The sequence below is a fragment of the Mya arenaria genome, chromosome 17 (assembly GCF_026914265.1).
Source record: "Mya arenaria isolate MELC-2E11 chromosome 17, ASM2691426v1".
NCBI classification, from domain to species: Eukaryota; Metazoa; Mollusca; class Bivalvia; order Myida; family Myidae; genus Mya; species Mya arenaria.
In genome coordinates this window covers 30,391,001-30,463,089 of record NC_069138.1, presented here as the reverse complement: position 1 = coordinate 30,463,089, position 72,089 = coordinate 30,391,001, and the positions used below count along the sequence as shown (strand labels likewise).

General features: G+C 35.9%; 3 protein-coding genes and 1 non-coding gene across 7 annotated transcripts; 1 reads left to right on the top strand and 3 right to left on the bottom strand.

Moving 5' to 3' along the window:
* Nucleotides 1-5,670: 5,670 nt before the first annotated feature.
* Nucleotides 5,671-5,747, bottom strand: Trnal-gag (transfer RNA leucine (anticodon GAG)). The gene has a single exon. It is a non-coding gene; the product is annotated as a tRNA-Leu (tRNA).
* A 14,507-nt stretch (nucleotides 5,748-20,254) lies between these two features.
* Nucleotides 20,255-21,358, bottom strand: LOC128223370 (nematocin receptor 2-like). The gene has a single exon (XM_052932649.1). It carries the CDS (start codon nucleotides 21,356-21,358, stop codon nucleotides 20,255-20,257), a length of 1,104 nt encoding a protein of 367 aa, XP_052788609.1.
* Nucleotides 21,359-21,395: 37 nt separating this feature from the next.
* On the top strand, nucleotides 21,396-22,190 carry LOC128223369 (uncharacterized). The gene has a single exon (XM_052932648.1). The coding sequence runs from the start codon at nucleotides 21,396-21,398 to the stop codon at nucleotides 22,188-22,190; it is 795 nt and encodes a 264-aa protein (XP_052788608.1).
* A 12,301-nt stretch (nucleotides 22,191-34,491) lies between these two features.
* LOC128224816 (protein FAM102A-like) lies at nucleotides 34,492-57,120 on the bottom strand. 4 transcript variants are annotated; one of them, XM_052934877.1, is made up of 12 exons: nucleotides 57,013-57,120; nucleotides 53,965-54,045; nucleotides 53,526-53,701; nucleotides 52,151-52,271; nucleotides 49,675-49,778; nucleotides 47,993-48,079; nucleotides 46,664-46,815; nucleotides 44,417-44,579; nucleotides 43,990-44,044; nucleotides 40,646-40,675; nucleotides 38,506-38,623; nucleotides 34,492-38,027 (listed from the first exon to the last, which is right to left on the bottom strand). In XM_052934877.1, the coding sequence occupies exons 3-12, from the start codon at nucleotides 53,672-53,674 to the stop codon at nucleotides 37,975-37,977; spliced, it is 1,032 nt and encodes a 343-aa protein (XP_052790837.1). In that variant the 5' UTR covers nucleotides 53,675-53,701; nucleotides 53,965-54,045; nucleotides 57,013-57,120; the 3' UTR covers nucleotides 34,492-37,974. The 4 variants fall into 4 exon arrangements, with proteins under 4 accessions (XP_052790837.1, XP_052790838.1, XP_052790840.1 ...); XM_052934878.1 differs by having other exon boundaries at nucleotides 56,991-57,096; XM_052934880.1 differs by lacking the exon at nucleotides 40,646-40,675 and having other exon boundaries at nucleotides 34,493-38,027.
* Nucleotides 57,121-72,089: the final 14,969 nt, after the last annotated feature.

Sequence of the window (72,089 nt, the reverse complement as noted above, 5' to 3'; positions counted from 1 at the left end):
TTGCAAATATGCGGTAAGTTGAAAATATTTTTATGTTCTTTTTTCAAACAAATGTCTGATTTGCAATTTTCCTTTTATCATTTCATGGAATAATACTTAAATTTTCATCGTTATCGTATTATTATAACGGAATTGGAATGTAACAAGATTTACCTTTGTGCGAATGCCGTGAACTGGATATTTTTCAACGATGTTTATTTTTGGGGGGTGCTGATTAATACTTTACAAATATTGGCTTATTTGATGTAGAGCATTTTTAACAAATGTTGAGAATATTGTTGTACATGTTAAATGTATGCTCCCTAGCTACCTTCTTACAATTAAGAGTATGCATTTAAAATGCTCTAAGATTTAAGTTTGACAATAATTGATAAAGGACAGCAAACTTAAACAGGCGCTTTAAAGTGACACTCTTATTAAAATTCAATACATAACACATGAATAACAAACATAAATTTTGACTGATAAACCTTTAACTACTTACTAAATAATGCATTTATGGAAAATATCAATAACGATTATAAGATTGTAACCGTGTATTTAATAGCAGAAAGCTCAAAAATATTAAATGATTGGTGAATGTTAAAAAATTAACTGTGTTCTACTATAGTCTCATAAAATAGAAATACCGTGTTTTATGCTCAAATTAAACTCGGTATTCTTCATAAGAACCATTGTTTTTAACATTTATTCATCCTTTTTCGAATATTAAAACAATATTATTAATTGTGGTAAATCTTATTATTTGGGAGTAAGAGTGCATCTTCAAGTTTTGTTTCTCTACGGATATCAACAATTATAACAGTAAGTTCTAAATTCAATGGATGTCACCTTATATTATAATTAAGCCCGACAAGGAGACCTTTGCTTTAAATAATCACTAAATAAACTCTATGACGCATATGCTATTTTTACTGATTTTTTTTTAATATTTACGATTTCCTCATTTAATTCGCGAACATCACAAACGTACGGAATCCTTTAAGGGCATATACGATCCGGCCCACGCCTTTTGAAAATATGTCAAGGAAAAAACCGCGATAGCTATTTGCAAAGAAGACGTATCGGTTTATTTTTTTTATTTATCACCTAATACATAAATTGATCGGAGTAACAAGAAAAAAAATCGCTTTCAGAAATAATCCATTATTGATCACATTATATGTGATATAACAATCAGACTGTATTGAAATAGCCAATTATTAAAACAATTTTAACATACTGCTTTGACAGAGTAAAAATTGCACCACCTACATTCAAATTCAACAAGTTCTAAATATATTCATGTTCTTTAACCCCTTATGGAACATTTTGCCAAAAAATCAAAATATTTCAGCGTCACCAAGATTTATCTATGATTATTTAGCTAGCTTTCAAATTCACATTAATATTCCTGTCTTGTGAATGTATTAAAAAAGAGGTAATCCACACTATTTAAACAACATTACACCAAACGTTCATTTTTTGACTCCGGCACATTAATTCTTTGAACATGTCATGTCAAGAAGAATATTTGAAGAAACTTGATTTCGATTTTCATTACTATTTAGTCTGTAGCCTTTATACAGCCGCTCATTGACCTTGTCATAATGAAATTCGCTTACTAGTAATATGAAAACAAAGCAATCACCAACTCTTTCATGCTTCAAGCGCAAATCAAATAATAAATTCAAACAGACTGATGAAACGTATTTTTATCCTTGTGTTTTATGCACAACTAAAAAACAACTGTGACGATTCGACTTATTTTCTAATCAGTTTGGAGATGCACCGCTAGGTACAAATTTTAAAGTAATCGGATATGTTGAAAAATTCTTTTTCCGTTGACTGTACACTTTTCACAGAGCAACGAATAAATCTTCTAGAAACACGAGACAATTTCACCCGTTGAGCTCTGCTTAGTTACTTTTCGTTCTTAACAGCTTTTCCAACAATTAAAATGTGTTTTATCTTCAGAGAAGTTCAATGATCCATCACAAATACCAAGCGTTACAAGTACATCAGTAGCCTACTTCTCTACCTCTAGCTGTCTCCTTTTCAACTACAAGATCACTGGACTATCTTTCAATCTTTCTTTTTTCTTACATCTATCACTAAAGTTTTCTCTTTTCATTTTTTTAACAGATATACGAATAAACAACATACTTAACGCCCTTGCTTTAAATCACCATTGATGTGTTACTTATTTCATGTTTTTTGAGAGGGGCTTTACTTATGTTGGTATAACTCGTGACCCAAAAGAAGCCTGTTTGATAATAACAATGATTAAAAGTGTCTAAAACACTAAATAAATCTGTCTATGCTGTATTGATTGTTTCATTGTAATAACGTTCATGACATGAAATATTCTTAAATTAAATGCACCGAAGTAAATGTCAAATATCTCGTATTTTTATCGATTTTTAGCGACTTTTATTATTAAAGCATTATCTTTTTGATGTTTTTACCATTATTACTTTTATTAGACAATCCTATTAGAAATTAGAAAACACAACGTTATAATTCAGTTTCATTTTATTAAAGATATCAAAAATAGCATGTAAAAAGTTTTGAAAAGATACTCATAAAAACTACAAGGGAAAAACAGGTATAAAACGAACAAACAACACAGACGGAATTTACAAAAACAATATATGTTGTCATGTAAGTTATAATGATGCTTTCATTTTTTGTTATACAATTTCTTAGCTCAGTCTAAACATTGGTACCCACTTACTGTGTACTGTTAAATGCATTGGCTAGTACAAACGAACTACTTTAAGGACATAATAGCAGAGAACACAATGTGACGTTGACAAATTTACGATGAATTCTTTCATCTTGTTTCAGTATTACACTTGCTGTTCTAGCCCTCGTGCTCAGCGTTGCTACGGGCAACGATGTGAAATCGAGGCTGCGAAATAGGCCACCAGTGATGCTAAATTATAATCCCTTAATGGTAATCATTGTACAATATGTATATTTTTTGACTCGTTAAATTGACATCGCTTGATGATCCGGATAATGATACACTACCGTCTTTGACACCCGCGCACCATGTTTACGCACCATCGTTAGTGCATGACTGCCTATTCTGTTTCATTTATTTTGACTCAATGTCACGGACAACCGTGTCAAAGTTTGTTGTATATATTCTCGTTCACTTGAGTGATGGCCCTATATGCTAGATTTATCACTATCGAACCTCTGATGGATGAGAATGGTTTGAAATGGTGTCATCATATTTTATTCCTAAATTATAAAACAATGTGTTAACTGAGTTTGACACGGTTTGATAAACTATTTAAAACTATTTACGCACCTGCACTTAAATAGTACGATAGTATTTAAGTGTACGATTAAATTGCGTTTATTCTGCATGAGCCATTTGGCAAGGATGCAATTTTTCAAATTTTCCAAGAAAGCGTATATAGCGCACTTCATGGATAGCGTTCATACTGCATCAACGAATCAATTCTTAAGTTCACACTTTACAGACGTTTATAATGATAAAACGTAAACTATTTGCAACTTTCTCGCAGTCGATGGGCCGATGGTTTGTCCAGTATTGGTTTGCGCCATGCTCGTGGTCGGGCTCAAGCCAGCTGACGGACCAGAGCTTTGTGCTCCAGCAAGCCGGGAAAGGCGTCATTACGGAAACCATCACGTGGAGGTATGTAGGGAGAGGATTCGTGATACACTTTACTCAAGCTGAAATAGTATTAATATTCAAAGTGGCTTTCGTCTATTCTCGTTTACCGCATTTTAGCATTATTAGCAGAAATGAGCGCGGTTTCCTTTATTCATTTTTTAATTATGAATGCATTTATAATTGTGGAATTGAACGTAATGCATTGTATGGTCCAGTATGCAGAGTTTAAGAACTCAAATTAGACTTCGACCACGGTAATTGACTGGTTTGTAGTTCGACAAGCGTTTTAATTTTGAAGTTTGAATGCTGAAGTGAGAATAATGTTTTTGTTGTAAAACACAGAACAATTCTAAATTACTTCAAAATTACAAATGCCAACACAAACTGCCGAACAACAACACCGAGTTGCAATAACGCTCGGTCATAGAGAATGCTAGAAATCATGGTCGGTAAACTCAGTCGGTACGGCACCTGACTTGCAAGCAGTAGGTCCTCGGTTCGATCGCCGAACTGGACACATACCTTTTTGAACATGTGACATTTGGCGTCCAACATGGGGCCATGACTACATCCCCGTTTAAGATCGAAACTAAAAAATGTGGGGAGTTTGGTATATTTCCTTCTTTCCGGCGCCACCGGACTATCGATGAAAATAGCCACCGGTTGTTATTGTCGTCGGATTTCAGGGACGAATTCAAGTACAGATGGGTGTAAGAAACGTTACATTGTCGCACAGGTTAGAGAGTATATGGGTTCTCCTAGCCACAATAATGCGCATTCAGGGAATATTTTATAATTTGAATATTCAATTTGTTCCGCAAATCAAAAATTGTCAAAGACTCTGAAGCGGCTGTTTCTATGGACTAGGGTACTTTTGGTTAGTAAGCTCAGTTCGTACATCACATATCTTGCAAGCAGTGGGTCCCGCCACTAGTCCCCGGACCGGCCGCATACTAAAATGAGCTTTTTACACATACATGATTGTGGAAAGTCATCCGTACACCGAAGGTCTTACTATTTCAGATCAAACGGCCAGTGCACAACGGTCACTGAGACACTGTACCCGACCAAGCAGCCAGGTGTATACAAACTCGTCGATACCATCGGTAAGAAAAGTTTAAGGAATTTTTGGCATGACAATCCCCTTCTGTGCATCTCCTGCTAATTGCACTGATGTCACACAGTTTATTTGTTTATTGGCTCAGGGCCATTTAGGGTCCATTTCTATAATAGAACGGGCTTTTTTTGTTGTTTTATGGGGGAGGGGGCGGGGGTCACTTATAGAAGAATTAAATGAGCCCTTTAAGGAAATTTCTGACATAGAATTGATCTCAAATTTGTCCTAATTTCGTATGATTAGCATTTACCATACATATAGATCCTCTCCTACCTTAAATATGCACTACTACTCCCAAATAAGATTTACCATAATTAATACAATTGTTTTAATTTACCAAAAAGGATTAATAAATGTCGAAAACATTGGTTCTTGGATACTGCGTTTAATTTGAAATTAAGGTGCAGAAAACACGCTATTTTAATCTTATGAGACGATAGTAGATCACAGTAAATATTTTAGCATTCACCAATCATTTAATATTTTTTCGTTTTCAGCTATTAAAGACACGGTTATTAACTTGTTTTCAGTAATTAATATTTTCCATAAATGCATTATTTCGTAAGGTTTATCACTCAAAATTTAATTTATGTTTTTGTTATACATGTGTATGCATTAATATTGAATAAGAGTGTAACTTTAACATGACTGTTCCCGATCATACATATACAGATCATCTCTTTTCTTGACAAGACTGTGGTGGTGTTAGTAGTTTATACTCCACGTCCCGGCGTGAGCACATTGAAGGGTCCCAGAGTGACGGTTTAACCACCGCACACCTATCCTGGGCAGTTTATCAGGCGGTTAACCAGTACTAGGTGCCGTCACCTCTGCAAGGAACTGACAACTTCCGTACATGCCAGGGGCAGTGGTACAGTGCGAATGGTCGTAGAAAGGATTTCATAACCAATCACAACAGAAGTGACCTGGTCCGCCCGGGAATCGAACCCGGGTTATCCGATTCTCAGTCCAACGCTCTACCGATTGAGCTAACCGGGCGGACAAAGCATGACTGTTTCTGATCATGCATATAGATCATCTCCTACCATTAGTTTGACTGCTCCCGACCGCCTTAAAGGCCTAGTTTAAGCCTTCTATAAGTGACCCACCAAAAAAAAAGAAAAAAAAAAATACGTGTATTAGTACACAACATCTGTTAATTGATCTTAATCTTATTGCCTAATTGGCTGATCTGATCTCAAATCTGAGTATCCTGCTGTGCAGTTTGAGATGTATTTTTATAAAAATGGACCCGAAATGGCCCTGAGCCAATAAACCAATACACAGGAAATTGGCCCTAACTGTGACACCAGGGCGATTGGCAGGATATGCACAGCAAGGAATTATCATGCCAAACATTCCTTAAACTAGGCCTTAAGGTTCCCCTGCAGTGTATTGAGCTTCTGGCGCTACTGTTGATCTTTGATACATCAAGGCCAAATATGATTCCATTTGAAAGAGTATTTTACGTATATAATATATAATCCAATTTAAAATAACGTTATGGCAGTATATTTATTGTTTGTTCTTTAGTTGATCAAATGCCCTTTCAAGGCCAAAAATAAGCTTGATATGTTAATATTATTATTATTATTATTATTATTATTATTATTATTATTATTATTATTATTATTAATTATTTTTTCCTATACACATACAATCCCTTCAAGAAAAAATATAAGGATAACACAACTGAGTACCAGTTACATTGAGACACCTCTTACACGATCAAGATCACGTTTGATTAATTCCCCACCGACAGTTTCGAGTTGCATGAAAACAGGTTTGTCAGAAAAGTTGGTGATGTTTGTAATTTTCAACAAATATTTAAGGCAAATTATATACGAGACCTTAACTCTGCATGAGATAGAGAGACAGTTGCTTTCGATATTATTTGAAAAATCAACACGCTATTGAGCTATCTGTATCAACGTTATGGCAAAGTTGCATTGAATTCGATTCACATATATTATTATTATGTTACTTTTCTTTAAACTCACCGGAAATGTGTAATAACGGGATATCCTGTAAACCTTATTTATTAGAACTCCATCTTATTCCAGTTTTATTACTGATTTTTTTTATAGAATCTTAATAGATTAAGATTAAATTCGTTAAGAAATGCAGGCTTAATACATACTTTTGTGAGTTTATTTTCCCTTTGGAACGAATAACGTGCGTAACGTCAGGTAACAATAAGTCTTACTAATGATTTATTAAAGTTTGCGAGAGATAAGTGCGTTTTAAGACACATATTATTATATTATACGATTCAAAACACTATGTTATGCTATAGTCGTACGGTTTAAGCGTGGTGTACACTATTATATGCACTATTATTATTGTTTTACCGCAGCGTACACAACTCTATATATGCACTATTATTATGTTATAAGCGCGGCGTACACTATTCTTTTTAATATAATTATGGTATTAGCGCGGCGTACACTATTATATGCACTATTATTATGGTATCAGCGCGGCGTACACTATTATAAGCACAATTAGTATGGTATTAGCGCGGCGTATACTATTACATGCACTATTTTTATGGTATTAGCGCGACGTACACTGTTACATGCACTATTTTTATGGTATAAGCGCGGCGTAAACTATTATATGCACTATTAGTATGGTATAAGCGCGTCCTACACTATTTCATGCACTATTGGTATGCCATTAGCGCGGCCTACACTATTAGTATGGTATTAGCGCGGCGTACACTATTATATGCACTATTGGTATGGTATTCGCGCGGCGTACACTATTATATGCACTATTAGTATGGTATTAGCGCGGTGCCATTGGTCCATATATTTTCAGGAAGCGTTCTGAGTGGAGAAAACCAGGTAGTGGCCACCGATTACAAATGTTTCAGCATTGATTGGGGCTGCACACGGCGCAGCGCATTAGGCGACCAATGTGAGGATCCCTGGCTCGAGGTGCAGACGCGATTGCCCAAGCCCAACCCTAAATGTCTCCAGAAAATCGACGAAGTTCTCGCCAACATGTTCCGACTTCGCCTTGGCGATTTGCTTAGGATCCCGCAAGCACAAGGTAACCTGTACGGTTGGTGCTAGCTACGATGTGGCTTACATATTTACATTTCATGATTTTTTTTATTCAAAATTGGTTGGACAAGTGTGAGTAATTTAGTTTTTACTATTAATTCCAAGGCGATAACCCTTACATAATTGATTCTTAGCATATATGTAATATGTGTGTGTCGCCTTGTGACGTTGTGTGTCTCTCTTTTGGTCTTTATCCTTGTGTGTAAGACCTTTATCCTGGTGTCTATATCCACTTAAATATTCAGTTTATGGCTGTTAAGCTTATTTCTGCAGTTTAAATTGTAGCATCGATAATTATGACATTGTACAAGCCGTCTTAAGCAGTTAACGTTTTAGCTGTTATAATCCATTCAATCAATTCTTCCTAAATTGTTCCCAAATGGACCGTAGGCAAAAATATACCGGAATGTGTCGGGTGAAAATTATAAGACACTCTAAATGTGTGTTCGTCTTGCCAGGTTGACTGCAAATTCGGAATACAGAGGCATTTATGTTAATAGTACAAACTCATCATATAAATATCCTTTGTCTATACACAGCTGGCCCCAATTTCTTGAAACATCTTAAGCTGAACTGGCTTATAATAACAGCTTATAAGTAGCTTATTTTACTTAGCCAAAATGCATACTTAAATTTATTTTTATACATGAAAAAAATGGGATTATCATAAGCATAATTCCTATTTTAAGTTTAAAATCTCTAAAAAAGTAAATACTACACAAATCATAGGGAAACAAAAAAGTGAGATTAGCCTAATTTTAGAAGTTTCGAGAAATTAGGCCCAGATTATTTGTTTTGCAGTACGTTGACTTAATTATAATTCGATGACGTCACACCATAATTCATATAGCTACGCGATGTTTAAATGGTTATACATGTATTCTAAAAAAGTATATATTTTAAGGTCACTTAACATGTAAATAAAATTATATTCGATAACCACATTTGCAATTTTAGTCATAGCTAACAGCTGGGCAGCCCATTTTATTGTGGTATTTTTGAATGGTTGAAAATATTATAAATAATATAACACACCAGCGTCGCCTTCTGTTTCATTGTCTATTCTCATTCAAGCAAAAAATAATATTTCATCTTGATTAACTCTCTCTTAATCTATATTAGTCAGAGCTGGTATTCAATATTGGTCTTAATTGGCTCTAAATACGATGTAGCTAATCGGATTACTTAGTATACATAACTGACTAATAGAGTGAATGAAGTCAATGATGTATGACCATAAGATTAACTTAATCTGAATATTGAATACCAGCCCTGTCATTAAAAAAACGTATTCGTAATCAGCAAAGATGCGTCCTTTCTATACTTACCGAAAAGGGTCTCCAAGCAATACCACTATTGTTATCATTACATATTCTTGATTGATTTTGCAGGCTGTCTCGCACCTCCTCCCAAGAAAGGCATGTTTTGAGACTGTCATTTGATGCTATGGGGTGTAAAAAGAAAACAAAATAAAAGTGTGCAATGTTTCATTTGTTTGTGTACTTTCTTTAACTTAAATATAATGTTTCACGGAAATATATATAATGGTTGGGGGTTATTCGACCCTACCCACCTACCTAGTTTGTTGGTTAAAAATGCGTACATGTATGTGCTTTAATATGTGTATTTTCATAGAAATAATGATATAATGATTACTTGAACACTATAACCAACTCGTGACAGTAACGTTGTTACATAAAGCTTTATAAAAAGTAACATAAAAAGAACATAAAAGCCTACCTAGATACACTACCTGTTTTTTGGAAAGGACGACCGTCAACCTAACCATTTTAATGTGCTTGATATCATTACGTTTTTAATCGGTTGAGAGGTCGTCTCGAGGCAAACCATAGATAGGTATTCTCTGGATAAACGAAAAAATTTGTAAACTAACCCGCAAGTGTACAAAGATGTGATTTTATTACAGTCTTGACCTATGATAACTTAATAACCGGAAATAGGAATCAACGTCAGTGATGTCATTTCCGGGCGTATTGAATGTTGATGTGTTGCTAAAATTTGGTTCGATTTCGTAGTGGTACGACTTTGTGTTCGAACGCCATCTCTTTTTATCGGGCGAAGAGACAAAGTTTCCGACCAATGGCACGGCAAAATACAGACTCATTGGCAAAATAAATGTGCAAACATGTTCTACACTGATATGTTATTGAACAAGACATACTTTTTGACAATGAAACGCATCAATCAATTTAACTGTTGTATTGGGCTGTAAAATATCCACCCGTTCCTTGCGATTAAATTGTGATTATTTATTTCCCGTTCTTTCAGAAGGTTACACTATGTTTGTATGATTTACAATGTCCATTTAAGATATTTTTATGGATTTTCGACGGTTTTGCTCGTATCACTGTTGTCTATGTATATATGCTAGAGTTCATTTTGGCGATGTACAGAAAATGGAGCGGATGTAGCGAGGCCGAAGGCCGAGAAAGCTCGTACAATTTTCTGTAAATCGTCTAACACTAACATTTTGGTGTTCGCACATAGTTGACCAACTCGCCCCGCCCTTTGCGTAGTCACGTGGTATTTTGGCGCGGAATTCAAACCGCCCAGGCGTTAGTTTCATTAAATGATTGTCGGTCGATGGTAAATTTTCGTGGCTTTAAAAGCAATTGAATTAGATTGATGTTTGAACAACAATGTAAAAGCACCGAAACATAAACGTTTATATTACTTTTCGTTTAGAAATCAGCAAAATGTTGATATTTAGGTTCTTAGAATTACCTAGGTATGTTTGCTATGGTGGCATATAGGTTCTTAGAATTACCTAGGTATGTTTGCTATGGTGGCATATAGGTTCTTAGAATTACCTAGGTATGTTTGCTATGGTGGCATATAGGTTCTTAGAATTACCTAGGTATGTTTGCTATGGTGGCATATAGGTTCATAGAATTACCCAGGTATGTTTGCTATGGTGGCATATAGGTTCTTAGAATTACCTAGGTATGTTTGCTATGGTGGCATATAGGTTCTTAGAATTACCTAGGTATGTTTGCTATGGTGGCATATAATTGCCGTAAGATAACCTGTTAACATTCGCGAATTGTTTCGTGTTAACCACTTAATTTTCGCGATAATTATCTAGCTATCCAGTTAATATTAGCGTGACCTTTTTAATAAGATAAAAAGCATAACACTAAAAACAGGCTTAAATGTGCCAAGAACTGCCACCTATTACCCTATTTCAGCTGTATAACATTAACAGGTTAACCAGTTAGTATGTTACTTATTAAGTGGAATTCGCAAACCATAACTGCATCAGTAGTTAACCTGTTAGCGCCTGAATCTGGACTGCATGTATAGCTAAGTTGTAACACGAATCTTATTGCGTTAACCAGTTAGTATGTTACTTATTAAGTGGAATTCGCAAACCATAACTGCATCAGTAGTTAACCTGTTAGCACCTGAATCTGGACTGCATGTATAGCTAAGTGGTTAACACGAACGGCAGTTATTTGCCACCATAGTTTGCATTGTACAGAGCTTTTCTGGGATGATCTCGTCAGGTTTTATGTTCAAAATGATCAACAAAAGATTGCACATTTTTTAATTGAATTTGCTTGATCGGTTGTATATTATAAAGAGAATATTAAAGGAAGAAACGTAAATGAGATTTGTATTTCAATACTGTCACAGAAATATTTTAAATGTGCACTGAATAGATGTCAGTACGATTTGACAGCTGATAACACATCTATTTCCAATCGTAAGCTTCAACTGCCTCTTCACAGCGGCAACCTTAACTACCAATCATAGCACGCATGCGCAGAGGGCAGAGCGATCTTTGAAAAATAGACGACTTTACCAAATCATGTAGATCGACTAAATGCTCTCCACGATAACAAATGTTTGTTTTCACCGTGATATATGCTCTACATGATATGGAGCTACAGTATATAGGGTAAATCTTTGATTGCCAATGGCCAACACATTTGGGCGACCTACAATAAAATATATTGTAGGTCGGCAATTTTCAATCGAAAACAACCTCGGATGTATATGGACGGTTCACAATGTCAAAATTTCTTAAACTTAACCAGGCTGCATGTAGCGTAGTAATTTCAATTTAGCAGTTAAAACTAATGACTTAACTCTTATGAATCTTAATTATTTATGCAAAAATACACTTCACTGGGAATGAATTTGAACCTGAGAGTAGGATTAAAATTTCTATTTTATCACGTTTGACCCATTATTCAAATTATAATTAGATAACATGAAGTAATTTTTGAATGAATAAGAATGGGCGGAGTGAGCGTAGCGAATGAGGCCTTCTTAATCATTAAAAATAACTCCAAGTCGTCGAACTGACTTAGAATGCAACCTCATTGGCTGATACATTGACAACGAACAACCTACCGCAGGGATTGTGTATCGGATGATTGACAGTAGGCGGACCTTTAAACACCCGCGAAAGGTAAAGTTCATAATGAATAAGTCTATTACTTACATGCATAGCTGCAATTTTACTGGCTTAAAATGTAGGTTGAATTCTAATAAGTTATGAAAAAATAGCAGCCATTATTCTATGTTTACATCGGAAATGAACCATAGATAAAACGCAAACGGATCACTTATCTCCGTAAAATGTTGCTTTTATAATAAGCTGAGCTTAAGCAAAGTTTGAAAGTACCTGTATCAACCGATAACGTATGATACATTTGTATAAAATGAAATATAGTGAAAGGTTGATACAAACAATCCATTATAAAAATGCTGGTTATATATTCTGCATATCGTTATCGCCAATTAAATGAACTAATCAAACATCCTCTTGTTTAACTTTCGTTTTGTTGCTGATAATAAACAGTCTAGATAGTTTTTATTGCGTTTCATTTAATTTTAGTTCGAATTTACTTGATACAACCAGGGGCGGATCCAGGATTCGGCGTAAGAGGGGCATTACTACAGGGTGTAACCATTTTACCTGCGCCCCTCCCTCAGAAACGAAATTTATTTGGTTAAAATTATTGGCATGGGGTTTGAGGGTCGTTATCAAAGAACATTTTAACAATTTCTAGTCCGAAATGGTGCATTTCGGGCGTAGTTCATTACTTTTCCTCTCCTATATTGAAATAAAAAGTCAACTTGGACGATTTAGGGGGGGGGGGGTGCTCCACCCCCCAACCCCCCTCAATCCGCTAGTGACAATTGTAATAAGGATAAACTAGTTCACTCTAGTTAAACATTTAATCGATAAATGCAAATGAAGTTTAAATTACGTAATACAATATTCATGACACGTGTTTTAGGAAGATTTTTTAATGAAAACAATTGCATTTGTAATAGTTTAAAAAACATAAACCATGAAAATGGAAAATGAATGAGTTAATGCGAAATACATGAAATAATTTCAGTGTCTAAATCATTAGAAATAAGTTACTCTATGTTTGTGGGTGTAAAGCTCTTTGTACATCTTACAATCTTTTGTTGTGTAAATAATTTCCATTGGAATGGAACAAAAACAACATTCAATAAGACAATACTTATAACAAGTCAGCTATTTTTCAGCCCACGCCACCTATAGCTTGAAAGCGAACCCATTCGACGGCGCACCTCTGGTGATATTGCTCGATTAGAGTCCGGCGGCGACCTCTCCGTGTTGTAAGAGGACAGCCGAGTGACAAGGTCCCTCATGGCCCCATCACTGAGCGGCTGGTCACCGCGAAATCTGTGAGCGTTTAACGGATAATACTGCAACTGTACAACACGTTGTTTAGGAGGAACGTAAATCTCCTTTCGGTCGATACGTCGAATTGACGATGTTCGCGCTGAGAACGCCACTGTCGGCTGACACACGCGCGTCAAGACGTTATCTAACTCAATTCGATTCATTTTACGGCCCGGTACCTCCATAGCAAGAAGACCAGCCGGCTTTTCATTTATAATAATGTCCGTTTCTGTTCGCCTGCGTTCCCGTAACCGTTCGTGCATGCGTGACGTAGTATGGAATTTGTTCATTGTATCTTCGAAAGTATCATCGTTTCGGTCCTCCGCTCGTGAGACGCTTCGAACTTGTGCTCGGTCATGCGACACGTTCCTGGGTGTGCGTGCACGGACATTTCGAGCTGGTGCCGACTTCGGTCTCAGGAAAACTTCATCACTATCCAACATGACACTTTTTTATGTGGTCTTATTGTTTTTGTGTTGGTATTTCAGATGACCAGTGCGTTACATAATTATCATACACATAAAACCAACAACTTATCCCAACTGAACCACAATGTGTTCAATAAAATCGAATGAATAATTTATGTTTCATTTTAGCTATATATCAGAAAAAGCACCAGTCATGAACGTAAATATCTCGGCACAATAGGTAAACCTGATTTAAAAGTTCTAATCTCGATGCATGAGAATAAGTAAATTTACGAGTTCCAATCTCATCAAAAGTCGAAATGAAATCTGTAATTTAAATGGTGTGGTTTTGCGATAAGAGCCCAAACATCTTGAACAATAAATCCACTTAAATGAAAATGTTTATCTCCCATTCATTCTGTCTGAACGCATTTGTATACAATGAATTCTCTGATTGTTAAAGGGATAATTAACGTTTCTAAATAAACGAGTGGACGGATGGAGTGAATAAATGATAGAATGCGTTAATAGTTATATATTTATTTATTGATGTCTAGATGTATTTATTTTATTTTTATTTTTTAATTATCTTTATTTATGTATTTATTTATATATTTATATATACAAGATTATGCATTCAATCATTTGTTCGTTCGTTCGTTCGATAGTACGTTGGTTGGTTGGTTGGTTTGGTTCGTTCATTCGTTCGTTCGTTCGTTCGATGGTACGTTGGTTGGTTGGTTGGTTTGTTCGTCCGCGTCCATTCATTCATTCATTCGTTCGTTCGTTCGTTCGTTCGTTCGTTCGTTCGTTCGTTCGTTCGTGCAGTCATTTATTCGTTCATAGTTTTATTATTTCCAAACTCTTTGTGTATTCTCTATTTATGATAAGCTATTTTTTTAATTTTTCAAATTATTACTTCTTTCAATTACAGTGTATGGTCATCGCATGCTTCCCTATTTAAATAATATAAATATATCATGTTCCTTTAATCATTTTAAGTCAACGAGGATTTAAGTTTTAAATCCTGTAATCACAACAAATTAGTCCTTAATCCGAGGCAAATCCCATTATAAAAGTGAACAAGATAAATTCTATACATAGTGAACGGACCAATTTCACATACGGCCAGGCGCAATTTAAAGTTATGAGCGCAATAAAACAATTACCGTCGATATTTGATCGTTAGAAGCAATTTAAGTAGTTATGAAATTAGTTGTAAACAAATACTTTAAACATATTTTATTAGTTAATTGTTGCAGTGATTTATATTATGCAAAATATTTTTAATTTTAGATTTGTGCATCAAGTGAAATACGGCAATACCAGAAAAAATAACAAGGGGCCCACAATGGCATTAACTCGCTCACCAGAGTAAAAGTTATAAACATTTGTTGTTGTTTTTTATGAGAATGAATGCGTTTTCGTTTATATCAATGCAACTAGGGATGACACGATAATCGAGTATTTCCAAATTGTGAAGTTGTTAAGGTCATTCAAGCACAACATTGATATTTATTTTCAAACCTGTACATATGGTCCTAATTTTATTGCTCAAACAACAAAAAATAAGAAAGTAGGTCAAAAGGTCACAGTCAAGGTCATCCAAGGACAACATTGATATTTTCGAAACTATACACTAGGTCCATATTCAATTGCTGTAGCTTCAAAATAAGGTTAAAAAGGCGGAATCAGCTTTTACGCCAGAGTTTGAACAAACTTGGTAGAGGGTCATCATATGATGCTACATAACAAATATTAAAGGTCACGGTCTAGCGATTTGAGACAATAATACGTTCAAAGATTTCTAAGTCTTTAGGAAACTTGTGAACCCCAGGGAGTGGCCAGTTTTCTCCCCAGAGGCATAATCTGATCAAACTTACTGATAGCCCACTGTATGTTGCTTCATACAAAATATCAAGGGTCTGGGCCTTATATAGATTTCGCTATATAAGTTTGTTAGAAACTTGTGACCCCCGTGTCGGGACAAACTTTGACAACAAGGGCATACTTTGAACAAACTTGGTATAGAATCACTAGACAATGTAACACACCCAATATCTATGCGTTATGCCTCATGATTTATACCAAGATTTGTTTTATTGTTCCCTTCGGTTGCCATATCAACGACAGTTCTTTATGGAATGCATCTATTTGAACAGTTTTAAAAGGGCAATTAATTGGCCAAGCAATTTAGGAGAAGATGTCGGTCGAAGCAAATGTCGACAGACGACGGAAGGACGACGGACGCCGGACGATGAGCGACGGGAAAGCTAAATTATGTGAAGAACAATGAACAGGAATAGCATTAGTGGTATTGTAGGGTCGGTAAAGTGAAGCTTGCTGAACAATTGCTCTATAAAATAGTAAATACGGTATAAACATTAACTCCAATTAGACTTAGTGGTCGACATTTTATTTTGACAAACGAGAAGGCAGTATTTCTCACAACAATTATTTATTTTCTTCTAAATATTGACCAAATACTTTTATCAACATAATCTATAACAGAATGCGATTTTATAATGAGTAGAACATTGAGAAATGACTCAGGTATATTCGTGATGTTGGATCAAAGAAATATACACACAAAAAACTTTGACAGCATTAACACTGAACCTTAAAAAAGCACAATGATATAAAAAGATAAGCTTATTTACATTCATATTTCACTTATGTTTGACGTGTTTAAATAATGAAAACATTGGCTAATGCTATAAAGTACACTGACAAATCGTACATTTTACAAGGGCGGTTCAAGGATTTGACGTTAGAGGGGGCGTAACCTAGGGCGTAACCTTTTGACTTGCATCCCTCCCTAAGAAACGAAATTTATATGGTTTGAAGTGTTTTGGCGGGGGGGGGGGGGGGAGCTCCCCAAGAATATTTTTACAATTTCTATTCCAATAGTGTATATTTCTACAAAATTGAATTAAAAAGTAAACTTAAACGAATTTAGGGGGTGCGCGCGCGTGCCGGGTGCGCACCCCCCCACCTACCCGCAAGTGGCTTACGGGATTAGCAAACATTACGTTGTCTTTTCATCTATTTTTTCTATTGATATATAATTGCATGTTTTATGTATGCAATACTTTATAATGCACACTGGCTTAGGCTTTAAATCTTGCATGCACGTAAATGTTTGTTTGCAAATTCGTGAACAGAGTTTATTTATCTTAAAATAACATCACAGGTTTATTCTAGAAGAAAATCTGTATTGGTAGGAAGTCAATTAAAACATGTTTTCATACCCAAACAAATAGAATATCGTTTATAGCACGTTTGCGAGGCAGCATACTTTAATCAACAAAGAAAAGAAGAAGAAAAGAGAAATGGTTGATGATTTATGAAGCAAATTCCATTCCAGAGATTACAACTAAATTCACATCTTAGACATACAATAGCTTTCTGTCAGCAAAGGTTTTAAAATTTTGATAAACTACTTACCATTTATCGTATGCATTTAAAGGGAATAGCTTATGTCTTTTGGAAAATGCATTTTTGTTTGACGAAATAAAGTGTGGCAAATCATTATGAGAGTACTAAACATCTAAGATACTAATCGCTAGAACCCTTCAGCAAATGTTCATATTTGCTCATATATCGTCTTTGAATACCACAATTTGTATAAGCGTTAATAACAGCTATGTATAATGAGCAATTAATTGCTGCGTGATTGGTTGATTGACATTATCTCTTGATATTATCAATGTTTTGATAAAATGTCAAAATATTCATAATTGTTGTACAAGCCTTGGTGGTCTAGTGATTTAGGCGTTATTTTTTCTTCACTTAAGTATTTAGACATAAATACGGTAATTATTAAGCGCTCTCTGACGTCACGCCTTTTCCAATAATTCTTAGGTCATAGGTGGCGCTGTTTTTAGTGCTAATTTCATTGTTAAGCGCGCCGCCAGCCGAGCGGTTATCGTTTATAGTTTAAATTAATCCCTCCCTCCCTCCCCTTTTCAAAGTGAATTGATAGGTTTTGTCTTCTCTTTTTTTACTTTTTTTTATTTTTCTTAATGCCTTTTTGGTGCTGTGCTTATAACAATAATAATAAAAGTGTGACTTGTTCATATGTCTTGATTATGTATTATGAATATTTATCATTTGTATTACTCGTATTCATATTGCTTGTGTATCATAGTTATATTTATTTACTAGTTGTGTGATTAATTCTTGTGTTACATGGCGTGTTTGGAGGCTGCTTGCATAATATATATTTGTATAATTCACTTTACAGCCTCCTTTTTTCGGCCAAAATTTATTCAACTATTTATTTGATGTCTGCTTTGTTTTTCTGTGTTCCATCTTCAATGATTTAAGCTTCTATGATAATTTTACCGGCGTTGGTTCGCAGTCCACAAAAAACTATTTATTTTTTTAATATAATTGTACTAATATTTGGACCAAAAACATGAGCGCGTCCCTTTAAAGTGATCTAAAAAAGTAGTTTGTGATAAAAGATCAACGTGTATCTACGTTGTGGAAAATTCATTGCCACAATTGAGATTAAACTAGAACAATTTGATAAGCGTGTTGTTAATATGGCACTTCATATCTAGTTTTAAACAAAGGCTTCGTATTCCAAACATTCTTTTAAACATTAACTATTGAACTGACACATGTAAATAAATAAGGTTGTGTTTGTGTTTTCGAAAACTAATGATGACTAATCGGAATCCAAAGAAGTTCGTCAATAAAGCAATTGAAAGAAACTACAGTGACATGCCTATTAACCTAAAACTCAATTTTGTTTTCGCTCATATGACAATCGAGGATTTACCCTATTTACTGTAGCTCTATATCATGCAGCTAGCAGACGTCTGAGCAGATTTGACGGTGAATACAAACATTTTCATTTCGTGGAGAGCATTTTGTCGCTCTACATGATTTGGTAAAGTCGTCCATTTTCCATCGAACGCTCTGTCCTTTGCGCTTGCGTGAAGTAACTACGATTTACTGACATTCATTTAAAGAAACTTACGCTTGGACGGCTTAACTTTCGCGCCAAAATACCACGTGACTTCACAAAGGGCGGAGCTAGTGGGTCAAGTTAGTGCGAACACCAAATAAGTTAAGAGTTCATATTGGCGATCTACAGAAAATGTGGCGAGTGTTCTCGGCCTACAGCCTTGCTGTGCTCGCTCCATTTTCTGTAGGTTGCCAAAATGAACTCTAAAAACATATACAAAGAGTATGGTTCAGGACGCAAGGATCAATGCCAAAGTAACACCACACAATAGAAATAGCGTTACAAGACAACCATATTACACAACTATCAACATACTTAGTACAACAATTGGTTAATATATGGGTTATCGAATTGGCTCGGCCAGTGACAACTTATTACTAGGGGATGAGGAGTATCAGATCACAACATCGCAGCCTAGTTAAACACAGCGTTAAAGATGAACTCTTACTGTCAAATAAGATTAACCACAGTATGTGTTTGCAATACCAAAAAAGATTATTAAGTGTCGAAAATAATGTTACCCATGAAGGATACCGAGTTTAGTTTAAAATAAAGGTATTTCTACCTTATGAAACGATAGTAAATCATAGTAAATCGTTAATCACTCACTAATCATTTAATATTTTTGGGTTTTCGGCTAGTTAATACACGTATACAATCTTGTTATAAGAAATCAATATTTTCCATAAATGTATTATTCAGTAAGTAGTTTAAGGTTTAGTGCTCAATATATATGTTCGTTATATATGTGTAGTTATTGCTTTTTAATAAGAGTGTCACTTTAAAGACTAAATATGAATGTCGGTAATGCTCAATTGTTTGTCTTTGTAAAACGCTGTCAGTTTCCGGCAAATAAAAAAACGTCCTCTGTATGAGTGTTGACGAATTGCGCGTACTCCTTACATTCATTAATTGGTGGATAATGCCATTCGGAACACCTCGGCCATTTCCATCGAAAAAAACTTCGTAAGAAGTAGTTCGTATTTTTTTAAGTATTAATCAATAGTAGAGTATAAACTTTTATTTTGTATTAATAAGTTCAAATTGAGTACCAGTGTGATATTGCATAAATAAATAAGATTTCCAAGAGTAAATATATTCGGTTTAACTGTTATATAAAAATCACCACGCGATTCACCTGCAGTGAAGTTAAATGTAAAGAATTCTAACATTGTAAACCGTCCATATACATCCGAGATTGTTTTCGATGGAAAATGACCGAGGTGTTCCGATTGGGATAATGCTAGGTTGCTGAATCTTAAAATGCTTAGTTTCGCCTCCTTCTTCATAATTTGCTACATGCGTGTGTCCGCGCAAACTTAACATAGATCTAATTGAAGAAATTGATAACTTGATCACTAGTTTCGGCGAAGGATTTCGATTACTTTGAGACGAAAGCTTGGACTAAAGAAAGCGTATATCAGAGGATTCATCGCACAATTTAAGAAGAACGACCTGATTATAATTTTGTACGCCGCTCGTCCTTCGAGCGAGAGTGACTCTATATATTCCGGAAAGAGACCTCGAAGAACCATGATGGTGATATGGGGAAGATAACTCAGATTGAACGACAGGGAGACCAAAAACATGACGAACGTTGTGTTCCTAGAACGGGTACCAGGCTTCGGCTTCCCTTCAGAATAGTACGTCCGTTTGTTACTTCCAGAGATAATACTCAAATGGTTTATCTTTTTGGGTAGGCCATTTCTCTGACCGTTCATATTCAGTTCATCGTTTCTATTTTCATCTTCACATTTTCCGTCGGCTTTTTGCTTTTTCGACTGATATCGGTGAAGCGCCTTTCCTGTCTTTTTCACTTTGAATCCAATTAGACAATAAAGAATAAGCACCGTCAGCGACTCTGACACGCACAGCACCCCGTAAAAAGCCAAGTAAATAAAAGGAATACTTGATTTCGTCATTTCATCAACCGTTGAACATTCCGACGCCGTCACGTTTCTTTCAAACTCATAAACCATAAACGTCTTTTTGCCGTATACAAAAAACGTTGGCCATGACACAAAGAGTCCGATAGTTAACGAAAGGCCATACAACAGTTTTGCTTGTGTTATACTGATCTGTGAATCAAATGGTTTACACACTTTCCTGTATCGGTCCACAGAAATGCAGAATAGAACAAAAGCTGAAGAGGTTGTTCCGAACGTTGTGCTAAAACGTGCAACTTTACAGACCCAAACTTTGTTGAACGTGTATTGTTCAAATAAAAGCACAATATCGGCTGGAATCGACCAAACACAACCGAAAAGATCAATCGCAGCTACTCCAATGATGAAAAGGCTGAAGTTTGATTCTTGGTAGCTTTTTCGATACACGTGGATTACGAGAGAATTTCCGGCAAGTCCGAAAAATGCTAGGACTCCGTATAAGATTGCACCGGGTAGAAGTCGTTTTGACTCCTCGCTCTCCAACCATTCCAAAATTTCGTTCTTAGTTGCATTCATTTCAACAATGAATTGTAACGATTGAAAGAAAACACGAATGCGGTACGGATACGTAGACTCACAAGTTCATTTCCGTCGTCCTCACAAGTTCATCAACCGGCGTCTTCACAAGTCCATCAACCGGCGTCCTCACAAGTCCATCGACCGGCGTCCTCACAAGTCTATCAACCTGCGTCCTCACAAGTCCATCAACCGGCGTCTTCACAAGTTCATCAACCGGCGTCCTCACAAGTCCATCAACCGGTGTCCTCACAAGTCCATCAACCGGGGTTCTCACAAATCCATTAGCTGGCGTCCTCACAAATTCATTAACCGGCGTCCTCACAAGTCCATTAACCGGCGTCCTCACAAGACCATTTACCGGCGTCCTCACCGGCGTCCTCACAAGTCCATTAACCAGCGTCCTCACAAGTCCATTTACCGGTGTCCTAAGAAGTCCATTAACCGGCGTCCTCTCAAGTTCATCAACCGATGTCCTCACAAGTTCATCAACCGGCAAACTCACAAGTCCATTAACCGACGTAGTCAGAAGTCCATTAACCGACGTCCTCTCAAGTTCATCAACCGATGTCCTCACAAGTTCATCAACCGGCGCCCTCACAAGTCAATCAACCGGCGTCCTCACAAGTCCATTAACCGGCATCCTCTCACAAGTACATTAACCGGTGTCCTCACAAGTCCATTAACCGGCGTCCTCACAAGTACATTAACCGGCGTCCTCACAAGTCCATTAACCGGTGTCCTCACAAGTCCATTAACCGGCGTCCTCACAAGTCCATTAACCGGCGTCCTCACAAGTCTATCAACCGGCGTCCTCACACAAGTCAATTAACCGGCGTCCTCAAAAGTCCATTAACCGGCGTCCTCACAAGTCCATTAACCGGCGTCTTCACAAGTCCATTAACCGGCACCCTCACAAGTTAATCAACCGGCACCCTCACAAGTTAATCAACCGGCGTCCTCACAAGTTCATCAAGCGGCGTCCTCACAAGTTCATCAACCGGCACCCTCACAAGTTAATCAACCGGCACCCTCACAAGTTCATCAAGCGGCGTCCTCACAAGTTCATCAACCGGCACCCTCACAAGTTAATCAACCGGCACCCTCACAAGTTAATCAACCGGCGTCCTCACAAGTTCATCAACCGGCACCCTCACAAGTTAATCAACCGGCGTCCCAACAAGTCCATTTAACGGCGTGCGACTGGGTTAAGCCCTATTTGATGTAGGTCTTATCCATATTACTTACTGTCCTATGTTCACACATTCATTCATATGTCAACTTAAAATACTCCACTGAACACCGACGAGAGAAAATAAAATACTTATTGTCTTTGTTTCACTCGCATCAAATATTTTGTATTGCATTTAATCTTTTCTTCTAATTCCATTATCCGAGAAACAGATCGTGTAACGCCTTTGCGTACTTAAGGACAGTTGCATTACAACGCGATTATCTGACGTTTACATCGAATTATTCCGTCATTCGAGTCAGTTATTTGTTTGCCATTTATATTCACAGGTGTTCCCTAGTCATGAAACCCTACTATAAATGTATGACCATTTGAATCATCGATATAAGGTATGACGATAAACTCTATTTCGTCGAAGAGCGGTTTTATTGCAAGCGATTTTATTATGCTACATATTTATGGACAACCCCCCCCCCCCCGGAAGATTTGTCATGTCATGACAAGGGAACCCCGATGGTCATAGATCACTCACATCATATACTACGAATAAACTTACATGAACAATTGTCAACCGTGTGTGCCGTATATCTAAGTTTTGTGGCGTCTGACGCGGAGTTGTTTCATGCTTATTTTCTACATATATGCAAACAGAATACAAGGCGGGTGTCAATCCTGACGCAGGGTGAATCATTTGAAGAAATGCAGTAACGGGCCAGAAGTCAAATGTTTCCTGTTGCTGTTGTGGTTGCAGTTGTTGTTGTTGTTGTCAAGGGAGACCAATGTTGTGGTAAGTGTTGTTTACAATGAGTATCATTTTAAACACTACCAATAGTAGACAGTGAAATGGTGGTACTAATCGCTCAAAAATCGCAAAAAATACTTAAGTCAAATCTCAATCTCAGACTCAACTAAGTTTACCACATAACATTAAAAGTTATTAAAACCCGTATATTTTTTACACCTTTTTAAAAGAGCTTATTCTACAGCATAAATTGTAACTGAGTACAACTCAATGTTTTTAACATTTACTCAAGTATATTTTGCACTAGAATAAGTTTTCTTAAAAAAATGACTATTAGTTTTTATCAACACATATTAAATATAGTAAAAACATATAAGAATTTGAATCATATTAAGTTATGGAGGGGTGCTGCACCCTGTCCTTTTCTGGTAGCACCCTTCTGCCCTCATGGAGACCAGCATGAGTACCCTCCTGCCTTCATAGAATTAAAATCTTAAGATAATTAAAAATTCCTTTAGTTTTGATAAAAGCTTAAAATATCATTATAAATTCATACAAACTTAACATAATTTTGTACTTGAAACCTACTATTACCCAAATTAAGCACAATTCCTATTATTTTTGGAAATTCATAATCTTCAATACCAGACACAATATTCCGTTTTCTTCCTTAGCACCCTGTCCTTTTTCTGTAGCACTCTTTTCGTTTGAAATCCTGGCTAAAACCCTAGTTCCGTATAGATTTGAGCCGGAACATTTCGTGTCCAGGTGAGCTTAAAGGACTTCAACTGAAGACGACCTTTTCACATTTAAAGTCATTAGTATAATGAAATAATTCTCGTGACGGAGAAAGACGTTATCACATTTACTAAGCATTAGTAGAATAACAATAACTCTCCTGAGACTAGGAAAACTTCCAATATGAAGCACGATTATATCTTACGACATTAGAAGTCATTTATTTATGATGTCGGGGAACTCTTATTTTGCTATTAGCATATTTTATCCATGTTTGGGGTCTTCTAGTAAACAACCCACACTGTCCAATATTATACAAGCCATTAAGATATTTATCATATTTTGTATGATGTCCTTGGCGATCTAGTAATTATCCCCTCGCACATAAAGGGGGGGGGGGGGGGTGATCGGAGCCAAGATGCGGTACAAGATGCGGTATGTCGATCGGTTGGTCGATTTGTTGCAAGAGTTTTGAGCGCAGTTTAAAGATGCACTCTTACTTGTAAATAAGATTTTAAATTACCACAATTCATAAGATTGCTTTAATATTCGAAAAGGGTAAATAAACGTCGAAAACAATGGTTCGTATGAAGGATACCGAGTCTGATTTGAAAGAAATGAACATAGACACGGTATTTCTACCTTATGAGACAACAGTTAATCTTTCAGCATTCACCAATCATTTAATATTTAATATGTGCTTTCTGCTATTAAATGTAAGATTTCAATCTTGTTATCAGTAATTAATTATTTTTATAAATGCATTATTTAGTAAGTAGTTTAAGGTTTATCAGTCAAAATTTATGTGATTTTGAATAAGAGTGTCACGTGAGACGTTTTGTTCTGACACATGGTACACATGATCATCATGCAGTGTAGATGCGCTCAACACATTTTTCGTCATTTGTGGACTATTCGTGTGTACACATGATCATCATGCAGTGTAGATGCGCTCAACACATTTTTCGTCATTTGTGGACTATTCGTGTGTACACATGATCATCATGCAGTGTAAATGCACTAAACACATTTTTCGTCATTTGTGGACTATTCGTGTGTACACATGATCATCATGCAGTGTAGATGCACTCAACACATTTTTCGTCATTTGTGGACTATTCGTGTAAGAGTTTTGGCCCTTTAAACGAAAGTTTACTTAATAGTTATAAGTGGGTTGTGGAGCGAACTTCTATTCCACAGTTTATTGGGGATAGATCGAAACTTCATTTTAAGCAAATGATGTTGCCTTCCGAAGTAGTATATATGACGTAACTTATCACGTGGTTTACTGACACTGGGTCTTGTGCCAGAAACAGTTTCTGTCAGATACGGCTAAGTCGTAAAAGAGTTATTTGCCCTCATATATGTTCGTTATAGCTCTCCAGTTTTAGAGGGATTGTTTCCGAAACGTGATAGACTTGTTTCCATATTTTTTTTAGTGCGTGTCGTAGTTTTCGCCAGTTACAACCTCTTCATCTTAGAGTTACGTGCCCTTGATCTTCATATAATAAACCTGTTCATATATAACACTATGAAGTGAGCAGTTATGATGGATTTTTTATATTGATACCCTTTGCCATTGTGAAGTGTATTATAGGAGACCTACATTTCGTAGGCCACGACCTAAATGCCCTTGAATTTTACAATTATAGAAACATTGAAACAATAGCGTAGCAAATTTATTTGCGAAAGATTTGTCCATATGCATGGCACTAGCAGGTCCAGGGGCGGCTTTACATGTTCACTTTTTATCTAAATATAAGAGAAAAAAGAGATAAAATATGCCCAGATCCCACCATTTATAACTAGAAAATGTTCTTGAGGGAGTATCCCCAAAACCCCTGCCAACACTTTAAACCAACTTCTGAGGGATGGGCGTAAGTCAAAAGCTTACGCCCCTAAGTAACGTCCCCTATAACATCATATCCTGGATCCGCCCCTGCATGGCACACACTATAATAATGAAGAGTATTTGAGTTCGGCCTTAGTTTCGTGTTTAACATCAAAGAAGGCAATCGATTTCGAAATATAACAAGAAGCTGTCTATCAAATAGTTTATTTTTCAGATATTAATTGACATAGCTGTCATACTTAAATATAGACTATAACATAACAATCTAGACACGCCATGACCGTACATGTAAAATGGAGTAGTTGTTCTACAACAACGATGCGGTTTAAATAATAAGTGTAATGAATGACAATAATATACATGAGATGAAAAGCAATGAGACCAACATCAGTGCCACGTGGTAAACCGTTTTATCGAGGGGATGTCTGCAAAGGTACAGGAGTGGTCGTACCAACAGGAAATCGTACCAAGGTGGTATCGTACCCTATTTGGAGGACTTGTCCCAAGTGCATTATATTGTTTGGATTCGAAGTGTTAACAAAAATAAAGTGAAATCAAAGCCATTTTGTCAAATTTTCGGAATCGGAATGATTGCTAAAAGATTTTTGTGGTGGCAAACTAATATTTAGAAGTAATAAGCGAATTTTATTTTCATTATATTTGTTAACCATGGGACGACTTCTCCGAATATGGTACGATTTCATTGTGGTACGATTTGACTTGTAATCACATGAGAAGGGTGAAGTTCAGCCTTGCAGGTTCCCCGGATATACTGGTTTAAGTACAAAATAAATTAAATTACAATACATTTCATTATAAAATAGAAATTTGCAACAAAATCACCGAGTAAAACGGGGATTTAATTCAAGTCGGTTACTCTGAAAATAAAAGAACAGTATAACAAATGGGGTTACGTCTGCATTACGATAGCAATAGAAGTCGTACCAACACAAAGTCACACCACTACAAAAACGTATCATATCTCGAGATTTTCGCCATATGAGTAAAATGTTCCATAGTTAAGTACATGGTTAAGGATGGCTTTCGTCCATGCTTTCTAAAGTTAAGTGTGGCCATCTTTTTAACGAGCTTAGAGCGAACGATTTTATATAGTAAGAACAAGAATTTCGTCCAATCAAGTGTCACAAATAATAAAATGTTTAATTCATATAGAGCTACCACAGAAAGTGATTAATACCCCTGTTCGCCAAGGTGTCGAAATACAAATAATTTCGCAATCGGACCTTGTGTGACGAAGATATGGACCGAACACAAACTATCATCGACGAGGCATATATATCAAAACATTCTAAGTTCAGAAGGTTTATGTGACCTTGACCTTAAAGGTAGAGAGACGGGTCGTGTGCGCGACACAACCACATGCTATGGTGGTCACTTCTGACAAATACTTTTAAAATCCGAAAATAAATGAGAAAGATATGGAACGGACACAAATGTGACGGACCGACCAACAGACGCACGTGACGATGCGCAGGATTCCTATGTAGCCCCACTTCGCGTTGTGAAGCGAGTAGCCCAAATAAGGGGTAGTAAAGATCAAGTTTCGGATAGATAGTACAACTACAAACATTATATGGCACGTGCGTTAATAATATGGCCCCTAAGTGTAAAAATCCCCTGAAGTACAATATTTGACATACTGATTTTGATATCCTCATTGTTAGAAAACAGGTAATATCTAACCAATAAGCAGGGATATGATTGACTTGGCAGCCGGAGGGCTGAAACATTTTCGGCCACGGGTTTATGGGCCGCTCTTTGGATCAAAAGCGCATTGCTGTAGAAGAAAAAATGGCTTTTTAGATGCTCTTTTGAGGGTTCTCCCGACTTTAAATTTGAAGCAAACTGGAATATTAACTTAAACAACTGAAAGCAACCAAATAATTTTTTTCAGGTAATATATATATATATATATATATATATATATATATATATATATATTTTTCATTTATTTTTTTTTATTTTTTTTTTATCGGGGGGGGGGGGGGGGGGATCCGCGGAATTCCGCGCCCTGAATAAGATACACATTTGATGACTACTCCAAATCTGACTCGACTTCCAAGTGGTACGAAATCATGTTGGTAGGACTTTTCCTGTGCCAACATCAGCATAGCTTAATTTGAAATGACATAATCAGAATAAATTATACAATTGTAAAAATACAAACATGCGTGTAAATAATGTCTTGAAAGTTTTCCATAACGATATCTTACTATAGGCAAGACACCTTATAAGATGTAATGGTATATGTCTCCATTTGCCATGCAACATCGGATACAAACAAAATGGGATTTGACAGGAGAAAAGATTATTAAAAATGGCTACAATGAAAATAATTAGCTTTTTTGACAAGCAAAATTATTTTGTTGCAAACAAAACATTTAATACAAAATAACACAATTCATATACGCAAAGTCTAAATACAGTTACACATACAAATCTTCAAAAAATATAAAATGCATAGTAGTATGTGTGTAGTAAATATACAGTGTAAGATGACAATATAGTTCACATAGTAAACACAAAAAGTAGATACTTTACACTGGCATACACGTGACTTTGCCACTCGTGAAAATATACTGCGATCTTACACTGAAAAAAGTCATTTATACTCTATTAAATAAAAGTGTCATAATTTTAAAAACTTGAGAAATTTGCAAAATTGAAGATTGTGTGAAAAGATTCACAAATTTCGACAATATACAGCATAATTATACATTGTGCACTCTGAAGTTCAAGTTTAGAATCTGACATAACATGAGTCATGTATCACATAGTTTGGGAGGTATTAGCAGAAGACATTTAGGTCCAAGTTCATAGTAACTATATTCAAAGAAATCAAAGAAAATAGTAAAGAATCACATAAGATTTACACACAAGACCACAATTAATAAGTTGTATGTTTTTGTACCCACCTTTTTGGTGTATATAATATGTTTTTCTTTATATTATTTCATTACCACTTAATTCCATAATAATTTGATCACTTTATAGGCTTAAGAAAACTCTCCTGTTGTGGGTTTTTGTAGGTATTAAGTTGGTCATGAATAACCAAACAAACTAATTATTAATTGTGGGCAATAATTTCATTTTTAATCATATCAATATCATTAAATGCAGAAAATCTTACACAACAACATGTATTTCCGTTTTAAAGAGCACATACATACACCGAAAGATGGTAAAGAAAACAGAGAAACCTTTGATGAAATACATGTAAAAGGCACTTTGTAGCTACACATGAAATTAATACATACAATTAACATGTACCATCTGTAACAACAATGATGATAAAATACACCTTTGTTCAAAATATGTAATTATAATTACTTCATGTAAACAAAGAATTGTGGATTTTATTGGTAGTTTTAAGAAGTAAGTTTTAAATATAAGTGTGTCAAAAAAGCTTTGTCTTATAGAGATTGCTATAAATGACAGAGATAATGATATTTTGATGTTACAGTCGAAACCTGTTGGCTCGATATCGTTTGGCTCAATTTCCTTCTCGGCTCGAACTTGATGTAAAAGACCCTTGATAAGCATTCCCGCTTGGCTCGATATCCACGAGGCTCCAAGTACCCAGACCCTGGGATATAGAGCCAATAAGTTTCGACTGTACTGGCGGTTAAAAAAAATGAAACAACGCGTTTGACTGTCCTAAAGACTGTAAACAGGTTTTACACTCAACAATTTCTGTCAATTAACAGTCTGAATCAACCCAAGACTGCCATAACAGAGGTTCTAACAGCTGACAATTGTTGATCCAGAAAAATAGTCAGGAATCTGTCTGAGTATGAGCGTATCTTGCTCAACACAAAAGTCTGAGTAAAAAACAATCTTTACAACTGTACAACAGTCTGAAGTTTGAAGTTCTCAAACTTGATTTTAGGGTTAATCCTGATTATAAGAACTACTGCACTATCATACTTTTAATCTAGTTTGTGTATACATGAACACTTAGTTTAGTTTACATTAATTACACTAATTTCTTACAGCTTGATTGTGATGAAAGCTGACATCTTATAGATGCCTTTCGGACACATTTGACTGGCAAAATATTTAAAAACTAGAAATGTGTCCATAGGACACGGATGCCCCCACTTCGATTTTTTGTCACAGAAAATAAGCCATAATGATTATTCAGGATAATCTGAGGGCCCTAACTCCTAAATGATTAAAGCGATTTCCATGGCTATCGAACTTGATCAAGATATTATGGTCACAAACATGTGTTAAAAGTTTGGTGAGGATTGGACAAACAGTTTTCAAGAATTAGATCGGAAACAATCTTCGGGACGTATTTTTCAAGTCCTTTTTTGCAAATAAAGGGCCGTAACTCCTAAATGACATGGCTATCGAACTTGATCAAGATATTATGGTCACAATCATGTATGTAAAGTTTGGTGAGGATTGGACACATACTTTTCAAGAATTAGATTGGAAACATATATTTTTGAAGTATTTTTGGCAAAAAAGGGCCGTAACTCCTAAATGACTGAAGCGATTTCCATGACTATCGAACTTGATTAAGATATTATGGTCACAAACCTGTGTTTAAAGTTTGGTGAGGATTGGACAAACGTTTTTCAAGAATTAGATCGGAAACAATCTTCGGGGATTTTTGGCAAAAAAGGGCCGTAACTCCTAAATGACTAAAGCGATTTCCATGACTATCGAACTTGATCAAGATATTATGGTCACAAACATGTGTTTAAAGTTTGGTGAGGATTGGACAAACGGTTTTCAAGAATTAGATCGGAAACAATCTTCGGGACGTACGTACGTACGGACAAGGGCAACCCTATATGCCGCCACTTTGTGGGGGCATAAAAAATTGAACAGCAAAAATTTGAACGGCAATTAAGTTTGGTGTAAGTCTCAAATCATATTTGCTGCGAACTACATTCAACATTTTACAGAACAAAATTGATCACTACACTTCAATCATTCAACAATCATGTAAGTTTTTTAACAACAAAAACATGAACTTGTGGTATGTCATCATGGTTTGTATACGTACAATAACAGAAAACAGCTGATGAAAAATTAAATTAACATTTAAGAGACAGAGCTTGGATGTGTACACAATATCTATACCGATACTCAAATATGAAAGAAAGTGTGACACAACGAAAATCAGCAATTAACATAAGCGAAAACGTATAATGTAAGAAGGAGAGCTTAAGATGAGGAAAAAAAACACGACAGAGTAAACTGATGTAAAATATCACAAGCTTTAAGCACTGGAAGAAAAGTAAGAATAAGCAATAAAAGAGAACACTTTATGACACAATACGCCTTTCTCATTGAGATAAGCACACAACTTAAATGTCATTGCCTACATTAAGAAATGAAATCTTAAACAAAATGATAAATTTCATACATGATAACAGGTTTTTCCTTTTTAAACTCCTTCATTTTTTGTATTTTTATTTAAAATCAATCAATATTATTAAAGCCTTTTTTTCTCTGAAATAAACAGCAGCTATGCATTTTATGTAATTGCATCTATCCAATTTTCAAATTGAAGCTCTAAAACTAAGGGAACTTTAATTCCAATTGAAGCTCAATAACTAAGGGAACTTAATTCCAATTGAAGCTCTAAAACTAAGGGAACTTAATTCCAATTGAAGCTCAATAACTAAGGGAACTTAATTTCAATTGAAGCTCTAAAACTAAGGGAACTTAATTTCAACGAAACTTTACATCTAAGGGAAATCTATAACATAAAAAGCTCTACATCTAAGGGAAATCTATAACATAAAAAGCTCTACATCTAAGGGAAATCTATAACATAAAAAGCTCTACAGCTAAGGGAACTCTTATTACATAAAAAGCTCTAAAACTTAATGGATCTCTATTACATAAGAAGCTGTAAAACATGGCCCAAAAACATGCAGGTTTAACCAACTAGTGATCAAACAGCTGGAGGGTTAGGATTCAAACTGGACAACTTTTACCATACATTATTTGAGAACTATTGAAACTAATGTTCCTCGACAACTTCTACATAACATGATTTTAAATAATTTTTGATCGAAACTTCACACTGGCAAACTTTTATCTTTGTATATATATATATGACACATTTCGCGGATTATTCCTATTGGCTTACTTTAGATACATCTACTAATTGTATAACAAAGTAATATTTTAGACATTTTATAATTTAAAAATGGTTTCCTTTCATGATATTACCAGAACATAGCTGCTACATAAGTCCCATAAACAGTACAGTACACTCTAGAAATTACAAAACCCTACTTGTATTTGTACATGTAGCTTACCAAACAAGTAAATGCCTATCGGTAAGCTCGCTGACTCACAGAAAAACATTGTGGATTTGTTGCTGTTATTTCCGTTAACCATGCACAAGCCTTCTCTAGCCTGCATTTACATTAATTAAAGTGTACATATAACCCAAGGATCCATGTACTATACTTGTACAAGTACACACATTTGCATGACAAAGCACTCAAAAAGTTGTTCACATTTATATAAACATGTTCAGATAACCTTTTGAAAACTTTTTAATATCTAAATGAAGCCTTCAGAAATAACGCAATTGAACAATAAATTTCGGATAATTTAAGTAACCACATATGAAAAAATCTGCATAAAATGATTCCTTAATGATCAACATGAGATGGTTTGTACATGTGCTTTGCCTTGGTATTAAAGCTGCACTCTCACAGATTTACCATTTTTACAACTTTTTTCTTTTTTTTCTTGGAAAGGGCAAATTTTTGCGTAGATATCTGTAAACCAATGATATACGATTGCTGACAAAAGATCAGATCGTAGATTTTCACATTTACATTCGAAAACTAATGTTTTATGTCTAAAACCGTTACTAACGGTTTAAGAAAAATGCATAAAACATCAATTTTTGAACTTAAATATAAAAATCTGTGATCTATCTTTTTGTCAGCCGTCTTATATAACTGGTTTCCATGGATGTTCACAAAAATTGGCTCGTTCCAAGACAAAAAAATGAAAAAGTGGTCAAAACGTTCAATCTGTGAGAATGCAGCTTTAAAACAATAAAACATGCATAGATATAACATTCCTTTAAGAAAATGAGTATTATGAAACTTTAAACAATAGAGGGGTTGCTAAATACAACTTGTACGGTTATGTGTACAAGTGTGAATTTTTTGTGCACTACGTCACTATGGTTTGAGCTCTTTGTACAAGTTACGAATGACATGTACAGTAGCATGGGGCAAGTGATTCATGCAAGTACCAACAAGTCTTCAAGTACAGTGAAACCCTGATGGCTCGAACTTGCTTGGCTTGATTTCCTCTTTGTCTCGAACTGGATGTAAAGAACCCATTTTTTTATACTGAAGGTAAGCATTTCCACTTGGCTTGAATTCCCCTAGGCTTGAGGAATTTTCGCCAACCCTGATCGTTGAGCCAACACGGTTCGACTGTACAAGATTAAAGAGACTTTTAAACTCAACTGCAAATATTGAAATATGTGTGTAGGTAGGAACATTTATAAGTACACATACACAATGTTTCACAACTTCTCCAATAGCGGATATACTACAGTAATACAACAATCAAGGTTTTGTAGATAAATAATGTGCCCTATCAGGTATCTTACTATGTTTATATCAACTTAATGCCATTAATTATTACCCATTGGCTATGAACAATAAAAAAACCCATATTATCTTCATGGGTTAAAACACATGATGGTTGTCAATTCTGGATAAATAGCTGGGGTCTGTTTGAATATGAGTGATCCATGCCCCAAGCAGGGTAAAGTGGCATAGACCCCTTTTGATATTTTTTTAAAAGTCACCTATCTTCATTTTAAGGTACTTCCTTACTGTTTTTCATGCAAAGGTCCAAGCAAAAAAACGTTCTTTACATCTTTACAATAGTCTTTGGCTGATTTCTCGTAAATTCTTAAGTCTGTTATAAAACGATTAAGCAAAGTTCACTATTTTGGTTCCTCTATAATTTGTGACATATTTACTATTTTGGAAGTTTTAGGACTGTTTATTGAGGTTATCTGTCTGACAGTCAAGTAAAAATATTTACTTTGTATCAAAATCAGGTGAAGGTAAGAAATATTGATAAACAAAATAAGCTACTTAACTCTGTTAATCTTAACAAGTTTCAAGAAATAAGGGCCTAAAGTTTAAAGCCCTCAATCGTGATTTTAGGATTGACCCTGATCTTTAGAACCCCTCTATCTAGAACCCTCTACTCTATCTAGAACCCCTCTATCTAGAACCCCTCTACTCTATCTAGAACCCCTCTACTTTATCTAGAACCCCTCTATCTAGAACCTGAACCCCCCCTATCTAGAACCCCTCTATCTAGAACCCGAACCCCCTATCTAGAACCCCTCTATCTAGAACCTGAACCCCTCTATCTAGAACCCCTCTACTCTATCTAGATCCCCTCTACTTTATCTAGAACCCCTCTATCTAGAACCTGAACCCCCCTATCTAGAACCCCCCTATCTAGAACCCGAACCCCCTATCTAGAACCCCTCTATCTAGAACCTAAACCCCCCTATCTAGAACCCCTCTATCTAGAACCCCTCTATCTAGAACCCCTCTACTCTATCTAGAACCCCTCTACTTTATCTAGAACCCCTCTATCTAGAACCTGAACCCCCCTATCTAGAACCCCTCTATCTAGAACCCGAACCCCTCTATCTTCTAACAATATAATTATATAAGATGCATTTTCAGTAAACTAGAAGTCAAATACAAACCCTCTATCTTCTAACAATATGATTATATAGAAGTTGCATTTTCAGTTTACTAATAGTCAAATAACAAACTGATTCTACAAATCTACATGTAAAATGGCAAGCCTATATTTCCCAAAGTTAACCTACATGATTAGTTGGTATTGCACTATTTCAAAATAACACAAATAATGATAAAAAAAATACTTTGCTCACAGCATCTTACATTTCAAACTAATTCTAGAACAAGCACTATCAAACAAAGAACAACAACAGAACATTTTCAATTGTTACTTTGCTAAACTTTTTAGTCAACTTTAACTACATTGATTTGTACTAGTTTATTACTATCTATTTTATTTTATCTATTTCACAAGTATTCACTATAATCTTCTTTTTATTCTGATTTACAGGTACCATAATACTGAAATTTACACATTTTTTTTTAATTTTGAAAGAGATTTATGACCAGAGTAATTGAAAAAAAAATCTTCATTAGAAGAATATGAACACAAATCATGTAACAATGTTGTTGAAAAAATAGTTAAATAAAGCACACACAATTTTGTTCATAATTATGATGCATTACTGTGTGAGATGAAATATATTTCATTTTAGTATATATAAATATCACATCTATGAACTATATTTTAATTTTTTATATACATGTCATATAAATCAACAAGAAGAGATGTTTAAAGAACATAATGCCTCCTGAGCATCATGTTGTCAAAAATATTTGGAAAATTGAATAAAATATGCGTAGTCTGAAATGCCAGCTGATTTGACTTGATGAACTCAAAATCTGTTAAACAATAGGGGTCATCTACTAGTCACTTCCAACCTCCAACTTAGGTTTGAGGTATCATTTGGAAATGCTCCCTGAGCACCAAGTGTCAGAAATATTTGGAAAATTGAATCTATTATGCATAGACTAAAATGCCAGCTGATTTGACCTGATGAACTAAAAATCTGTTAAACAATAGGGGCCATCTACTGGTCACGTCCAACTTCCAAGTCAAGTTTGGGGACCAAAGCTCCAGGTATTGTTCAGTTTTCACTCAGACAAGCTTTCGCATGTATGGTCACTGGGACCTTGACCTTTGACACATCAACCTAAAAATGATCAGGGGTCAACTACTGGTCACGCCCCAACCTCCAAGTCAAGTTTGAGGGCCATGGGTGCAGGCATTATAAAGCTATCAATCTGACAAGCTTTGGTTTACCGACCTAATGACCGACATGTGCAAAGCAATATATCTCCTCCTTCTTGAAGGAAGCACAGTTACATAAGAATGCCCAAGCTCACCTGCTAATTACTATAAACAGCTTAAATTTCGCAAGAGTTTTACTCGAATCAAACTGGACATGAATTTAAAACCTAGCAAAATAATTTATCTACCAAAGTTCATTTATGTTAAAAAAAAATGCCTTTGCATATTTTAAACCTTTTGAAAACAAGAAAAAAAATGAACTTTGCAAAGTTATTACAGAACCCTACAGCATTGTACACAAATTTTTTAGGGCTCTGTTGCATATTTCACCTGGATTTCATTAGCAAATATAGCACACACACACACACACATCAATTATCAGTAACAGACTGATTGAACACACAATTTCTTAAAATAGCAAATTTCAAACAGCAAAGTTAAGCTGAAACATTTTAAAACTTTATACTTAGCTAGCTTTAAAGATCTTAGCGGATCAAATTCATTGAAACTAAAAACTAATAATTTAAAGACATGATCATAACTATTAATAAGTTCATTAAAGGAAGCTAATGTTAATAGTGGTTATAAAAACACATCTATTTTTATGAGCAAACATTTAAAAACATCTATACATAAAGCATAAAGTACATTTACTTTTGCATAAATATAATTTAAGAATGGAATACACCTTTTAAAGGGACAAGACACCAGATAAAACCAATGCAAGAAGAAAATCAAAAAATCATAAAATTAGATTTCGTTGTGCACATTAAATCTTACTTACTGATGTATCATGATTCAAATGACACATGTATCTTTTTTGCATAGTTTTTCAATTGAAATTTACTGGGTCTGTCTACCTCTTAAGTTCGAGTAAATTTAAAAATTGCGTCGGTATATGTATCTGTACTTATCATGCAAGTTTCACATGCTAAATATACACACTATTAACTGGGAAACCATTATGTGCTATTTTTAAACTGGTAAACTCAGCTGAGACAGGGACAGAATGTTCTTTTAATCATGTAAAATGATGAATTATCGGCCTCATACTAGCTGGTATTGGTAATTCAGGGCAAAACTGTATTTGCCTCTTATGAGACCATCTGGTGTCTAGTCCCTTTAAGAGGGAAAGGTAAGGGGGAAATGGTTAAGAATAATGAAACAAGAGCTCCGCTGAGCTAACGCCAAATTGTATCTGTTTTTTAGTCAATAAAGAAGAAGAACTGTTAATAAAGCCAGAGTTATGCACCCTGATACACATGTGAAAATCAGCACTGGTAACATATGTACGAAGTTTCATAAGAATATATTGAACAGTTTTCTTAAGGTAATGCCAAGTGTAAAGTTTTTCAATGATAATGGCACTGAAGCTGCCTATGGCACCAAAGCTATCACTTTACTTTGACTTTTTCTTTCCATAAAACATGAAACAAGCTATAAAATACCCAGTACAAAAAAATGCAACTAAAAATAGCTGTAAGGTTTGAACAATAAGAGTAATAAGGAAACAAGAGCGCCATTGTTTTTTCAGTCTAACAAGGGCATAACTGAATGCATTAAAGTAAGAGTTATTGGCCTTGCTGTAAGTATTGTGTTGGGCAACATGCATTTCAAGTTTCATTTGAATATTTTGAATAGTTATGACTAAGGTAAATGTTTTTAAACCACAATGATGATGCAAAAGCCATGACTTCATGTCAAATTCTTTTATCATAAACCAGATGTGATAAAAATCAAGCTATTAAATTTAGGCAAATGATGAACAAGATGCAAGAATAAGATTCAAATGATCCATGTGCAATAAAAATATACATATCTTAAACAATGTCACTGGTTTTGTATATCTTTCTACAATGAGTATCTGACACTATTTGTTAACATCTCCATGGTAACATGGTGAGCAGGTTTGCATGACAACATCAAAATCATACATCAAATTATTAATGCCAAAACATCACAACTTTGTTAATAACAACTTTTTTCATGAAAAACATCACTGTAAGATTCTATAATGTAACCATGGCAACAGCAAACATGAAGGTTTCCATGACAGTAAGTCAATGTCCCACAGCAACCAGGTTGCTTGGCAAAGTGGAAGATCACAGGCACTAGGAGTTTCAGCTAGATGCAAGATATCCTCATCTCAGGGCCATAGTCCCATCCTTGCCCACCAGTAGCTGAAGCCCTGAAGCTGTATATGAAAAACACAGTTGATTGTATACATCATAATGAATTTAAGGCATAATTGTTTTGTTATAGAAAAAAATGAAAATAGAACAGATAAACAAATGTGTTTAAAATGATAAATAAATGCATTATTCACAAAAAATATGGATTCTATATAATTTATCTGGAATCAACCCATTAGCAGAATGAAGATATTAAAACCATGTAAACAGGAAAAATACTTGTTTTGTTTACTCATATTGCTTTTTATAACACCAGAATTTCATTTCAAGATTCTGATCCAAGTTATCAATTAAAGAAAAATGCTGCGGTCGGGTAGACTTAATGTTTTACTTTTTATCCAGACTCAGATCTTAAATTCCACCCATATTTGAAACTCATTTGCAACTTCTCTAAATAATAAAGTTGGGGACTGATGATTTCAGACAGGGACTGCTGGATTATATTGTTACACCAAATTTTCCATAAAAGTGAAAGCTTACATTCATCCTGCTCAAGTGGTTTGAGATCAGTTGACTTAAGTAGCTCCTCCACGAGGCCCTCCGCGTCAACCCGAGTCTGGTCTACACGACGCTCCTTCAGGCTACCTTCATCCAGCTTCTATAAAGCAGAGGAGCAAGAGTAGGTTACCCACTGAGTAGTCAAGGGAAGTAATTCGATATTTCACCCAAGGGAGGTAAGAATTAAAAAAAATATATCCAAGAAAGGTATTTCTTCGGGAAAAAAAATCCTATTCAATATGAGTGTGTGTAATTCATACATTTTTTTCAAAATGATTAAATTGGCAAACAAAAAATCAGGGGTTCATCGAACAGTACATGTTGAGAATTTGAAGAAATTCTGAATATAACTAAGGTAACGAAAAACATTCAAGGGAATGATTGTCTGTAAAACCATAATATTCAAAAGGAAAAACATCCCATATATGTAAATGGAAATTTAGTACTAAATGAAGCTCCAGGTTTCCTGTTTAGAATTTAAGCCTAGATTCTAGCCAAACATTCGGAAATGTAAAGCGTTAAGTAGGCAATAGAAACACTTCCAAAATACAGAATGTATTCACACCTAAGAAGCGACTCAAAGTGTACCTATCTATTGTTGTTCTACAAATTATATTTTGTGACCACTAAATGAAATCTTCTCAACTTATTGTGCATAAGAATAAACTATTATAATTACACTATAATACAGTGTACAATGACCACTGTATGTTTAAATAAAAAGTACAGATACGTTTAAACCATTTTTAACAATTAGAAATAAAGTACTTATACCCTTCTATCAAATAATATACAAATCAGTTACAAATGTATTGTAAACTATTATACATGTATTTACATTTGAAATAAATTATATATAAACAAAAATATGGCGTATTATACATTATGACTATTCCATATAAGTAACAAAATCAAACAAATCAACAGCAAAAAATTAGTGTATTACAAGCAGGGCTTTTAAAAGTTTTAATCCCCAATCTGTCCCGCGTGTTTTACCCAGCAAATTGTCGGTTTTTAGAAGCCCTGATTACCAGTGAATTTACACATCATTCTATATCTTAATGTGAATACATGTTCATAATCATAATAGTTTTCCTTTAATTTTACCATACAATGCATTTAAAAATGTATTTTATAATACTTGCTAAAATGTTGGCGGTAGTAATAAGTATAAGATAGTGTTTATTTTTGATATACTTAACAATGAAGTTGGCAGTCCAGTCCAAGCCCAAGGCCAACCAATTGTTGAGAAGACCAAAAATAAATGCTAACTTTTTTAAGTGTTCAGTGTGAAATGCCTATCTAATACCTCTCTTCAAGCCAGTGCCCAAGAGTGGGCTTCTAAATAAAACCAATAAAAGACTATGTGGAAATTTGGAGGTTGAATTCGTTACCATATGAAAATTTGGCGGTGGTTAAATTGGACCAATGGATTTTTAGTTTACAGAGCTCTTTTAAATGATTAAATTAGGATGTCTGGTTAGTGCACTGGCTTCTCACCTAGGAGACACAGGTTTAGTTGCCAGTCTGGGTGCATGTGAATTCGATTTGTGGTCACCAAGTCGGACAAGTTCGACTTGTCCGACTCGGTGACCACAAATTGAATGTCACAAGTGGGTTTTCTGCAGGTACTCCGTTTTACCCAACACAAGACCACAATCTCGCGCAACATTATGCTAACTAGATTGATTAATGTAAGTTGCGTAACTAGTTTTACAATAATTGTAAAAATAAATAAGTTTTAACTAAAAGATTTAATGAATATGGTGGTTCCATTGGCAGAGGCATTCACCTGAACACTAAATATTGCAAGCTGATAGTTCATGTCCACATGAGCAGAGCAAACTTAATTTTTATATTTTAACATATCGCAATAATATCTTTACACCGGCACCAAGCATAATATATACCATTTTCAGTAAATTGTTTTTAATGCTATCACTATAATAAGTTTAATACACATTTTTCAAAATTAGCCGTGAGAGAAAGAGTTCACGTCAGAGTGAATTTAGCACGTTAAAACACAAAGCACATTTAACTGTTTAAGAAGAGCACTTGTAGAGATAATTCTATGGTAGCAATGGGAAGATTAAAACACATATCTGGTTGATGGATTACTTACATGTATAGTTACTAAAGTGTGTGGGTGTATCTGTAACAAAATCCTCACTGATCTTCATTTGTATACAACACACATTTGTACATTGCTATATGCATGTACGCATGACAGTGTGTGGTTACCACATGATAAATTATGTCATATATGCTACGTCGGATGGCAATGTTTTGCTTCGAATGAAGACTTTAAACAAAGTTGATTTTTCTTACACTTCACCATTGTAAATGAAACAATGGGCAGTCCATGCCACTAAAAGAACCCCGCCTTCGTTCATTTACCGGTGTGTGATTGATTAGTTTTATCAAACACTTCGACAAACCTGTTTCCGAAATGTTTTGAAAGTGCTACTCAGACGGCCGTATTGTGAAATGTTTTGTCAAAGTGTTTTAAAAAAACTACACTCTCAATCAAACTCTGGTAAATGACCAAAGGCGGGGCTCCATAAGCAGGGTACACTGCTCTATGTTTCATTTTAATTGGTGAAGAAATAGTAAGTTATCTTTGTTTAAAGTCTTCATTCGAAGCAAAGTATTGCCTTCCGGTGTAGCATTTATGACGCAATTTATCGCGTGGTATATACACACACTGCATAAGTAATATGTATTACACACTCTACCCATGAAGTACGCAATGTACACAATGTACATTCATAATTATATACAGGTATGCTATAGTACAATATTTGCTGTACACACTGCCCCAGTAATTTCTTATACATAGCCAATGAAAAGTAAATGTCAAGAGCTGTCACAGAGACAGCGCGCTTGACTTATCCACCGCTTTTCAGTGTAAGGATTGAAAAGTTCTGGTGAAAAATGCATGGATCACTGTATTAAGTCTCAATTCAATAAATGAAGTAGTTGGTGAGATATTAACCTATATGTGCTTACATGCAAAACCTTGACCAGAATTTCTAAATTGAATAATAAAGGGGTAAAAATTATATCATATGCAAGATAGAGTGATCTAACTTGATTTATTAAGATGGTTGAATGGTTGGGAGCCTGTGTATAAAGTTTCAATGCAATACATGATGTATTCCCTTAGGTATTGACTAAAATGCGGTTACTGTCAAATAAAAAAAGGGCCTTTATTTGAATTTAATGCAAACTAGAGTAATCTTACTTGGTTATTTAAGTAGATTGGATGGCTGAGTACCATTGCATAAAGTCTCAATGCAATACATCAAGTAGTTGCTGAGATATTATCCATGTGTGCTTACATGCAAAACCTTAACCAGAATTTCTAAGTCGAATAATAAAGGGCCATTATTATTTTGCATTAAATACAACTAAAGTTATCTAACTTGGTTAATTAAGTAGGTTGGACGGTTGAGTACCATTGCATAAAGTCTCAATGCAAAACATCAAATAGTTGCTGAGTTATTAAACTATGTGTGCTACATGCAAAACCGTAACCAGAATTTCTAAGTCAATTAATAAAGGCCCATTATCTGCATTATATTGAAATAAGTGTTATTTAACTTCCATTAATTCAGAAGGTTAGATAGTTGGGAATACATATCTAAAGTTTTAGTGCAATAAATGATGTATTTGCTGAGATAATGACTTAAAGGTGCCTACATGCAAAACCTTAACCGAGGTGTGACGCCAACGCCGGGGTGGGTAGGTATAGCTCTATTTATTTTTATAGTCGAGCTAATCATGTACATTGTTATGTACATGTAGGTAAGTAAAGTGTACTGTACACACTACCCAAGTAATTTCTTATACACAGCGAATGCAAAGTATACAATGTACTTTCTTATGTACATGTAGGCAAGTAATATGTACTGTACACATTACTCCAGTAATTTCTTATATGCAGAAAATTGAATGAAATATGCATGGACCAAAATGACAGCTGATTTGTCATTGACACTGGATGCCTTTAAGGCAGTTTTTAGATTATGACCATTCAAAGTGTGAAGATAGTAGGTACAGTTTTTAATCAAGATATGATGACTGATATTTGCAGATAAACATGTATCCTCTTTGCAGCAGGGGATATGTAAATATGACTTAAATTTTAATGACCAATATGAGTTGTGACCTTAACCTTTGACTCTATGATCTCAAAATCCATACGGGTCATCTACTGGACACCCCAAACCTAAATGTCAAGTTTGAGTGACATGGGTGAAGGCATTGTCGAGTTATCACACAGACAAGCTTTTTGAGTTCAAGGTGAATGTGACCTTGACCTTTGACCTCATGACCCTTAAAATCAATAGGGGTCATCTCCTGGTCAGGACCAACCTCCAAGTCAAGTTTGAGAGCCATAGGTGCAGGCATTGTCGAGTTATCACACTGACAACCTTTTCACTTTCAATGTCACTGAGACCTTAACCTTTGACCCCTAAAATCAATATGGGTCATCTACTGGTCAGGCCCACCTTACATGTCAAGTTTGATGACCATAGGTCCAGGCATTGTTGAGATATCACTCAGTCTTGCGTATGATTTTTGAAATGATATAAAATTATTAGCGGTATTTTTAGCTATTAATTGACAACCTCATTTATATAAAGGCTAATAATTTTATCTGTACACAATTCATACACATTTTTTTTCTGAAGATTAAAGTTGTATGTTTAAACATAATAATTACAATTACAATAACTTTGTACTGTTAAAAGTAGTTACTGACCTAAGGAAAAATGAAATTGTGATTAAATCATAAGACTCTAATAAACATGTAAGCAGTTCTGGTACTTGCTATATGTATTTCATGGCTGGAAAATGCAAGGCAAAATATCCCAATAGATAACAAGACACTTCAGTCAGGAAAAGAAGGGTGAACCAAATACATATATATATATAAAAACATTAGATCTCTTTGTAAATCAAAGCTGTTATGAACTGAATAAGCAAACGCAACAAAACACTATACATCAAAACATAAACATCACTTTCAGACTTCCACATTTATATACAGAACAATTCTTCCCATAAATATGACTAGGATTTTAGCACGGTTTTATAAGGAGAGGGTGCTGCAGATGAGGGACCGGGTGCTAAGGGAGAAAAGGGTACAGTCTATCAGGATAATTAGAAATTAAACATTAAGAATTTGACAAAAAGATGTCAGAAACTGTTCTTACAATCAACTGCCAAATACTTAGAGCTTGTAAGTATGTATACTCACATTATAAATTTTAATCAAAACTTGCATTAATTTCTATGATGGCACAAAGGTACACATGCTGGCTTCCACGAAGGCTGAGGCGTGCTACCATAAAAGGACAGGGTGCAACACCCTTTACCTCTTTAGCTAAAACCCTAAATATAACAGACATATACATACCAGTTAGCGTACACAATTGACCAAATAAACACGGCGCTTACCCTTCTTCTTTCCAACTTGGCAAATTCTGTGAGAGCGGACCCAGCACTTGGACTCCTGCAGGACAAACAAACAATCAACATTATTGTCAGATATATAATAAATGAGGAAATCAACACAGCAGTAATGTCCCTTTGCATTTCAATAATACTAGGGGCAAACAGACTAGTTGTTCAGACATATATCTGACAGTCAAGGAACTGAAGTTGGGCACCATATCATGTACATATTGTAAATTTAAGTAAGAAATAGAGAAAATCAAGCCACTAGCATTCCCGCGTGGTGTGTGTAGGGTGTTGTTCCTGAGTAAAGGCCAGTACCCAGGCTTTTCTGCCGTCGTTGGTCAGGCAACCGTTTTTTGGGCATTATATTATGTTCACAATGTAAACTTCAGTAAGAAATACAAAATCAAGCCATAAGCATGCCCACCTGGTGTGTGTAGGATGTTGTTCCTGAGAGGTATTGGGACCGGTTCCCTGGCTGTTTTGTCTACTGTGTGTCAGGGAACCGTAGTTGGAGCCATTCCGGGAGTGCTGACTCGTGTAACTAGAGTTACGGGAGTGACACAACTCAAACTCTTTATCTGAGTCCTCTGTTAGAAAAATATGGCTAACAACATTGCATATTAAATGAGAATAGCTAACACTAACACTAACTAACAACTATCATTGGATTATGTCCGCACTCCATGAAGACATTACTTCCCTTTGCAAAAAGTTATCACTGCATTACTAATTTATTTGACGATGATCAAAATCACTTGACATTATTCAATATTTGTTTGTATATATTCTATTAATGACAAAAACATACTCTTACAACAAAAAATAATGAGTAAGTAAAACATTAATTTATAAAATTATCACTGCACAGGAGATTTTTATTTATGTTACAACAATAAAATCAGATAATGACCTAAATTCATATACTGTGAAATCATTAATGTTCGTGGGGCATTAATGTTTGTGGTTTTCCTGGGTTGGGTGATCCACGAATTCAAGATCCCACGAAATATAGACCCTTTATTCACTTTTTCAATTGCCTTGTTACGTACATACTGTAGTATATTCTTTACAGAGGTCGCAGTATACAGCGTAAATACCGAACTCACTGTATATCTGACTATAATTGTTTTGGTAATATATTATATCTGCCTTCAACAAATAATAAACCAAAACATTTCATTGTGTTTTTATTGAGCAATGATGAACACGTGCTGTCCATGAAAATCTCCAGGTTTACAAGATGTGCGTGTTTAGTGTCGGTAATCGATTTTTTTTCTTTAATGAAATATTTAATCAATTAAATTGATTGTTTGTACACAAATATACGCACCTTCTCGGTGTTTTCAGTTTGAAAAATTCTTAATTGATATTCAATTTTTTCGCCTATCTTCATCTTTGATTAGGGTCCATCTTCTTTTATGACTGTTATTTCCAATTAAATCGATAATTGACATGGGTATATGCTCTAATTGGCATGTTGTACCACTAAAGTGAGTGTCATAAACGTGCGACGTTGAAGACGGAAATCAAGTGCCCAGCGCTTGGAGATTATGCAGACGATTTAGGACGATTGCAGTTTCGGATTTTTTTTTCAAAAATGAAAAACCACGAATTCAAGTACCCACGAAAATGTAAATTTTCAGAAAACCACGAAATTTCATGCCAACGAATATAAATGATTTCACAGTACCAAGTTTGTTGCACAAAAGAATCAGCTGAAACAATTCTCTCTGCACAATTGTCTGTCAAGGGATTCTACTTTTCATTGGTTTAGTTTATACTTATTTAATTCAGCAAGATTATATAGACAGCTCAGAGCTGATATGACTCACGCTCGAGTCCATTTCCTGGGTGGAAACCAGTACATGTGTCCCTTTTGAGTTGCCATAAGATAGTACCAAATACAAAATAATCAATTCATCAATACTTTTGTGGACATGAGGGCAGAAACTATAGTTGGTATTTTAAATTAATTTTTGAGAATATTTAAAAATGCACTCTTACTCCCAAATAAGATTTACCACAATAAATAATATTGTTTTAATATTCCACAAAGGATGAATAAATGTCGCAAACAAGGAAGGATACCGAGTTTAATTTGAAAGAAATAAGCATAAAACACAGTATTTCTACCTTATAAGACTATAGTTGACCACAGTAAATCTTTTAGCAATCATTTAATATTTTTGCGCTTTCTGCTATTAAATACACGGTTACATCTTTTAATCAGTAATTAATATTTCCATAAATGCATTATTTAGTAAGTAATTAAAGGTAAATCAGTCAAAATTAATGTTTGTTATACATGTGTATGTATTGATTTTGAATAAGAGTGTCACTTTAAGGTGTCTGCTCTAGAGTTATGGAATGGTGCTGCATCCTATCTGTTTTTGGTATCACTCTTCTGCCCACATTAAGATGCAATGTATCCTTTTCTCCCTTAGCACACTATCTCCCTGTTGTCATTTTTAAACCCTTACTCAAACCCTACTGCTTATATTTGTGTGTATTAGTAACCTAGGATGCCTTAGTGAAGCATTGGTATCTAAGATATTGGACAAGTTTTGTGCAGCAGACATTAACAATTCATGTGCTTTAAAAATCATTAACTTCTGAAGATATATATAGAAACACCAGATACAACTACTATTCAATGAACAGCAAGTCTTACCTCTTGAGATTACACTGGGCCTATCTTTACGGGGCAGACTCCCAAAGCCGCTACTGTTGGACGCCAGACTGCTCTCATCTTCAAGGGGAACAACCCTTGAGTTTGTCCCTGACTCATCCTCCTCCGGCACCAGGAACTGAGACTGGGTCATTCTGAGGGGGAAACAACCAGTCAAATTACAGTTAAGATATAAAACCAGTGGTACAACAAGGGTATCCACATGAAAGTCCCAAGTAATTTGAAAAATCTGATTTTTGTAAGCTTCAAGGAGGAAAATCTGCAGCACCTTACCAAAATAAACAAAATCATAGCAAAACATGATAAGGTAAGATTTTGTCAAAATATCTTATTTTAAACAGTAAGTATGAAAAACAATTTAAGCTATCAACTTGCTATAAACCAATTTCTAGTATGAGCCTGTTTTTTTTGGTTTCAAAAAAATGCTGTAGTTTTTTCTGAACACTTAGTCATGAGAATCTAATCGATGGAAACTTCGACAAAAATATAGGATAAGGTACACAGCAATTTACTAAATTGTCCATTTTTGCAAACTTATCATCTGTTTATGCGCTCTTAAAATAATGCTCACTAATTAAAAGTTTTTTTCTGAAAACATCACAAAAATCATAATGAAAAGTTCTCAAAATTTATGGTATGATGCAGTTACCGAAAGTTATGGTAAGGGGCAGTGCCTTTTCTTGACAGAGAACACAGATTTTCATTTCTCATTGCAGACAAGTCCAGAATTTATGCTGAATGCTTTGAAATAAAGGAGGAGAGAACTCATCAAGGTTCAACTAATTTTAAAATGTGTTCCGTCATTAGCTTATCTTTTACAGATGTGTTAACTGAAAGCTAGTTTTTAATTTACAGTAATATTAATTTTGTAATAAAATTGTTTACAATATGTACGAAAATTGACATGGTATAGACACTGGGTGTATTGCTATAAGATAAGAACTTGTTTCGGAAAATCGTTAACTGGATTTCCTTATTAGGAACTAGAGGGATGGAAAATGAGACACATTCTATACTACATGTGTATTTTCAAGTTTGTAAAACTTGAGTTAAGGGACTAGACACAAGATGATACAATTGCAAGAAAAAATAAATTTGTCAAAAACATCATTGTTTACAACGTATTGAATCTTACTAACTGATGTAACATCCATTCTGACACCATTATTTTTTGCAGTTTTGCGTTTTTTCCCATTTCAAATCAACTGTGTTTGTCTTCCTCATAAATCTTGATTCGTGAACGATAAATAGCATGTTTGAATTTTAAGTTGCAAAACTAGTGTCCAGTAGCCAAACAAAAGAAAAACTCACGCCTTAAACACTGGATCCCCCGACTTCAAGGATACAGAAAGAGTGACTTGTAGAGTGGAGTTGTCCTGCCTATGTTTGGAGTCATACCTGAAAGAAAGAAAAAGGTTCAAAGAGTTAAAATAAAGGAGAACACCAGGTCCTCAGACTTCAGGGACACAAAGTTAAGTAGAATTGTGCTTGGGATGTTCGAAGTCAAACCGGCAGTGTAGAATCAATTTATTGTATATTTCGTTTATAAAGGTCTGCCCTCGCCCATCGGTTATTGCATGTTAAATTTGTGATGATTCCAAGTTATAAGGCATATAATGATGTTTCTTAACTGTTATCTTTATTGACTTTATCATATGCGGATACTTGTTATATTGAATTGTCAAATTTTAGAGAAGCCATGGATTTCATTTTGTTTGAAAGTAGCAGAAAAATTGCCAATCTCCAACATCAGGTTCAACGAGCAGCAAAAAGTACCCGAAACTATTTACTGTTTTTTTTTCAACTACAGTATTGTTTTAATACCACTGAGATAAAATGTATAAAATAACCTAATATATAATGCTTTTTATTATATACACAATATATATTGCAAAATATGACAAGAGATGTTAGTGAAACATTTATGCCCCCTTGGGAGCCAAATTGTTAGTAGGATTTGGACACTTAAATAAAATATGGACAATCAGAAAACCTTTTTTCAGCTTACAGTCACACTGACCTTGACCTTTGACCCACTGACCTCAAAATCAATAGGGTTCATCTGCTGGTCATGACCAATAAGCCTACCTAGTATGAGGTCCCTGGGTCAAAGCGTTCTCAAGTTATTGATCGGAAACCGTTTTTCATGTTAAGGTCACACTGACCTTGACCTTTGACCCACTGACCTCAAAATCAATAGGGTTCATCTGCTGGTCATGACCAATACACCTACCAAGTATGAGGTTCCTGGGTCAAAGCGTTCTCAAGTTATTGATCGGAAACCGTTTTTCATGTAAAGGTCACACTGACCTTGACCTTTGACCCACTGACCTCAAAATCAATAGGGTTCATCTGCTGGTGATGACCAATACACATACCAAGTATGAGGTCCCTCGGTCAAAGCGTTCTCAAGTTATTGATCGGAAACCATTTGGTATTCCGACCGACCGACAGACAGACAGACCGACCGACCGACCGACCGACCGACATGTGCAAAACAATATACCCCACTTTTTTCAAAAGGGGGCATAAAAATATGGTAGCCTGCATTCCACTTCAGTGCAGTATGGATGTATTTCACTGCCCTGACATTACATCATAACAAGTATAATTGAGCGATGTCAATTTGACATCATCAAACTTAATTGTGTGCCATTGAAATGAAACCATGCTTTTAAGTGATTTAAACCAGTTATGTATATAAGTTCTGCGTTTGGATCCAGAAAATCCTATTTGACAATCAAAGATTTTTGAAGATTTTAACTTTTCTCTCTGCTAGCACCACGTGAAATCTGCTGAATCCTCTTGAGTCAAATACAACCTCTCAGATTAAAACACAGTACTAATAACCCTTTTATATTTGCATCTGTAATGGTGTCTCCAAGATTCGTTTTTCATTTAATGCCCAAAAGACAAACTATGTTCAAAGACCCAAACTTGTAGGATGCTGCTCATACAAATTTATATAAACATATGAAGTAAAATAACCATACCCCTCAAGCAGGAACTTGCGTTGCTGTGAGCTAGACCCAGCATATTCAGCCAGGTTGATGTCAGCAAATCCCAGCTTTTGGTATGTTTTACCTCCCTTTAGTTCCTGTAAAATAAATCATATCAATTTGAAACATATTTCTGTGATATTTTAGTATACATATACATGTACTAAACAAAAAAACTCATTTGAAGACAAACCAATTAGACTATTCAAACTCTTAATAATAATAGTTGTTATAAGATGTGTTATGATCGTGTTATGATTTTGTTAATGTTAACTTTTTACAGCCTATGATTGTCCCCATAACATACATGTACCAGCCCGAAAAAGGCCTGACACACACAAGGGTCCAGTATTCCCATTACATACCAGCCTGACACACACAAGGGTTCAGTATTCCCATTACATACCAGCCTGGCACACACAAGGGTCCAGTATTCCCATTACATACCAGCCTGACACACACAAGGGTCCAGTATTCCCATTACATACCAGCCTGACACACACAAGGGTCCAGTATTCCCATTACATACCAGCCTGACACACACAAGGGTTCAGTATTCCCATTACATACCAGCCTGACACACACAAAGGTCCAGTATTCCCATAACATACCAGCCTGACACACACAAGGGTCCAGTATTCCCATTACATACCAGCCTGACACACACAAGGGTTCAGTATTCCCATAACATACCAGCCCGACACACACAAGGGTCCAATATTCCCATTACTAACCAGCCTGACACACACAAGGGTCAGTATTCCCATTACATACCAGCCTGACAGAGGCCCGACACACACAAGGGTCCAGTATTCCCATTACATACCAGCCTGACACACACAAGGTTTCAGTATTCCCATAACATACCAGCCTGACACACACAAGGGTCCAGTATTCCTATTACATACCAGCCTGATACACACAAGGGTCAGTATTCCCATTACATACCAGCCTGACACACACAAGGGTTCAATATTCCCATTACATACCAGTCTGACACACACAAGGGTTCAGTATTCCCATTACATACCAGCCTGACACACACAAGGGTCCAGTATTCCCATTACATACCAGCCTGACACACACAAGGGTCCAGTATTCCCATTACATACCAGCCTGACACACACAAGGGTCCAGTATTCCCATACCATACCAGCCTGACACACACAAGGGTCAGTATTTCCATTACATACCAGCCGGACACACACAAGGGTTCAGTATTCCCATTACATACCAGCCTGACACACACAAGGGTTCAGTATTCCCATTACATACCAGCCTGACACACACAAGGGTCCAGTATTCCCATTACATACCAGCCTGACACACACAAGGGTGCAGTATTCCCATAACATACCAGCCTGACACACACAAGGGTGCAGTATTCCCATTACATACCAGCCTGACACACACAAGGGTCAGTATTCCCATTACATACCATCCTGACACACACAAGGGTTCAGTATTCCCATTACATACCAGCCTGACAAAAGCCTGACACACACAAGGGTCAGTATTCCCATTACATACCAGTCTGACACACACAAGGGTTCAGTATTCCCGTTACATACCAGCCTGACAGAAGCCTGACACACACAAGGGTTCAGTATTCCCATTACATACCAGCCTGACAGAAGCCTGACACACACAAGGGTTCAGTATTCCCATTACATACCAGCCTGACACACACAATGGTCCAGTATTCCCATTACATACCAGCCTGACACATACAAGGGTCCAGTATTCCCATTAAATACCAGCCTGACACACACAAGGGTCCAGTATTCCCATTACATAACAGCCTGACACACACAAGGGTCCAGTATTCCCATAACATACCAGCCTGATGGAAACCTGACACACACAAGGGTCCAGTACTCCCATTACATACCAGCCTGACACACACAAGGGTCAGTATTCCCATTACATACCAGCCTGACACACACAAGGGTCCAGTATTCCCATTACATACCAGCCTGACACACACAAGGGTCAGTTTCCCCATTACATACCAGCCTGACACACACAAGGGTTCAGTATTCCCATTACATACCAGCCTGATGGAAGCCTGACACACACAAGGGTCCAGTACTCCCATTACATACCAGCCTGACACACACAAGGGTCAGTATTCCCATTACATACCAGCCTGACACACACAAGGGTCCAGTATTCCCATTACATACCAGCCTGACACACACAAGGGTCAGTTTCCCCATTACATACCAGCCTGACACACACAAGGGTTCAGTATTCCCATTACATACCAGCCTGATGGAAGCCTGACACACACAAGGGTCCAGTATTCCCATTACATACCAGCCTGATGGAAGCCTGACACACACAAGGGTTCAGTATTCCCATTACATACCAGCCTGATGGAAGCCTGACACACACAAGGGTTCAGTATTCCCATTACATACCAGCCTGACACACACAAGGGTTCAGTAGTCCCATTACATAGTCATACCAGCCTGACAGAAGCCCGACACACACAAGGGTCCAGTATTCCAGTGTTGGCACTCCCTGTCATCTTACAGTCAAATACAAATTTGTGATTCCATTTCACACTGTGGTTTGACACCTCTTTCCTGAAAGGTTCAATGAATAGCATTGAATAAGTTCAACTCAGTGTTTGGTAAGGGCTACATCCTTTTCGAAAACAGGTAGGGTAGGTAGGCCTTTTCTTATTTTACCAACAGATATGATTTTGTATATAATATTTAACTAAGTGATTATATTACCTCAAGTATAATATATGAATCAACAGTTGCTCAAATGAAAGGGACTATAGATTGGTAAAAGACAACTTGGGGGGATGTTTTCCTGGCTCGAATGTATTTCAACTCAAACTAAGTATGTGAAAGCATGTGTTATGCAGGAAATGTCATTAAATGTTCAAATCTTGTCTTTGAAGTTGTCAAATTTGAACTGCCTTCGTAAAACAATTTGGATTAAACTTTAAGGTGGTGCATATGAAGCTGAAAATACTTCACTACTAATATTCAAAATTACTGGTACTCTGGTTTTTATTTTGAAACAATCAGCGCTGATTAGGTAAACTGAAATATTGGTCTGTTTTGGAAAATATCAACCAGTGTTTCAGCACAGTTATGGAAGGATGCGGCACCCTATACTTTTATGGTAGTTACTGTTATGTTCTGTCCCTATGGAGTCCAGCATGTACACCTTTCTGCCTTCTTGGAACGCAATGTTTAAGATCAAAATATTTCTTCTGATAAAAATGCCTTTTCTGTCGAATTCATAATGTCATATACCTAGGTGAACTGATCCATGTGCACTTTTCCCCTTAAGACCCTTGTCCCTCTTCTGCAGCACACTGTCTTTTTTTAAGCCTGGCTTATTTTAAGGGTTTCAATTTACAATGCATTCATGTGTATATCTATGAGCGAATCCCTTTAAACTAACATTGGGAATGGGTTCCAGTTTGACTATTGATAACTGGTCCCACTCAAGTAACCAAGTATCGATAGTACAATCGATTTTTGACAAAACCTTAGTTGTAGTTAGTTTTATTTTTGTACAATAACTTGCAATCCTTAACTATGCTTATGTTATGTGTATGTTTGAAGTTATTTAGGGTTGTTGTTGCTTTCCGCCATATTGTTTACAATAACAACTGAACACTTCTAAATTTTCATGTATAAATAAACTGAACAAGAGGAAAAACGAAAAACAACTTGCACATGGCAAACTTCGATAATTGATTATGACCAAATATAATCGATTTTCGCTGATTTCAGGCCCAACCAATTAATTTTTTATTAAAATCTATCATTAGAACATCACTTCTTTAGACAGTATAAGGAAGAAGTAAAACGTACCTCTCAGAGACGTCTGAGAAACTCCCTCCCTCCAAGAGTCGCAGCTTGGTGAAGAGGATTCCGCTAACAAATGGAACTGATGACAGTTCCTCAAGCTCAAAAGTCACATGGAACTTGTAACGCTTTTTACGAGACATAAAAGACATCATACTTCACGCCACTTAGAAAGGAGATCACTGAAAAAAGAAGTAAAAAGTATTAATTCAATTTAAAAACAATGTAATGATATCTATTATCCCAGACAAAGGATGGAAGTTAACAGAGACTTCTCTAATGACTCCCTCTGTTTAAAAGTCAGATTGTCTATAGTATAATGAAATTTTGAGAAATTTACAGACATTGACTGAAAGCAATTCCTAAAATGTAGTTGCAAAAAAAAATACTGTATCATTCTCATTTCTGTATTCAAAACTAAAACAAACAAAAAATGAAGTTATACCATAACACTTTCACTTGCGGCATCTATGCGTTGAAGTTTGTATTCTATTAAAACCAGAAAATGGGTAGATATTCCGAGACACTGAAACACAAAAAATAACTGAGTATGAAGGGCTTAGGCATATAATTTTTAATCATACAAAACCAGCTACATGTACATATACAACAGGTTCATTGAATGAAAGTTGAGAACACATTGACAATATATTTTATCCTACTCTAGACCATTCTTCTCAGTCGGTCTTTACTGAAGTTACTACGCATTTGCGTAATGTATCGCATTGGGAACATTTATACTTAATTTCATGTACATGTAAATATAAGAAATATTTTATCTTAATTTATGGCCACAATTTGTCAAACTTATTGATTTTTGAAACATGAATTTAAACAAATAACAGTTACTTGTGTTAGTGAATTGTAAAGACAATCATATTAACCACAATGTAACATTTTGTTCATTTTCTTTAAATGCAAAATTTTCCAATAGATTTACTTGTCTGGTTAATTCGGCAAAATTCCTTTTTTGCCTGGTCCAATTTGCAGTGTACGCAATTCGGATTTGATTCCACAAGCCCATTCGGGCTACCAGATGGGAAATTTTACTATCCCAAAACCAATTTCACTAGCACAAACATAAACACCATAAATAATCACTCGTTTGGAAGAATTTATTGAAGTTTGAATATGATGTTGACTACTAAGCGAGCACACTCATTCAATTTCAATAATTCAATAAATGATCCTTAATCAAAATCAAGTCAATGCGTCAAAATTTATTAAGCAAAGTGAAATTCTCGCAATCGAAAAAATCGCTCGCCCCACCCAACAGACAAAATATAGGTAGATAAGTTATAGTGAGACATATAAATAATAAAGCTTTCAAAAAGTTAAAAAAGGAGGAAATATTATCTGACTCTGTTAAACATATTATTTAAGATGATAAGAACTATGCATGTACAATTATTGTAGTTCTCTTATCCAATGCAAAGGGGTACATCATACAAAGGTTTTGGGTGGTCTGGGGTTTATTTACAGACCACCCAAAACCTTCAGCTGATGAACCCCTTTGATCTAATGCATCCTTGTCAAACCCAATATGCACCAGCGTTTGTGCAATGACAATTTCTTTCTACTTTCAGTTTCACTTTCGAGTTCTGGAAGCAAAAAACAACAACAAAAAACTCGTTTCTATTGCCAATATACCTATTAATGTTTTTTTTTAAACAAATGGCAAAGCAATATAAATGTATATAATAGAACCTTACTATGCTCTACATTGACAACGATTTAACTATGCCAACAGTTCTCCTTACTTTTGATTAAATTTGTCAGGAAGTAAACGAGCACCTGTTTCCCGCGCATTTAAGACAATGTTTGTAAAATGTTAATTTTCTTTTACGCATTTAAACTTAAAAAATATCATTTAATTTTTCGAAAATAATAAAAATTTATTTAAACAAAATAAATAAGTATCAATTTTGATATTGATATTTAGCGTAGCCGTTTTTCACTGCCATCGTCTGCCTAGGTTATCATTAATTTACATAAAAGGCGGAGTTATTGACGTCATTGAATTTGACACAGTTACTGGTTACAAAAAGATCGATAGTCACTTGTCATTTCAGGCTTTAATTACTCTTGTGAATGTCATGTGTTTATATATACTAATTGAATAATCAAACATTCTGCTCATGGCTTGCAGAATAAGGAATAAGCTTTTTGATCATCGTAAAATTCGGCGATTCTGACCTCGCTTTGATCTTTCGCCGTTGTCAAGGTGACTTGGGTCTTACTCGCTTGTATTGCCTGGTAGGATGCATCCTTAAATAATAAGCTTATAAAACACGATGCTGTACGCGTTTAATTGGCATGCTTTTTTTTATTTAATTTCGGTAGCCTTGGGCTATCAGACTACCGCAAATTTCAAACACTGCAATTTGGGGCACTCCTTTTTGACCTGGCATACTAGATTTGGAAAGTTGGTGTCAGTAATGTGTTGTTCACACTTAATTTACAAGTTATTTGGAGCAGTAAAAGTGTTCAAAGTAAGCACAAAATAGGGAAATGAGTAAAAAATGAGTTAAAATAGTCAGAGCAATATAAAAATTTGGTTCAATAAAATCAACATTATTCTTACAATGTATTATGTAATATTATTGATTGCTGTGTGTGTTTTGTTAGAACTGTGTATCATTGCATTGTGTGTTCGAATGAAGTTATCCAACGCTAGTCTAAAATAATAGACGTGTTATACGGGATTCTTCCAATCTTGCAGGTGCCCTTCATGTATATATCATTATGTTTTGACAGAATGAAATGAAGAAAAGCTGTCAAACTCAATTATGAGTTGGATATTTATTTTTTGTGTACGGAACTAATATAAAATAACATTATCTGGTAATATTTCTTGTTTTTATGATATTTTATAGACGCTACATGCTTTAACCCGGAATCCTGATCAGAACAACTACACACTTTTGATACTAAAAAATTTGTATGTGAAGGATTTGCCATATCAAAAATCTAAAAAAAATCTGTCAACGTACAATTATTTGGACTAATCCAACGCCAGACGGATCTTGATTGTAATGGGTACCAACAAGGAAGGGGAACTTGCGAAACAGGTAAAAAGTAGTTTTACATCCCTGTATTATATTATAATATACTCAAATAGTATTGATAATTTTTAAAAAATCTTGCTTTTTACACCAAAACCTATTGTGTCATGTATTGTTTTACTATTCAATTACCGGATACGCTAAAACTTTTAGAAGACAAGGGAAAATAAAACATGCATTATTTAAATTAAAGAGACTTCGTACCACTATAATATGGCACCATTCGGCTGAAGAGATCGTACCAGATATATATTACTTTTTCTTAGTTTTACACAATAAATGTCAAATACGAAAACGTAAACACATTCCCCACCCACTTTTATATACTGGGCGGAAACGTTTGTTTTTTTAATAAATTATAGACTGTCGACCAGCATTTACAAATTTAACATTTATAAAAACATACAAAGGTATTTTTTCATCATTACCAAAACTGAAATGACCACATCAGTGCTTCTATTATGGTGTAAAATTCACTTTTTAATTGTTTAAAAGCACCTGTTGCCCTGTTGTTATTCCATTACGCATGCGCAAAAGATTCTGTCATTAGAAAAACACTACCGTAATTAATCGGTTACACACCACTATTATTACAACCTAACTTCTGAACCTCAAGGATGGTTCAAAAGAGTAGCCAACGGTTGCGTTCAAATCCGAAAAATCAAATGGTTGGAACAACATTTTAAGGCTTCATATTCCACAATAGACGACTTACCCGGGCGGGGGAGTTTTTCATTAACTTATTGAAGATTTCAGACTAAATGGAGGATGCCATAAAATGTATAATCTATAAAACCGTTGATTGTAGTAGTAGCAGTAGTATTAAATCGCGCTAATGACAATCTCCCCCCTTTTCACATATTGTTTCATAGATTATTTTTTTCTAAGCAAATATTTTGAAAATAATGCCATCCCTTCACCTTAACGAATTCTTAACAAAGCTCATTGACGTAATTCAAACTCAGCTTGATTGGTTCTGTACTACATACTGGGAAGGGGGAGTTGGAATACGCGGTCATTTTTAGGTTTGTAAGATAAACTGCAAGTCCTGTTTTCAAAATATCAGCCCACCAGTAGAGGAGTTTGTCAAAATACAAAAGGAAGGATCACTTTGAGGAATACCATATCCGATCTGGTGTACGTATCTCACATAACAATATACAGGAGCGCACAGAAACAACAACTCCGGACACAAATACCGTAAATAGTGAGCTAATGAAAGCCAAGTTCAGGGGCGGACCAAGGAATTGACGTAAGAGTGGCTGTAACTTAATGGCAAAACCTTTTGACATTCACCTCTCACTCAGAACCGAAACTGAAATGGTTTAAGATGTTAGCAGCAGGCATTGAAAATGTCGAAAATTTTAAGTGTGGGAGTCTGGAGCTTTTTGAGCTTATTTTGTTACATTTTTTCTCCGATATTAATATTAAAAGTAAATTTGTGACGAATTTGTGTGTGTTGGGGGGGGGGGGGGGCTCAAGCGGCTAGCGGAATTGAAACGATCTGATCATGGGACACCTATGTATACACTTACTATTAACGTGAAGCGCCGACATGAAAAGTGCCGACGTTCGGTCACAATGAAGCACAACTTTGAACATCGTGCCGCGATAAGAAAAACACAATTGGGAAAAGCATAGTGACTTTGAACGACAACAATTAAAATGTTTAAATAAGAAAATATGTTACAAATATTTCTCAATTGTCTTATGTTCAACCATGAAGAGGAACAGTATAAAGCATTATTTTTTTTATAAGAGTCTGCATCGATGTCCTTTTGTTTTACATTTCCATTACAGAAGGCACGCAATCTGGTTTCCTGTTTACTGACATTCCATACAGTACGATATTGTTAGGGGAAGGAACTCCAGCCTATGAAGGCACGAAATGAAACTGGACAAGGGAGCGAATCCATGAAGCATTTACCATCAAAACCAAAGTAAGTGCTCTCCCCTCGCCTAGTGAGAAAAAAGGGTCAACATCGGTGATAATTCCCTATATTATAAATTTGCATTCAATTTTCAAATCCTTTAAATTATTTAAACTTTTATTATGCTTCAAAGAAATTCGACTACAAGTTGCGCGTTATACTTGTACAAACACTTTGCACCGTCTGATGATATTTTATCCACCAGAAAAATAAAACATGAAAAAAGAAGAAATATTTGGGTCTTGGAATTTCAAGCAACACTGCACAAACATTTGGAAGACAACATGACCTCTGCTTCTCTTTATTCAGCTCGGTTCCAGGGCACGATTCCGCCCCGTAGCTGGTTATCGTATGACATGATAAACTCATTTCACAAACCAAAAACAAGAGCGTAATGAGTTTCAACGGGAAATCCCAGTCTTACACAGCAAAGCTCTGCAAGCCATCAAAAAGCAATAACATGCATGTTTATCGACGGAACCTATAAATCATCACTGAGCAATGTGTCGCAAAGGAAGCTTTTCCCGGTGATTAATTGAAATGAAGCACCCCACTCCGGTCCCTTAATGACCCGTAATGGTCCCACTATGGTATGCCGTATTAAACAACAGATAAAAAATACAACGCTTCGATGATTTTTTTTCCTTCATGTAGAAAAAAAATCTCAAATTTTCGCCATTGCCCATACCACACCCCACCATTTTTTGTAATAACAACGTTATTAATTCTAAAAACGTAGCAATGTATGTTTTTATATTTAAAAAAGTGATGTTTTATACACCACTGGTCAGAGGGTAAGACTTTTCAGGAAGCAAATGATGTAAACATTTCAATCTTTGAAATTTATGCTTCCTTTTCTTATTTACACAAGGATTACTAAAAAAATCAAAAAAATCGAACGAAATATTTACGAAAACAAATGCGCCATGCTCCAAACATTTTTAGGGAACCAAGTGACAGCAGTAAAAAAATAAGTGTATTTTTCCAAGGTTTTTTTTTCTCCGATCCACTGGTACAGATCAGTCGTTAAATCGATGGCGAACTGCGGTTTTCCACAATGTCTCAGACTTTATTGACATTATTGCTTCCGTGTGTACCGTTACGGACATGTTGTGTATTTCCTGCAACAATTACGCACGATTTATTGTTTTATAATTATTTTCTACGGTACTCATTTGCATTAAAATGCCTCCGCGCCTGAGTAAGCAGGTCTGATCAAAAGTAATATTCCTGCGCAGGTTACATAAAACTCTTTCCGGATCATCGACTCGACAAATAAACGCCGCATATCTTGTCAGTGAATTCAGAAGTTTTCTAAATCAATAAGGACTCGTCATTACTTCAGGTAAAATGTGTCATAAAACAGTTTCATATGGATAATAAATCTCATTTTCCCCGAGCCGCCGGCGGCCATTTTGACACATAATTACAACGCCACGTGCATTCATTCTTTGATGCCGAGATTTCACCCGATAGTGCATTGTTCGTACTCCTCTGTGTACTAAAAGTCGGAAAATTATTTCTAATTCATTCCTGAATTTTTTTTCAAGGCGTAATTCCGATCACTTATCAACTTCATATTTTTGCTAATTTCACTGTCACATCTATATCAATTATCCACGACAGCTTGAATGGAACACACTAAGTTAGAAATTAGCAATATTTAATCGGTGTTGGATTCAAGTTCTGTTCTGTTCCTCTTTGCTGAAAATTGAAACTTGAATAATGCAAACCACGCTTTTAATTTTATTATCGTGTTATTATATTCAGCAGCATCAACCTGAAAGCAATCTTATTCCTTAAAAGCTGAAATGTGAGAGAAATTCGTCAGCTGAAATTAACATTAAAATGGTGATACATACATAATATTCCATCAAATATGAAACGAACAGAACAGTAATTATGTTATGACTTGCACAACGTAACGTACATCGTCTGCAATGCATTCATTGTCAACGGGAATTAGCAGCATGTACAAGTAAATAGTACAACATAATATATACTTGGACTATTTTTTTATATCTTTTAACAGTTAATAGGGTATTTCTAATATCGTATTTCAGCAGAAACTAAATCTATGAAATTTTCCTTCAATTTTGAAACTGAAACTTCTTTTAAAGGATAAAATGTCATTTTATACTAAACGGACTGGACTCAATAATAGTCATCTGATTTTAACTATTTCATATAATGTGTTATCATATCAAACTGTAACATATATATATATAAAACAAAAACTCACTGAGTAATACGGTAGGGTTTAGTCGGGTTTTTAAAAAAGAACAGGGTTCTGCGAGGATGGACATGCGTCTAAGGGAGAAAAGGGCACGGTGTATCGGCTTTGTAAAGGTCTCATCCGATAGTCAATACCTTCGTCAGATTTTGCAAATTTACAAATTTGTCAGAAAATGGTAGAAATTGTATTTAACTGAACTAATTCTAGGGCTCAACTGCGACATATGTATTTTTTTTTTTTTTTTAGTCTTGCTATAAGTTTTAATCAAAACAAAATGGATATTTGACAGTTTTAAGAATTTCATTTTATGAAAGCAGAAAGGAGGCCCATGAAGGCAGCACGGTGCTTCCAAAAAGGAACAGTGTGCAGCTACCTTCCATAACTCTTGAACGCCTCAATATCGAAACTTATTTTTAAAAAATGAATGAAACAGGAAATTCCATCGACTATATGGCATTTGATCTTGAAGCCATCAATAGATCCATAAACTCAAGACATTAGTTAAGTAATCTGAGAAATTCATATCCGAAATTTGGATAGATGGTGACCCATTATTATTTTTGTATCAATTAAAATGGTTTTATTAGTAGAAAACTGACGTGTAAAGATATACCGAGCATATAAATATAACGTTTTGGGCTTCAAAGACTACAAAATTTCCGATTTCAGAGAAGATAAAGAGGACAAAAACAATCTGCAATAGCGTTATATAATGTGTACTTTCGGTAATTTATTTTACATATCAAAAACAAGCTGGTAGTCAGCTTTCAAACTATATCCAACATGTATAGGTTCATCATATACAAACATTTAATATTATGGCTAAAGGAGCTATATAAGACAGAACTAGGTATTTGTGGATCAGGCCCCATATTTCTCGAAACTTCTTAAGCTTAACAGGATTATGTAGTTTATTTCAATTAGCCTAAATGCATGATAAATAAAATATGGTTCATTGTGATTATTATTAAGATAACTCATATCTTAAGTCTAAACTCTCTAAAAAATGTAAAAATTATTGAAAAACAAAAACAGTTAGTTTAGAAACCTGTAATAAGGGATTTAAAGAGTTTTGATAAATGAGTGCCTCAGATGCTTTAATCGTTCAACCATTCGCCACACAAACCGGCTTTAGGGAAACTGAATATCTATCCATTGTAAATGATGGTGGCTAAATTTACTTTATTTGTTTAACTTGAGTGTAGCAGCCTCAAGCTGGTGAGACATACTTTCCTTGACAAGAAGAGGATATCGCATTTGAATCGGACAAAAACGCAGTGACACCGATCCCGGAACAACCAGAAATACGGTCATATTAAATGTAGATCAATTAACAAATGCGACATACTTTCCTTGACAAGAGGAGGAAATTGGATTTGAATTAAAAACACACACAGTGATACCGATATCGGTACAACTAGAAGTACGACCAAACTAAAGGTAGATCTTAACAAATGAACTTAACTATTTCCTTGACAAGAGGAGGAAGTCGCATTTGAATTGAAATAAAAAACACACTGTGACACCGAAATCAGTACAACCATAAATACGGTCAGATTAAATATAGATCTTATCAAATGAGACTGGCTTAAGATTTGAATTGTGATGAAAAAAACAATGCTGCGGAATAGTTTACGCTATTCAAGTCTTTTCGAAACTCAACGAGATAGTCCTATTTTCATCCTTTTCATTTTTTTTTAATCATATCAAGCGCACGACAATACAGTTCAGCACCATTGATGTCTCTGCACCAGGTTGTGCATGTGGTGGTATGCAAGCTTATTTATATTCGCACTCGGGCCTTGCCTATTCGGCGAGAGCTCCAATAAGATTGCTAGTCATTTTATGTTTTTTTTGGAGCAAAGTGCACAGACAGAATGTAACCCTGGCTAGAGCTACCCTGGTCCTTAAATGTGCATAGGTGTATAACACTGACACACGGGATTCCCATTTAACGTCCCTCCAGGAAGACGATTAGTATTGGTTTAGTGGCGCGGCGGGAAATCGAACCTGGACCTCGATTGACAGTCAAGTGTGTTACCACTAGACCACGGATCCGCCCCGCTCTGCACCACTCGCAAGGTCCTCCATTTATGACACTCCCTTTCACGCTTCATCAATTACACTAATGTATGTTTTGTCGCATTAACTTTCAGTCAACTATTCAAGCGATACAGTTGTCTTTGAATCAAGAAAGCGCAGAAAGGTAATCAAGTAATGTTCATATCGCTTAGAAAGGAAAACAAACTGTGGAACATATCGCTTAGAAAGGTTAACACATTGTGAAACCGATCGCTTAGAAAGGTTAACACATTGTGAAACCGATCGCTAAGAAAGGTTAACACATTGTGAAACCGATCGCTTAGAAAGGTTAACACATTGTGAAACCGATCGCTTAGAAAGGTTAACACATTGTGAAACCGATCGCTTAGAAAGGTTAACACATTGTGAAACCGATCGCTTAGAAAGGTTAACACATTGTGAAACCGATCGCTTAGAAAGGTTAACACATTGTGAAACCGATCGCTTAGAAAGGTTAACACATTGTGAAACCGATCGCTTAGAAAGGTTAACACATTGTGAAACCGATCGCTTAGAAAGGTTAACAAATTGTGGTACCGATCGCTAAGAAAGGTTAACAAATTGTGGAGCAGATCGCTTAGAAAGGTTAACAAATTGTGGTATCGATCACTTAAAAAGGTTAACAAATTGTGGAACCGATCGCTTAGAAAGTTAACAAACAGTGGAATCGATCGCTTAGACAGGTTAACAAATTATGGAACCGATCGCTTAGAAAGGTTAACAAATTGTGGAACCGATCGCCTAGAAAGGTTAACAAATTGTGGAACCGATCGTTAGAAGGGTTAACAAATTGTGCAACCGATCACTTAAAAAGGTTAACAAATTGTGGAACCGATCACTTAGAAAGGTTAACAAACATTGTGGAACATATATATTATTTAAACTCCATAAGAAGCAGTCTAAAGGGGGAAATCACGACTCTATCAATTCCCTTATGGTGATGCTACAAATACAAGCAGCTTCAAACTGAGAGACACGTTTTTTCAAGGCAAAGATGAACGCCGTGAAGGCAGAAAACTCGGTCGTGGGAAACAACTGCAAATACAAGCAGCTTCAAACTGAGAGACACGTGTTTTCAAGGCAAAGATGAACGCCGTGAAGGCAGAAAACTCCGTCGTGGGAAACAACTGCAAATACAAGCAGCTTCAAACTGAGAGACACATGTTTTCAAGGCAAAGATGAACGCCGTGAAGGCAGAAAACTCCGTCGTGTGAAACAACTGCAAATACAAGCAGCTTCAAACTGAGAGACACGTTTTTTCAAGGCAAAGATGAACGCCGTGAAGGCAGAAAACTCGGTCGTGGGAAACAACTGCAAATACAAGCAGCTTCAAACTGAGAGACACGTGTTTTCAAGGCAAAGATGAACGCCGTGAAGGCAGAAAACTCCGTCGTGGGAAACAACTGCAAATACAAGCAGCTTCAAACTGAGAGACACATGTTTTCAAGGCAAAGATGAACGCCGTGAAGGCAGAAAACTCAATCGTGGGAACAAGACAGAACTGTAGTTGACATGAAGATTAGGGAACTGCTTGGGTCGTTTTCACAAATCATTTTAAGTCATTTCCTTAACTAAGTCACTTTCCTTATTTAAGTATCTCATTGATCGTATGGTTGTATACAAACTTAATCATTTCTGTGATACTTTATTTCATTGACCTTAGGCCTAAAAAAAATTATGTCTGTTTCGGGTAACCCGACCCTACCTATAAAAATGCGCCAACCCTAACTATTTTTTCCGTTTCTGACCAAAATAAATATTCGTTAGCGAATAGAGAGTTACGAAGGGCGGATAAATGCGAATAGGACGATCAGAATTATTGTTTATATGATAAAACAAAGTCAGGCAATGACAGTAATGTAGGAAAGACTGCCATGTGCAAGGAAACACTCTGAACTTACAACAGATTTTGAAAAAAAAAATCCCTACCTACCCTACCTAAAAATTTTGGGAAGGTTACCCTAAACAAACATTACTCTTTTTTGGCCTTATCTAAAACATACTCAAATGTTAAAAACACTTTTTTTCACTCGGACGATGATTTTTTAAGAATTTTACCAGCCCTTGCCTTAATCTTATGTTCATATATTTTTTCTCAAAATGAAAGTATCGTTGTAACCGCTCTCATTGCATGATGTTGATCGTGTTGTCTTGCGTTGTGCGGAAAGCAGGAGTGCCATGAGAAACCCACTTGTCCAGCTTGCTGACCACCAATCAAACTCACAGGCCGGGAATCGAACCATGGCGCCATGGTGAGAATCAAGTGTGCCAACCACTGCGCTCACCGGACAACCGTTGTTATTCATATTTAGGCTGGCATTGTCCAATTCAGTGATCTCCCGAAGATGTTTTATTACGAAAATTAGCTGCATTTCAGCTGTCTAGTTTTTCAAAATGTACTTCAGTTAATTTGATTCCCTTCTGTGTTGTTTAAATCTTTAAGATATTGAACTTTAATATCTAATATCTAGAAGATAAAAATTTATTAAGATTTATAATGCGGTTGCGTGTTTTAATCATTTAATTTAAAATGATGTCAAATTAGTTTTGTTTAAACCTTTTGTACACCCTTCAGGATTAGGGAATATCTCTATCTGAGACGTGTGTATTCATCTAATACTATAGATCTAAAGAACGCTGGCCTTGATAACATTATTTGATACACGCACCCTGCATTCAGTTGCAAGATATCAATTGACTGACATGAGAATCATTTCTGAACTGGTTTAAAGTGATAGGCTAAGTTTGAATAGAAGGAAGTCTAATTTAAGGGCCCTCCACCGTGCACACGTCCAGAGAGAAGGAGAATGCCAAAACGCTCCAAAAGTTCATCTTTTATTTAGTTTTGAGGAATTATCTTTTAGGGAGTAAAACACACATCCTTTGTGATATGTTTTGAGGTAAAAAGGGGTATATTTTACGAAAGAATGTTTGGACCAAAGGCATTTGCATTTATTTTGGTTAAGTCTTTCAACAATATAACCCAGTGCGTGTGTGTGTCACAATACCCCAGAATACCTAACTAACAATGTCTTGAGTGTTCTTTATGACTTCCTTTCAATTGAAAAAAAAAGATACTCATTAAAATAATGAAAATAACGGATTTAATTCATTTCCTGGTTACAAACATGCAACAATATTTCCTAAAATAGCTGCTTTCACCACACAGCCTCCAGACATTGTTGATTCTGAGTAGTACTGACTATTTTGACACAAAAACATATTCATTTTGAATAAAGACATTTCTGAAAAAATGCAGATGTTTTTTTTATTAAAAATCTGATAAAATCGTCCTTATCAAAATTTGCTTAACTCCTAATTACAGCTACACATTTCGCAACGGATATATGAATTATGGTTGCTAAAATCTGAAACTAAAAACTAAATAAAAAGTGAAAAATTTAAACATTTTATCTATTTATCCTATAAACGACTTTTGCACTGTGGAAGGCCCTTAAGTAATGTATTTGTTGCGTGGTGTCAGTTAGAAGTGTATCAAACAGGTAAACTGTTAAAACATTGTTATATGAATTATATCTCGTTTCAAGGGTAATGTCGTTTTTTTCTTACTAATGAATAAGATCAGAATATGCAGGAAGTGATGGGTTTTTTATGGTTGCATGATCAACTATCAATAAAGTGTTTATTTTCTTTTGAACTATATCTAGTTTCACGGGTTATGTCGTTTTCCTAATGTTTTACTAATGTATAAGATGAATATACTAGTATGTAGGAAGTTTGAGTCCACAAATACATTGTCCTTATACAATGGTCCCCTGTACATGGCGGGAAGACACCCCGGTACTTAAACCTTAGATTTTCTTCCGCTTCTAAAGTATGATATCTATAGTTCATTGTAGCTTTTATGGTTCATTTTCAATGATATTTTCAAATAGAAACGCAGCGAATATAAGATTTATTTGGAATAATTATGGATAAATGTCGCCATTAATACATTCAGCGTGATTTCTTGTTTACACAACGGAATGTTAAATATTACTTGTTAGTGTAAGAAATTAGGGATTCGATTTTATAATAAATGAAGGATACGTGGATAAGTACAAAATGTCATTTTGTTCCAAACATCCCGATAAGTGTGTGGACACTTTCTGTAAGAAACATAAAGAGGCTATCTGTGTTGCTTGTCTGTTAAAGGACCATCAGAAATGCATTAAAAACATAGAAGAAATTTCTAAAACAACCGACACGGCTGAGCAAGTCGCAAGAAATATCGTGAACAAGTTTGGCACTTTGGCGGAGAACATAGAACTATGGACCAGCAAACGGAAATCCACAATGAGCATGCTGGCAGACACTGAAAAAAGATTGATATCTGGAATTAAGAAGATAAGGATAAAGCTCATCGAACAGGTCAATTCAAAGGCCACAGATGCTTTAAAGCTTGTTTCGTCAGTGATTGAAGACCAGATGGAACGAGTTGACAATGATGAATATACGCTTGAGTCTCTGAATGACAGAATGCTTGCTCTTCGGGATCAAGTTATCCAAATAAATACTGTTATGAATTCACAGTCGGAGCATAATGTTCAAGAAGTGTTTCGGACTCAAGTCGAGCTTCAAAACATTGAACGAGGTCTACATCAGATTAGAGATTCTCATAGAAATATGAAAGTGGTATTCTACATCTCAAATGAGATTCAGTACTTATATAAAAATTTCAACACGTTCGGAGAACTTCTAATAGAAGACATTGACAATACGGATCGCCCTTTACGTGCTATAAGTGCAATATCATCTGCTGACCTACAGAGCATGGCCGATACTACACAGCATACATATGAAGTAGACAACTCGGTGTTTGCTTTACAATCTATCGACGCACGTAATAGTTCTGAGATATACGATAGTGTACAACTCTCATCTTGGTTGAGACCATCTCCACACTGTACGCCCCCGTCAGATCCCCCTCCACTTCCTCAAAGGGAATCTTCAAAAGAGGACGATTTCAAGCCTACATCTGAGCCAAACCCTGACAAAGAAAGAGATTCAAAACATTTTTTGACACTACCATCACGCTTTTCTGGAGCACCAAAGCAAAAGCAAACTATACTGCCGATTACCCTACGGAAGAGTCCAAAATTCCCATGGAAACGACATGAAGATAAAGTAAACAGATCAGTATCAAACCTTACAGATGCTTTATTTAGTGTTGATATTCCTAAAGACATTCGTGACAACAAAAAAGTAGGAGGTGGAGAGAAACTAGATACTAGTAATACCAAAGTTGGTGTTTACCGTACAGGTAGTGCAGACAATGTCAACTACCTACGACCTCTTGTAGACAACCAAAAACATGGAGGCCAGGAAATATTCCCATATGAAACTTTAGCCATTCCCACACGTCAAAAGAGCCACAGTGTCGGTGAGGCTATGCAAATGAGATCAAAGCCCAACGTACGAATTGTTGTCACACCCCCAGGTCTTGATAAACGCTCTAGTTTTACACACTATCCAAGTGGAAGTCGATCCGATGGCTCAGTCCAAAGTGCAATGGCCGAGAACCGTATAAAGCCAGGTCCGAAACCTCGAGTGGATAGACTTTTATCAAAGGATAGTTCGGACAGTTCGGCGTCTGAATCCGGCGAGATTACAGTCCTTAATGAGAGATCGGCAGACCGGAAATCAATGTCTGAATCGGACCTCTCATTGTTCGACATAAGGTCTCTCACAAATAAACCATCTCAGGTGAAACACAGTCACACTGAGCAGACATTCAGACAACACTCGTCAATGGCGAACAATCAAAATGTTACAGAGGATGAAAGCGCAGCTGTTCAAACACGTACAATTCCCGGAAGAGCAGGTTTAGAAGCCACAGACGCAGCACTGGATTCAAATCACAACCCTTTAGATGCATGTCCAACCACAACGTTTTACTTGCCAAAGCCGCATCGTTTCGAGAAAGATTCACACACCATTAGAAATTTGCAAATTGACTCCACCGCATCGTCCACGACGAGATCGCTGACAAGCTGGTATTTATCCCCCCGGGTATCTGTTACTTCCGGCATGAGTGGCTCCAGTAGTTCGGTTGAAAGCCAACATTTAGGCAACAATGTCCACCTTGAGGAAGTGGATGAAAATATACCGCATTCACTTGATCCATCTGAAAGTCTTACACTTGATGATACCATTCACACTAAACACGGTTCATTCTTCAAAAGTTTGTTTTCTGATCATGGAAGCCACAGTCATTATTCTCTAATAACAGGATTATGTATCACTGAAGATCAGCGGTTTTTCATTTGCGATTCCTTACGACAAAAACTTGAGGTGTTCCAGCGTGGAGGCGAGCTCGTTACGCATTATCATGTAAAGGATCCATTTGGCTGCAGATATTTGCATGATGGGCTGGTAGTGGTTACATCTAGATCACCAGGGTCGGTGTGCATTTTTGATGCCAATTGTGATCTACGTTGTTTGAAGGAGGAGCGAGTAGATGGTGACGTTTACGGCGTTGGATTTTCGAATGGTTTTATATCTGTCTGTTGTCTCGACTGTGTAACGATTTACACGGAGAGCCTTGCGGAGTACAAGAAGCTGAAACCCGTCCATCTGCTTAAGAAAAACCACAGGCCATTGTTTGAAGGTGTGAAATACTGTGAACTTGATTGGACCGTTAATGATTTCTTCCTGTATGCGTCCGATGACGCCAAAGACGAAGTTACGTGTATAGACGTCAACGAAGCTAAGTTGAGTTGGATCACGTCGATCAGTTCTCCACGTGACATCACGTTGCAACAGGGACTGGTTTATGTTGCCACCAAACGCAGGATATCTGTGTTGAGCGCTGCCACTGGCGTGGTAACTATGGAGTTACGGGGAGGCGTTCCGCGTAGACCTATTTCCATAGCAATACACAGAAATAATTTGTATGTTTCAAAGAAAGCCACACATGCGTCGGATTCAAAGAAAGTACGAATGATACCTCTTCCTTCGACCAGCACGAGTGTATCATATGAATGAATTGAAACTATGAAGGTCATTAAGTGGTCAGTTATATTCTCAAGATGAAGAATGATCTTGTTTTACATTTAATTGTCTGTGCCGGTATTCATTAAACATCTTATCTCATTTCCTAACTTAAGTCATTTTCCTAAGTCATGTATCTCACTGAAATGCTTTATCTTGTATTTCACTTGTACTTCTCTTTTATTTTGGCAACAAATATTTTAAGAATCCGACTTTATGTTTAGAAATGACGTAAGATGTTTGATGAATACCGGCCATGGAGGCCATGGATTTAGTAATCTTAAGAATGTGTTCTTATTGTCCTGGTGGTAATATTTTGTACTGAGGTGCTATAAGGTAGTTAAGTGATATATACCTGAGTATGTACAATGTTTTTATAAATTCCACGAGTTTGTGGTGGGTGAATAATTTCCTTGATTGAATTCAAAGATACAATAACGATGTTTTAAAAAATATAAAATATATAAAGTTAACTGCAATCTGCAATTATACAGTAATATGGTACTATAAAAGTGACAGTTTTGGAATAACATCGCAGTCACGCGATAATAGCGCCTGAATGTCAATATGACTTACAAATGGTCATCTGGATTTCGAAAATGCGCGAGTTTTCACACTGAATATATCAGATTATACCGGTTGTCCGCTCAGCGCAGTGGTTAGCGCACTCGGTTTTTACCAAGGCGACCTGGGTTCGATTCCCGGCCTGGGCGCATTTCAGTTTGGTATGTGGTCACCAAGCCGGACAAGTGGGATTCCTCCGGGTACTCCCGTTTTCACCCACATTACATGACAACACTCTCTCGTAATATATTGCCAACGATAGTGATTAATATAATGTTGTAATAACTTATTTCACAGTCGTTGTAAACTATATAAGCTAAAACTAAACATATGATATGTGAATCATTTATTATGTGTTATACCTGGCAGAAAATGGAGAAAATTAATCTGATGTTGTCTAATTTCAATTCAAATCTCAATTTCATTTTATTGCAGATTATTTCTGTCTGTGTATTTACTATTTACGTATACATTTGTATACTTTGTTTTGTATACATCCTTGGTGACTTTTGTCTTTCATTGTGTTAAAAATTAATTCGATATATTTAATAAATGTTATTATTATTTTAAGACCCGATCTAGTCTTAGTTAAATCCTAGTATATAAGACGAATTTGTAAGACTGATCCCTGCACTGTATCACTGCCCCTGGCATGTACAGAAGTTGTCAGTTCCTTGCAGAAGTGTAGGCACCTAGTACTGGTTAACCGCCCAGGATAGGTGTGCGGTGGTTGAACTGTCACTCTGGGACCCGTCAATGTGCTCACGCCGGGACCCGGAGTATAAACTACTAACACCACCACTGATCCCTGCTGATACTAGCCAGAAATATTTTGTAACTGGATGTACCTTTTTCGAATAGGCATTTAAAGGGACTAAACACCGAATAGTCCAAAAATCGGCAAATACAGTTCTTCCTCAACACAAGCCTTTAATTGTCAATGCGAGCTAGAAGGAGGCCGATTATACAGCATGTTACATGATTAAAAGAAAAAAACGTAACGCGCATGTTGCTGTCTCATCTGATTCTCACCGTTGAAAAAAATGCGCAATAATGCAAAAGATGCATGTGTTGTAAGCGATGAGATATAACATCAGTAATAAAGATTCAATGCGTTGTACACAACGATGTCAATTTTATGTAAGTTTTTGACATTTTTCTTTTTTTCTTGCAATTGTTTCATCTGATGTCTATAGTCCCCTTAAAGCTGTTTGTTGGTGTTGATTTTGCTGTAGCTGAATAGAAAAACAAATTCATCTGTAAACATCACTCTTCGTGAAATTAAATAAACGGTTAAGTCCATAGTACAATGCCTGAAACATTGTTACAGAGTATCATATATTCTTTTTATAGTGTTATATTAACCAAAAAAGGGACACAAATCGTACACACCTGAATAAGCGTCTTACAAATAGTAAACATGATTACTTTTGCATTAGTATATCTGAGCTGGCTATTGTCGGGTTGGTTGCATTTATAACTGGTCTAGAAAAGTTAAGGATCGAACTCGGCCTCGGAAGCTAGACAGGTAGATCGTGATGGTTGCTTGTTCTTTCCGGGGACACTTATATGTTGTTCTTCTAGGGACAGTCGAGCACTGGGGTTTATTCGAATTATACCAACCGTTGAAAATGAAGCCATATCTGATAAAAAGTTCACACTTATCAGTTTTCGACGAAACCTTTGATAAATGTTTTTA

Excerpts from the sequence above, each read along its gene's own strand:
- LOC128224816 (XM_052934877.1), bottom strand. The coding sequence starts at position 53,674 with ATGATGTCTTTTATGTCTCGTAAAAAGCGTTACAAGTTCCATGTGACT. Across the intron at positions 49,779-52,150 it reads GTCGGGCTTCTGTCAGGCTG|GAACTAAAGGGAGGTAAAAC; the intron begins GTATGACTATGT and ends TTTATTTTACAG. Across the intron at positions 44,045-44,416 it reads CAACATCCTACACACACCAG|GAGTCCAAGTGCTGGGTCCG; the intron begins GTGGGCATGCTT and ends TTTGTCCTGCAG.
- LOC128223369 (XM_052932648.1), top strand. The coding sequence starts at position 21,396 with ATGCGGTACGGATACGTAGACTCACAAGTTCATTTCCGTCGTCCTCAC.
- LOC128223370 (XM_052932649.1), bottom strand. The coding sequence starts at position 21,358 with ATGAATGCAACTAAGAACGAAATTTTGGAATGGTTGGAGAGCGAGGAG.